The sequence below is a fragment of the Haliotis rufescens genome, unplaced genomic scaffold (assembly GCF_023055435.1).
Source record: "Haliotis rufescens isolate VD_foot unplaced genomic scaffold, xgHalRufe1.0.p SCAF_35, whole genome shotgun sequence".
NCBI lineage: Eukaryota > Metazoa > Mollusca > Gastropoda > Lepetellida > Haliotidae > Haliotis > Haliotis rufescens.
The window spans coordinates 899,043-971,131 of record NW_025964057.1 but is presented as its reverse complement, the minus strand read 5'-3'; the positions used below and the strand labels follow the sequence as shown (position 1 = coordinate 971,131).

The window sequence follows — 72,089 nt, the reverse complement described above, 5'->3', positions numbered from 1 at the left end:
CAGTCGTCTAAGGCGCCGCGATTCGCTGTGCAGAGTTGCGTCCCTTTGGCACGCCAGAAACCTATGATTGTGGGTTCGAATCCCGGTTCGCCCCGATTATGTTTCTAGGTTTGTCAGCACCATACCCGTGCTCGTGGGTTTCACCGAAGTGGTAAACGTCTGAGACCTGCATCACTTCGGGCTTTCCTTCCACATTAAGCTGACAAGCCGTGATATAACTGGAATACTGTTAAAAGCGGCGTTAAACCCCCATTCACTCACTCACTCACTGGACTGATGGAAACACATTCTATGAATCGTCCATAAAATCATTAACTGTGCATGGGGTACTTTTGTCCTCCTGATGATGATTATTGCTTTCAGTTGTGATGGGTTGAGGTGAAGTTGGTTGTATAATGACGTGCATGCACGTGTGTTTGGTGGTTGTGGTGAGCTTGGTTCAAGGCCGCATTATACAGTTATATCACGGCGTGTCAGTTTGTTAAAGGAACAGAGGCCGATGTAAGACAGGTCTTCTCGGTGACACACTTTGGTGAAAACAACGAGCACGGGCATTGTTATGACTTCCGTACAAATATAACACGGGGCAATCTGTGCTTCGAACCACCGTATACGTTTCTGGATCACCTTCTGATGCGCAACTCTACACTGCAAATCACGCCCTGATATACCTGTACTCACCTTAGGTACACACGGTGGCACGCTGTCCTGTGAATATGGTACAGGTGAAACACTGGCGAAGCTAAACAACGCCGTGGTATTCACCAGAGCTACACACAGTGGCACGCTGTTCTGAGAATGTGGTACGGGTGAAACATTGTCGAGGCTGACAACGCTGTGGTATTCACCTGAGCTTCATATAGTCGCTAGTTGTCCTGTGAATATGGTACAGGTGACATATTGGCGAAGCTAAACAACGCCGTGATATTCACCTGAGCTACAGGTGGTGGCACGTTGTCCTGTGAATATGGTACAGGTGAAACACTGGCAAAGCTGAACAATGCCGTGGTATTCACCTGGGGTACAAGTGGTGACACGCTGTTCTGTGAAGCTAAACGGGCGAAGCGGTTTAGTTCCTCGATGTTTTTTTATTGTAGTAGTAGTAGTAGTAGTAGTAGTAGTAGTAGTAGTAGTAATAGTAGTAGGACTACTACGAGTAGTACTACAAGTAGTAGTAGTAGTGTTAGTAGTAGTAAAAAGTATGATATTGCTGAATTAGCCGTTTGTTTTTTGTAGATTGTTAATAACACTGCACACTCGTCATCTAAATGTAATTATCTCATTTTATAATCCAAAAAATAAAACAATGCAACAAGAATAAACATATGGTTTTGTAAATGTAAAAGATATCTCGCTCTTGTCATCAGCAGGAAAGGACTTCGCCGTGATCAAGTGTAGATCCCTTCTTAAATCCACTGTACGCTTCATTTTACAGATGCCTTTTAGATATACCCGTAAACACGCATGCGCGGGGGGCGTATTGGCTGACAGATACTCTCGTGGTATGATATACTTCCTGTGTGACAGGAATACAATATCCACCATAGGGGGCAGTGCTAAGATGACCCGGGTATCTAGCAAGCTCCATTGTGTTCATCAGGTAGTGTGTATTAACTATCTCTTGGCGGCAGTCAACCGAGTTTCAGGGATTTCGGGACTGACCAAAGCAAATCTTTTTTCATAAATTATGAGATATAGTTCCGATGACAGTGTCCGATAAAGACGCCTGAAATGTAATAGTGATTGTGAGCAAAACGCGAAGTGCTTGTCAAATTGGACCCAACAAACTTTTGACAAAGTTATCTTGTCCATCTGATAATACGGAGCTGTGAATTATTATATTTGGGGGGTTGAAGTGTGTGTTTATTTCATATGATGAGTACGGCAGCACGTACACAGGCCTTAAGTCTATGACTGAATCCAGTTCTCCCCAACCCTCTAATCTTGTTTATTGTGGGGGGAGATGAGATACCTCTTTTAAATATGATCTATCCTGGCAATAAAGCAGAGAAATACACCAAAAAGATAACCCTTATGATAAAGAAAATGTATCTTGTGCGAAGGGTATGCGTACGTGTGAAGAGATTTCCTGGCATTCAGATTTAGAAGTGGGGAGGTGTGTGTGTGTGTGTGTTCGTGTGTGTGTGGAGGAGGGCGTGTGTGTGTGTGTGGGTGTGTGTGTGGGGAGGGGGGGGGGGGGGGGGGGGGGCTCGTGGGCATCTGCACTACAATTAACATCCCTCGTTCTTTAATCTGGCAATTAAATATTTCATGTCATTGTTACAGCTCATTCTCAAACAACCTCAACAGGATTCTGTAAGTATATTCAAACCAAAATACCGTTTTCATGAAATATCCTATAGATAAGCAGTACGCCATCCGGAGCCATGGATACTCCGTGCATGCCGTGATGTCAGATGCAACTGTCTAGCTCTATGTAGATGTGAATTACACCATTATTTACAGTCGAAGAAGAATAAGTCAAGGCATTTGTCAGTGTTTCAGTTCAGTAGTTTTATTGAGATTTCCCCATTCAAACCACGTTCTCCAAGTCTGCTGTTTACGTGATAACCGGTTTGGTGTTCTTCGATGTTGCGTGGGATATTTAATAAAAACACACATAAGGTCACTCGCATCCTATGGATGTCGTACAAAGCGGATGTATCAGATTGTCAGGTTTGGTCACTTGGTTTATTGCATGTCATCGTATTATGGAGGCGTGGACCGATGCCCATAATATCAATCACTGGGGGCGGTGGGGTAGCCTGGTGGTTAAAGCGTTCGCCGAAGACCCGGGTTCGATCCCCAATACGTGGGAAGCCCATTTCTGTAATATTGCTAAAAGCGGCGTAAAGCCATACTCACTCACTCAATCAATCACTGGTCTGTCTGGTCCGGACACGTTACTGATAATTCGCGATGATATAACTGGAATATTCCTAAGTGAGTGCGGCGTTAAACAACAAAGAAAAACGTATGATCCTGACGTAATTAAAGTACTGTAAATTACCACATGAGACCTGAGTGGTGAATTGGAAATAACGCCGTTTAAAATCTATTTCAGTGATTTAAAAGGATGCAAGTCGTAGGAACAGGCGACCGTGGGGCATTGGGTAGCCAAGTTGTTAAAGAGTTTCTTCGTCACACTGAAGGCCCGGGTCCGAGTCCCGACAGGGGTACAATGTGTGAAGCCAATGTCTGGTGTTGCTCAAAGCAGCGTAACATCATACTCACTTACTCACTCACTCATTATCATCGCTTAATCATAATCGAATCTAGCAATCGACCTCAGATAATTTGAACATTGAAATCCGAGAAGGTAACTTTTGCAGCTGCCGAGAGAAATGACATGTTCATAATCTGCGACCTGGCTGTTTGTGTTAAATCGTGCCCCAAGAGCATGGGTTGTTGCTCACTCACTCACTGACTCACTCACTCACTCACTCACTCACTCACGAACTCACTCACGAGCTCACTCACGAACTCACTCACGAACTCACTCACGAACTCACTCACGAACTGTCAGTGGTTTTGGGAACACAGAGATCTAAACGCTTAACACGGGAGCACGGACAACCTATTAATTGAGAATTGTGGATTCAAACCCACGATCAGCGGATCACTCACACACTCACACACTCACTCACTCACTCACTCACTCACTCACTCACTCACTCACTCACTCACGAACTCACGAACTCACGAACTCACTCACTCACTCACCTACTCACGAACTCACTCACGAACTCACTCACGAACAGTCAGTGGTTTTGGGAACACAGAGATCTAAACGCTTGCCACGGGAGCACGGACAACCTATTAATTGTGAATTGTGGATTCAAACCCACGATCAGCGGATCACTCACACACTCACTCACTCACTCACTCACTCACTCACTCACTCACTCACCTACTCACGAACTCACTCACGAACTCACTCACGAACTGTCAGTGGTTTTGGGAACACAGAGATCTAAACGCTTGCCACGGGAGCACGGACAACCTATTAATTGAGAATTGTGGATTCAAACCCACGATCAGCGGATCACTCACACACTCACTCACTCACTCACTCACTCACTCACTCACTCACTCACTCACTCACTCACTCACTCACGAACCCACTCACTCACGAACTCACTCACGAACTCACTCACTCACGAACTCACTCACGAACTTACTCACGAACTCACTCACTCACTCACTCACTCACGAACTCACTCACGAACTCACTCACGAACTCATTCACTCACTCACCCACCCACTCACTCACTCACTCACTCACTCACGAACTGTCAGTGGTGTTGGGAACACAGAGATGTAAACGATTGCCACGGGAGCACGGACAACCTATTAATTGAGAATTGTGGATTCAAACCAACGATCAGCGGATCAATCACTCACTCACTCACTCACTCACTCACTCACTCACTCACTCACGAACTCACGAACTGTCAGTGGTGTTGGGAACACAGAGATCTAAACGCTTACCACGGGAGCACGGACAACCTATTAATTGAGAATTGTGGATTCAAACCCACGATCAGCGGATCACTCACTCACTCACTCACTCACTTACTCACTCACTCACTCACTCACTCACTCACTCACTCACTCACTCACTCACTCACTCACCCACTCACTCACTCACTCACTCACTCACCTACTCACGAACTCACTCACGAACTCACTCACGAACTGTCAGTGGTTTTGGGAACACAGAGATCTAAACGCTTGCCACGGGAGCACGGACAACCTATTAATTGATAATTGTGGATTCAAACCCACGATCAGCGGATCACTCACTCACTCACTCACTCACTCACTCACTCACTCACTCACTCACTCACTCACTCACGAACTCACGAACTCACTCACTCACTCACGAACTCACTCACGAACTTACTCACGAACTCACTCACTCACTCACTCACTCACGAACTCACTCACGAACTCATTCACTCACTCACCCACCCACCAACTCACTCACTCACTCACTCACTCACGAACTGTCAGTGGTGTTGGGAACACAGAGATGTAAACGATTGCCACGGGAGCACGGACAACCTATTAATTGAGAATTGTGGATTCAAACCCACGATCAGCGGATCACTCACTCACTCACTCACTCACGAACTCACGAACTCACGAACTGTCAGTGGTGTTGGGAACACAGAGATCTAAACGCTTACCACGGGAGCACGGACAACCTATTAATTGAGAATTGTGGATTCAAACCCACGATCAGCGGATCACTCACTCACTCACTCACTCACTCACTCACTCACTCACTCACTCACTCACTCACTCACTCACTCACTCACTCACTCACCCACTCACTCACTCACAGTGGTGTTGGAAACACAGAGATCTAAACGCTTAACACGGGAGCACGGACAACCTATTAATTGAGAATTGTGGATTCAAACCCACGATCAGCGGATCACTCACTCAAGAACTCACTCAAGAACTCACTCACTCACTCACTCACTCACTCACTCACTCACTCACTCAAGAACTCACTCAAGAACTCACTCAAGAACTCACTCACTCACTCACTCACTCACTCACTCACTCACAGTGGTGTTGGAAACACAGAGATCTAAACGCTTAACACGGGAGCACGGGCAACCTATTAATTGAGAATTGTGGATTCAAACCCACGATCAGGGGATCACTCACTCACTCACTCACTCACTCACTCACTCACTCACTCACTCACTCACAGTGGTGTTGGAAACACAGAGATCTAAACGCTTAACACGGGAGCACGGACAACCTATTAATTGAGAATTGTGGATTCAAACCCACGATCAGCGGATCACTCACTCAAGAACCCAACTCACTCACTCACTCACTCACTCACCGACTCACTCACTCACAGTGGTGTTGGAAACACAGAGATCTAAACGCTTAACACGGGAGCACGGACAACCTATTAATTGAGAATTGTGGATTCAAACCCACGATCAGCGGATCACTCACTCACTCACTCACTCACTCACTCACTCACTCACTCACTCACTCACTCACTCACTCACTCACTCACCCACTCACTCACTCACAGTGGTGTTGGGAACACAGAGATCTAAACGCTTACCACGGGAGCACGGACAACCTATTAATTGAGAATTGTGGATTCAAACCCACGATCAGCGGATCCTGTCACAGAATAATCAACAGTGTCTGCAGAGCGTGTATTACTGTTCATATTGTTTACTTTCGGTTTGTTTGATTGTTTGTTGTTTGATTTGTTCATTTGTTTGTTTGTTCAACGCCGCACTCAGCAACATTCAAGCTATATTTTGGCGGTCTATAAATAATCGAGTCTGGTGATTGATGTTATGAGCATCAGTCCACGCAACTGGGACACGATGACATGCATCAACCAAGTCGGTGATCCTGACCAACCGATCCCGTTAATCGCCTCTTACGACAATTGAGTATCGGTTATTGTTTAAATAGGTACATATTGTGAATGGTTCATAGCATCGTATCCATTTTATAAGTACCATTTAAAAATGTAATTACCAATTATAAAAATTAGGTCAAGTCAATATCCTCATGTCTTTGAATGAGGTTAAGGAGTGATGCACATGAGAGAGCGACTTTATGGATGCCAACTTCTTTGTAATAATGAACTCAACGAAGAGTGAAGAATGATTCACCTGATGAAGGAGTAAGCATATACTTCGAAACGTTGTGTTCCTCATAACAAAAACGTGACATCCATAAATTCACTCACTCACTCACTCACTCACTCACTCACCCACTCACTCACTCACAGTGGTGTTGGAAACACAGAGATCTAAACGCTTAACACGGGAGCACGGACAACCTATTAATTGAGAATTGTGGATTCAAACCCACGATCAGCGGATCACTCACTCAAGAACTCACTCAAGAACTCACTCACTCACTCACTCACTCACCCACTCACTCACTCACTCACTCACTCACTCACTCACTCACTCACTCACTCACTCACTCACTCACTCACTCACAGTGGTGTTGGAAACACAGAGATCTAAACGCTTAACACGGGAGCACGGACAACCTATTAATTGAGAATTGTGGATTCAAACCCACGATCAGCGGATCACTCACACACTCACTCACTCACTCACTCACTCACTCACTCACTCACTCACTCACTCACTCACTCACTCACTCACTCACGAACCCACTCACTCACGAACTCACTCACGAACTCACTCACTCACGAACTCACTCACGAACTTACTCACGAACTCACTCACTCACTCACTCACTCACGAACTCACTCACGAACTCACTCACGAACTCACTCACGAACTCACTCACTCACTCACTCACTCACGAACTGTCAGTGGTGTTGGGAACACAGAGATGTAAACGATTGCCACGGGAGCACGGACAACCTATTAATTGAGAATTGTGGATTCAAACCAACGATCAGCGGATCAATCACTCACTCACTCACTCACTCACTCACTCACTCACTCACTCACTCACTCACGAACTCACGAACTGTCAGTGGTGTTGGGAACACAGAGATCTAAACGCTTACCACGGGAGCACGGACAACCTATTAATTGAGAATTGTGGATTCAAACCCACGATCAGCGGATCACTCACTCACTCACTCACTCACTTACTCACTCACTCACTCACTCACTCACTCACTCACTCACTCACTCACTCACTCACCCACTCACTCACTCACTCACTCACTCACCTACTCACGAACTCACTCACGAACTCACTCACGAACTGTCAGTGGTTTTGGGAACACAGAGATCTAAACGCTTGCCACGGGAGCACGGACAACCTATTAATTGAGAATTGTGGATTCAAACCCACGATCAGCGGATCACTCACTCACTCACTCACTCACTCACTCACTCACTCACTCACTCACTCACTCACTCACTCACTCACTCACGAACTCACTCACGAACTCACTCACTCACGAACTCACTCACGAACTCATTCACTCACTCACCCACCCACCAACTCACTCACTCACTCACTCACTCACGAACTGTCAGTGGTGTTGGGAACACAGAGATGTAAACGATTGCCAAGGGAGCACGGACAACCTATTAATTGAGAATTGTGGATTCAAACCCACGATCAGCGGATCACTCACTCACTCACTCACTCACGAACTCACGAACTCACGAACTGTCAGTGGTGTTGGGAACACAGAGATCTAAACGCTTACCACGGGAGCACGGACAACCTATTAATTGAGAATTGTGGATTCAAACCCACGATCAGCGGATCACTCACTCACTCACTCACTCACTCACTCACTCACTCACTCACTCACTCACTCACTCACTCACTCACTCACTCACTCACTCACTCACTCACCCACTCACTCACTCACAGTGGTGTTGGAAACACAGAGATCTAAACGCTTAACACGGGAGCACGGACAACCTATTAATTGAGAATTGTGGATTCAAACCCACGATCAGCGGATCACTCACTCACTCACTCACTCACTCACTCACTCACTCACTCACTCACTCACTCACTCACTCACTCAAGAACTCACTCAAGAACTCACTCAAGAACTCACTCACTCACTCACTCACTCACTCACTCACTCACTCACAGTGGTGTTGGAAACACAGAGATCTAAACGCTTAACACGGGAGCACGGGCAACCTATTAATTGAGAATTGTGGATTCAAACCCACGATCAGGGGATCACTCACTCACTCACTCACTCACTCACTCACTCACTCACTCACTCACTCACTCACTCACTCACTCACTCACTCACTCACTCACTCACTCACTCACTCACAGTGGTGTTGGAAACACAGAGATCTAAACGCTTAACACGGGAGCACGGACAACCTATTAATTGAGAATTGTGGATTCAAACCCACGATCAGCGGATCACTCACTCAAGAACCCAACTCACTCACTCACTCACTCACTCACCGACTCACTCACTCACAGTGGTGTTGGAAACACAGAGATCTAAACGCTTAACACGGGAGCACGGACAACCTATTAATTGAGAATTGTGGATTCAAACCCACGATCAGCGGATCACTCACTCACTCACTCACTCACTCACTCACTCACTCACTCACTCACTCACTCACTCACTCACCCACTCACTCACTCACAGTGGTGTTGGGAACACAGAGATCTAAACGCTTACCACGGGAGCACGGACAACCTATTAATTGAGAATTGTGGATTCAAACCCACGATCAGCGGATCCTGTCACAGAATAATCAACAGTGTCTGCAGAGCGTGTATTACTGTTCATATTGTTTACTTTCGGTTTGTTTGATTGTTTGTTGTTTGATTTGTTCATTTGTTTGTTTGTTCAACGCCGCACTCAGCAACATTCAAGCTATATTTTGGCGGTCTATAAATAATCGAGTCTGGTGATTGATGTTATGAGCATCAGTCCACGCAACTGGGACACGATGACATGCATCAACCAAGTCGGTGATCCTGACCAACCGATCCCGTTAATCGCCTCTTACGACAATTGAGTATCGGTTATTGTTTAAATAGGTACATATTGTGAATGGTTCATAGCATCGTATCCATTTTATAAGTACCATTTAAAAATGTAATTACCAATTATAAAAATTAGGTCAAGTCAATATCCTCATGTCTTTGAATGAGGTTAAGGAGTGATGCACATGAGAGAGCGACTTTATGGATGCCAACTTCTTTGTAATAATGAACTCAACGAAGAGTGAAGAATGATTCACCTGATGAAGGAGTAAGCATATACTTCGAAACGTTGTGTTCCTCATAACAAAAACGTGACATCCATAAATTCACTCACTCACTCACTCACTCACTCACTCACCCACTCACTCACTCACAGTGGTGTTGGAAACACAGAGATCTAAACGCTTAACACGGGAGCACGGACAACCTATTAATTGAGAATTGTGGATTCAAACCCACGATCAGCGGATCACTCACTCAAGAACTCACTCAAGAACTCACTCACTCACTCACTCACTCACTCACTCACTCACTCACTCACTCACCCACTCACTCACTCACTCACTCACTCACTCACCCACTCACTCACTCACAGTGGTGTTGGAAACACAGAGATCTAAACGCTTAACACGGGAGCACGGACAACCTATTAATTGAGAATTGTGGATTCAAACCCACGATCAGCGGATCACTCACTCAAGAACTCACTCAAGAACTCACTCACTCACTCACTCACTCACCCACTCACTCACTCACTCACTCACTCACTCACTCACTCACTCACTCACCCACTCACTCACTCACAGTGGTGTTGGAAACACAGAGATCTAAACGCTTAACACGGGAGCACGGACAACCTATTAATTGAGAATTGTGGATTCAAACCCACGATCAGCGGATCACTCACTCACTCACTCACTCACTCACTCACTCACTCACTCACTCACTCACTCACTCACTCACTCACTCACTCACTCACTCACTCACCCACTCACTCACTCACAGTGGTGTTGGAAACACAGAGATCTAAACGCTTAACACGGGAGCACGGACAACCTATTAATTGAGAATTGTGGATTCAAACCCACGATCAGCGGATCACTCACTCAAGAACTCACTCAAGAACTCACTTACTCACTCACTCACTCACTCACTCACTCACTCACTCACACACTCACTCACTCACTCACTCACTCACTCACTCACTCACTCACCCACTCACTCACTCACAGTGGTGTTGGAAACACAGAGATCTAAACGCTTAACACGGGAGCACGGACAACCTATTAATTGAGAATTGTGGATTCAAACCCACGATCAGCGGATCACTCACTCAAGAACTCACTCAAGAACTCACTCACTCACTCACTCACTCACTCACTCACTCACTCACTCACTCACAGTGGTGTTGGAAACACAGAGATCTAAACGCTTAACACGGGAGCACGGACAACCTATTAATTGAGAATTGTGGATTCAAACCCACGATCAGCGGATCACTCACTCACTCACTCACTCACTCACTCACTCACTCACTCACTCACCCACTCACTCACTCACAGTGGTGTTGGAAACACAGAGATCTAAACGCTTAACACGGGAGCACGGACAACCTATTAATTGAGAATTCAAACCCACGATCAGCGGATCACTCACTCACTCACTCACTCACTCACTCACTCACTCACTCACTCACTCACTCACTCACTCACTCACTCACTCACTCACTCACTCACTCACAGTGGTGTTGGAAACACAGAGACGGACAACCTATTAATTGAGAATTGTGGATTCAAACCCACGATCAGCGGATCACTCACTCAAGAACTCACGAACTCACTCACTCACGAACTCACTCGCTCACTCACTCACTCACTCACTCACTCACCCACTCACTCACTCACAGTGGTGTTGGAAACACAGAGATCTAAACGCTTAACACGGGAGCACGGACAACCTATTAATTGAGAATTGTGGATTCAAACCCACGATCAGCGGATCACTCACTCACTCACTCACTCACTCACTCACTCACTCACTCACTCACTCACTCACTCACTCACTCACTCACTCACTCACTCACTCACTCACTCACCCACTCACTCACTCACAGTGGTGTTGGAAACACAGAGATCTAAACGCTTAACACGGGAGCACGGACAACCTATTAATTGAGAATTGTGGATTCAAACCCACGATCAGCGGATCACTCACTCACTCACTCACTCACTCACTCACTCACTCACTCACTCACTCACTCACTCACTCACTCACTCACTCACTCACTCACCCACTCACTCACTCACAGTGGTGTTGGAAACACAGAGATCTAAACGCTTAACACGGGAGCACGGACAACCTATTAATTGAGAATTGTGGATTCAAACCCACGATCAGCGGATCACTCACTCAAGAACTCACTCAAGAACTCACTCACTCACTCACTCACTCACTCACTCAAGAACTCACTCACTCACTCACTCACTCACTCACAGTGGTGTTGGAAACACAGAGATCTAAACGCTTAACACGGGAGCACGGACAACCTATTAATTGAGAATTGTGGATTCAAACCCACGATCAGGGGATCACTCACTCACTCACTCACTCACTCACTCACTCACTCACTCACTCACTCACTCACTCACTCACTCACTCACAGTGGTGTTGGAAACACAGAGATCTAAACGCTTAACACGGGAGCACGGACAACCTATTAATTGAGAATTGTGGATTCAAACCCACGATCAGCGGATCACTCACTCACTCACTCACTCACTCACTCACTCACTCACTCACTCACTCACTCACTCACTCACTCACTCACTCACTCACTCACTCACTCACTCACTCACTCACTCACAGTGGTGTTGGAAACACAGAGATCTAAACGCTTAACACGGGAGCACGGACAACCTTTTAATTGAGAATTGTGGATTCAAACCCACGATCAGCGGATCACTCACTCAAGAACCCAACTCACTCACTCACTCACTCACTCACCGACTCACTCACTCACAGTGGTGTTGGAAACACAGAGATCTAAACGCTTAACACGGGAGCACGGACAACCTTTTAATTGAGAATTGTGGATTCAAACCCACGATCAGCGGATCACTCACTCAAGAACCCAACTCACTCACTCACTCACTCACTCACCGACTCACTCACTCACAGTGGTGTTGGAAACACAGAGATCTAAACGCTTAACACGGGAGCACGGACAACCTATTAATTGAGAATTGTGGATTCAAACCCACGATCAGCGGATCACTCACTCACTCACTCACTCACTCACTCACTCACTCACTCACTCACTCACTCACTCACCCACTCACTCACTCACAGTGGTGTTGGGAACACAGAGATCTAAACGCTTACCACGGGAGCACGGACAACCTATTAATTGAGAATTGTGGATTCAAACCCACGATCAGCGGATCCTGTCACAGAATAATCAACAGTGTCTGCAGAGCGTGTATTACTGTTCATATTGTTTACTTTCGGTTTGTTTGATTGTTTGTTGTTTGATTTGTTCATTTGTTTGTTTGTTCAACGCCGCACTCAGCAACATTCAAGCTATATTTTGGCGGTCTATAAATAATCGAGTCTGGTGATTGATGTTATGAGCATCAGTCCACGCAACTGGGACACGATGACATGCATCAACCAAGTCGGTGATCCTGACCAACCGATCCCGTTAATCGCCTCTTACGACAATTGAGTATCGGTTATTGTTTAAATAGGTACATATTGTGAATGGTTCATAGCATCGTATCCATTTTATAAGTACCATTTAAAAATGTAATTACCAATTATAAAAATTAGGTCAAGTCAATATCCTCATGTCTTTGAATGAGGTTAAGGAGTGATGCACATGAGAGAGCGACTTTATGGATGCCAACTTCTTTGTAATAATGAACTCAACGAAGAGTGAAGAATGATTCACCTGATGAAGGAGTAAGCATATACTTCGAAACGTTGTGTTCCTCATAACAAAAACGTGACATCCATAAATTCTCTCCCTTAGAAATACAATGTATATTAATATTGGATCAAAAACCACTTTATACAAATTACTACAACACCTGACGAATTGATTCAAGTGTACTGACGTGGATTGATCGAGTTACGTTTAATAAGGTAACTGATACATAAACCTCTCTGCGATGAAGTTCCAGACAGAACAATTGCCAGTGTAGCATGCAACCACCACGCACACACCCCTGCTTATCAAACCATGTTCCGGTGATACCATTATACACCCTATAACTTCAAAGATGAAAAATACAGGGCGGTAATCTTTTGATCTTCAATATAGGTTAGTTCATGTCAGTGATGCCTTTGTAAGTAACTCAATCGCATCAACAGTGTCTTCATGGTCAGTGTCCATAGGCCTCGTGTACTGGGCGAATCCGGATCTACATTCGGTGTGTTCCTACTTATTACCTATATTAGTATACAAGATAATAAACACGTTGAAGATCACCATCTGAAAAATAGACTATGACACCTGTTGACCTGCCCTTTTTTCTAAAGCCTCAAATATGTTTACAAAGCCCAGTATTTCAGAATAAGCAATTTTCTCAAGCTAAAAAAGCCGAGCCATAATGATACCATGCGAGCTAATCCCTGTTGATTTCGCCTAGCCCGGAATCTCCTGTTTGTCCTCTTGTTGACACAAATTACCTCCCTCAGTTAATAACCCCTCGACCCCCTTTCACCCAGGCGCAGTCCAATCTCCGGGGGTCGCATCCAAAATGACACCCCGTGTCCATGCTTGAGTTCACGTTTTGAGTGCTTTGGAACGGGGACTGTCATGTTGGTTTTTGTTAGGTAGCAAGCTTGATTCTATTGTTCGTCAAAGGAGTCGCTGAAGCACAGCCCAGGATAGTGCTACCACTAGCCCTATTAAGCTATGGTTGGATACGACTTTAGATAATTTATTCGATAATACTTGACGGAGGTCTAGCCTTGATATTCTATTGTCAGTTTTAATGAAATATTCATGTAGTCTTGTTGGGGTCCTCTCGTGGCTATTCTTCCCGTGTTTCGAATACTTTCTTTCAATGATCGTAGTCAACATACTAAGTTTTCTACAACCAGCTCGCTTCATTATCTCGGTTGAGTGATGGCCGAAGCTGGCCTTTGGTCACGCGACTAGCCCATTTGGCCATCATGACACTGCCTTGACCACTCGCATTATTCACGGTGTATTCCTGTTTTGTTTCATAAAAAAAGTATAAAATAATATCAAAATAGCCGGGGTTCTTGCATCTGAACTTTGACCCTTCGTATCTGAAGCAGCTGTCACATTTTCTGCTTAAATTCGTTTTCTGAAAACTGTAAAATATGGAAAAACGGTGTTGATGAACACAAAGGTTTTATTGGCAATTTCTCACGAAAATACGGAAATCCAATTAGTTTTTAGATCCTTTGAAAATAAACAGTTTTTCATAGAGGTAATTGGTGCTTAAACTTTAATTCAAAAGACAATTATATCCGAAAGCCATGAATCAGCCGCATGTGAGTATCGCCTCTTTTTCTGTGTTGATGAAGGTTTTTGCAGCAGGTGAATGATCACATAATGTTTTCATTTAAAAAGAACAAAAAAAACATGGCTACAAAGAAAATATTTCAATAAGTTCTTCTCCAATAAGTACATGGTGACATTGTTGCAGTAAAATAACACTTACTAAAAAGCATTATTTCTTGTTAAGACAAATTTTTATATTTAGTCATGCTGTATTTGTAAATGTAAGTTTTTTAAATACAGTTTACAATGTACATTTATGTGCGGAGTGTTTTACATTAATACTTCATAAAAACAAATCTAGTTGTTTTTTCTTTAATACATATAACTGTTACATCAAATGTGTCATATTAAATGACATAATTTAAACAAATGATATGACATTAACCTCTAAGAAATACTCACACGTCTAATTTATACAGGTTGTCTGTAAATGAGGAAGCGAGTGAATTTTTTTTACGCAACAGACAATACGAGTTATATTGGTAATATACATCATCTAGGTTCTTGACGAGGTGGTGTTGTGAAGACGAGACTCGCTAACAGACACACATAGAATGAAACCCTGTTAGTCAGGGCGTTACAGTTCACGGTGAAATCGTCCGGAATAACACCTTTCTGGATAAAGAAATAATTTTTATTAAATCAGGTCCGTTGTATACAAGTAGATGTTCCAACAGTAGCCAGTGGGGGTCTAACTGTATTTTACTGTAACTAGTAAATTATTATTATGTATTTGTCTTTTAACACAATGGTGTATTAAAACAACATCACATAGGCATGTACACATCATCCCAGACAGAATATTAAACATGTGCTTGTGAACTAAGGATTTTTCTCTTCAAGCCAGGTATATATCATGTACTCCAGCCTACCAGTCAATATTCAACTTGTTACCCAAGTGGCTCAAATAGTTAACTTTCTGGTACAGTTTAACCTCCAGTCATTGCATTGAGGACAAAGAAACAGGATAAGGTAATCATCTTCCAATCATGTTTGTCCATAAGGTGCACCATCTTGCTGAACTGTCCACGGATAGATTCTTGATTCATTTATCGTCAAATTGTATTTCGTACCTAAAAATTATGAAAAACATCTTCAACACATCGGAGCTACGTGAAAGTTTGCGGATGTAACATGATTTGTTCATGTGCAAAATTGACTTGCCTTTGCATGTGTTTGGAGCGGTGCCACTGGATCAGGATACGGTCACCTTTCCACTAACATCTGGTGTCATCACTATTTGATAGTGGTACGATATAAATATTGCCGATGTGGCGTAAACCTTAAACTCACTCATTCGATCGTGATTCATAAAAGTCTAACGGGATCGTTGACTTGGTTCATATATGTGTTCGTATCCCAATGACGTAGATCATAATATCAATAACGTGATTGCCTTGCCTTATTGTGAGTGTAGCGTTAAATAACAAACTAACAAACAAACAAACAGCTTTCTGGAGTTGACCGTCATTCCTGATGAAACACACTGATTGATATTTCTCGATTTTACCTGAGAAAACCATTTCACCTGAGAAAACCATTGTCATCCTCTCACTGGTTGAAATAGCCAGACAGACCCTATCGCCTGAGTGTCACCGGTATATGTTTTATCGGAGATAATGAGATTGTTGCACCCCGCAGAACAGAACTATTAACGTTATACCGCGGCGTGGCAACTTCCCGAATGAGGAGTCCCAAATACGTTGAATGACACCACGAGGAATGGTATTTTGCAGAGTAGAGACTAATATGGAATCGAACCCTCTACTTAAACCAGAAGGAATATGCGATATGTTTATTGGTAAATGTCAGAGTGCCTTTGTATTTTGGCAAAACCCGCATCAATATCTAGCAGACCTCTGTGTTTACACCAATGATAAAGCAATGATAGCATTTTCTTAATAAAAATATGGGTTATTTTCGAAGTCTGGAAATAGGTCTTAATCTTGATATTGTTTTGTTAGTTTAATTTGGTCTAGCCAGCACAAATCAATGAGGTATGTACCAAAGTCACTGGTTTGAGAAGACCACAGCATACCATTTGGGTTGGGATGCTTTTGAGACTGAAAAATGATACTGTCTACACTGCCATATTTCTGAGACATGTGTAAATGTGCTAACCGAAGTAGACAAAATAAATACAAAGTCAGGATTTAGAAATGTGTTTTGCTATTTCAGGGGATAATTCAAGTAGTGCAGTATTAGGTGCTGATATGAGACGGTATTTACGTATATGTTGTTGCAGTTACTGCGTAAGGCACGGCATCCTAAATTCTGTCATGAAAATTGACACGGATATGTTATAGTTTCATACATCCGTAGATAGTTGAAAACTGTTGTTTCTTGAAGATCCTCTCCCGGATTCTCACAACGCAGAACAGACATTCAGCAGCAACTTTGGCACGATGGCATCCTTATCCTTAATCACTAAGTAGTAACGGTAATTGTTTTGGGTCATTAAACCAGACATATTTATATGGAAGCGTACCAGTGCCATGTTCTAAAAAATACATAGATCATTTAAGTAGATGATACTAACATCAGAGAAAACTATACTTACACCACGAAGATGATGCTGCCATCTACGTAGATGACATTATAATCAGCTACGTGGATGTAAGTATGGTGGACGTAGATGTAAGTATGGTGTACGTAGATGTAAGAATGTCGGACGTAGATGTGAGTATGGTAGGCGTAGATGTGAGTATGGTAGGCGTAGATGTAAGTATGGTTGACGTAGATGTAAGTATGGTAGGCGTAGATGTGAGTATGGTAGACGTAGATGTAAGTATGGTAGACGTAGATGTAAGTATGGTGTACGTAGATGTAAGTATGGTAGACGTAGATGTGAGTATGGTAGACGTAGATGTAAGTATGGTAGACGTAGATGTAAGTATGGTGTACGTGGATGTAAGTATGGTAGGCGTAGATGTGAGTATGGTAGACGTAGATGTAAGTATGGTGGACGTAGATGTAAGTATGGTGAACGTAGATGTAAGTATGGTAGACGTAGATGTGAGTATGGTGTACGTAGATGTAAGTATGGTGTACGTAGATGTAAGTATGGTGTACGTGGATGTAAGTATGGTGTACGTAGATGTAAGTATGGTTGACGTAGATGTAAGTATGGTTGACGTAGATGTAAGTATGGTGGACGTAGATGTAAGTATGGTGGACGTAGATGTAAGTATGGTAGACGTAGATGTAAGTGTGGTAGACGTAGATGTAAGTATGGTTGACGTAGATGTAAGTATGGTTGACGTAGATGTAAGTATGATGGACGTAGATGTAAGTATAGTGGACGTAGATGTAAGTATGGTGGACGTAGATGTAAGTATAGTGGACGTTGGTGTAAGTATGTTGGACGAAGATGTTAGTATGGTGTACGTAGATGTAAGTATTGTGGACGTAGATGTAGGTATGGTAGACGTAGATGTAAGAACCATTCTAAACAGCCTCAGCAAACGCCACCTGGTTGTCGAAAATCCAAGATGGCCGCTAAAATGGTTAAAATCTCTATTGATGTCAATTAACATCTAAATATCATAAATAGTTTGTCAATATTAGTCTTTTTTTAAATTAAGTGCAACAATGTTGAATATAATTCACATCTAATATGCAGCTCCCACTGGTGGCGAAGAAAATCCGAGATGGCCACGAAAATGACTTAATCTTCAAAAAATGTCAAATGTCCACAATGTCATTATCATTTGTTCATTGAAAATCATTTTTAGCTTTTGGTACTAAAATTCGTTTATTTGAAGCAAGATCTGTATTCCGTAAGGCAGATCTGGGGAATATATTAGACTGCATGAACTTAGTTTAAATTCTGTAACTGAACTTGGAATTTGATAAAGATATTGGACCAGCACTGATACCTGCCTTTTTTATTCTGAACTAAACGGGCAACACTTATCCGCAGACGTGATTAAAGGTTGAAACAAACTTTCAGGGGAACATATTCTTCTGACTGCCATAAACAGTATTTACCTGCCTCTTTGAAAGCTCTAGTCAGTATGAAATATAAAGGACCAGGTATAAAAAAACAATCCTCAAGCGTTCCAAACTATCTCAGAACATCTTGTCTTCAAAGCGTGAAATGTTGGTGCACCAGCTCATCAACACAAAGACACCACTGAGACCGAGAAATGCAAGTCCCAGTATACTTGGTATTAAACAAGAAACGTGGTCTTGTTGACACATTGTACAATATGGGTTTGTGCATTTAGCATGACTGTCTGGTGTATTTCAACAGATATAGCACAATTTGTGGTGTTTATGAAGACGAAGGTGTTGTATACACACCAACATTCTCAAAAGATAACATCTGTCATAACCCCTGCTCTACAACAGCAACATATCCACTTCATGGTACCAGCATTTCACTGTTACAGCAGTGTCCAAACAGCTGAAGAGGAGGGAACATCACATGTCGTTCTTTTGGCTGAAGAAAGCACACAAACAAGGAAAACCATTTCCAAACAGCCCACAGTGTCTACTAATGTACTCCCATCCTGTTTCAGCAAGATGGGTAATTATGTGCCTCATTTACAAGGACCTTTCACCCAGGATGTAGATAGTGTTAACACAATGCCTGACCATGAATAAAACTGCCCATATCACATGAAGGAAGTACTGGGAAAGCAAGACAAACATATCCTCCAAATTCAGCCGTGATGGCGGCCATCTTGGATTTTTGACCACTATGGAGATCTGCTGACGTGGATCCATATCCAGAAATGTTCGGAATAATTCAATGTATAAGTGTGCCAATTTTGGTGCTTTTAACCCAAAGTGCACAATTTTAGCCTTAACCGCCCCACTACTTGTTTTGACCAGATTGTAGATAAATGTAAATTATATGATGTTCACACAATAATGGATTAATGAATAGGGTTCATTTGTTTCCTAGCAGTCAACTGGAATACCGCCCCCGCCCCCCACTCCCATTTTGTTGTGAGCTTTCTAAAATGATTAGCATTTATGAAAAAACACTGTAAGCATTGCGCGCTCTGAAACTTTTTGAGTTTTTGTATAGAATGTATGGTTGCCTTGTTTGCGAAGGAGGCCTTAAATGCAAACAATCCTTTCGCCTGTGTTTACATCTTTGAGAATTGCTAAAATCAGTATGTGCTTTAATTTCAATAGAACAAACGAATATAATACGTGCTGACGTAGGGCGGTGACAGCGTGGAGCAAATCGTGACGATATAATTTAATTATTTTTCTTTATTAGAGAGAAGGATATTTAAAATGATGTTATACGACCACCCTTTGTAGCAGATGGATTAATATTTGACACACTATAAGATCTAGTAATAATGTTCTCGGTCGATTTCAGACGATTGTCCTCTCAAAGAACACATATCAACTTCCGTGATTGCAAAATTATGAAATACGATATTGGTCTGTCCTTGTAAAAGTAGTTCTGCGTCTAGATTAAATATTAAATACTTCATATTAAATTACTGATTAAATATTAGGTCAATAAAATCCAAGTGTATATAAACAACAGTTAGTTTTGACCAGCCACCATACCTCTTCGGCACGTAGTCAAGGTAAGATTTTAGTCGTCTTGTGCAAATGTTACTTGGTAGATAGTTCAGGATATTCATTCTTGTTTTTCATAGAATGTAACATAAAGTCTGAAGTGAGACTACTTGCTGTTCAGCGTTGCTGCTATACACTGCCAGAATCCGCTGAACAAGAGTTCGAATCTCAGATTGGCTAAGATTGTTATCCGTGGTATAACGCTATAGTTGTGCTTGTGAAACACCCGCACTATTGCTTCCGAAAAGTTCTGTACGTGGGAGACATCCTGAAGATTTGGACTTGAAATGTGTGGAGAGTAGATTATGTATGTTGCCGGCATTAACAGGCTTTTCATACTACTTGTGGTAGAAAAGAACACGCTTATATGTATTATTCTTGTTTGTTTGTTAGTTTGTTTGTTGTTTAACGCCGCACTCAGCAATATTCCAGCTACATTTTGGCGGTCTGTAAATAATCGAGACTGGACCAGGCAACCCAGTGATTGACATTATGAGCTTCGATCTACGCAATTGGGATACGATGACATGCATCACCAAAGTCAGCGAGCCAGACCACCCGACCCCGTCAGCCTCTTACGACAAGCATGGATTGCTGAAGACCTATTCTACCCCGGATCTTCACGGGTCAGATGGGTATTAAATGGACATCCAAAAAGTTACACCATTTAATGCTATTGTCATCTGACTTTACATTGCCCAACATGCATTGCCAAACCACCTTTTAAAATTACACAGTAAGATGTAGACGAGGTTGTATGGTTCGTTGATCAACATCGAACCGAACCTGCATTTGATGACGTGGGATAGACTGTGTCACGAGATATCCTGGTAACGTTTGCTTTGAAAACGGCAATATTATAGTCCATGGTAATTCTCAAACCATTTTCCTACCGTTTCACCTGGTACACTGATTAACAACATTTTTTCATAATAATAGGTACAAATAGTAACACGCCACGCCACGCCACGCCACGCCACGCCACACAAGATCAACATCACACCACGCCACACAAGATCCACACCACACCACACCACACCACACCACACCACACCACACCATGCCATGCCACGCCACGCCACGCCACGCCACATCACACCACACCAAGTCACACAAGATCCACACCACACCACACAAGATTCACGCCACACCAGACCACACGAGATCCACACAACATCACACCACGCCACACCACGCCACGCCACGCCACACCACACCACACAAGATCCACGCCACGCCACGCCACGCCACGCCACGCCACGCCACACTAGATCCAATCGAGACTCTGTTCGCACCAGGGACACAATCGCGCTAACAGTTGAAAGGACATGAGCGCCCATCAGCTTGGTTTGCATTAGGACATAACATATATTCCTCAACCGAGTTATTTTGCAAATTGTAGATGATATGCCATGGAAGGAACGCATTTGGGGGACTGTTTATATTTGTTTTACGGAATATTTTGTGAAAATTCCTGGTCGGTGGTGAAACATGTAATTACATAAGAACAATATGTTGTCACGTGTGTAACGTCAAAATAGCTTGTCTGGCAGGTGTGATCAATTTGCATGAAACTTGTAATGCGTTGGCCATATTCGTCGGAAAACATAATAACGCTTTTCTGATTTCTTTTCTCGTGGAATTCATTTTTTGTAAGTCTCGCCTTGAGCTTGACGAAAAAGCTCTTACTGCTTTATTTCAGGAAATATGGCAATGTTCAACTTCGTGTGGTTGCTGGCAGTAACGCTGTTTGCAGGCCAGGAAGGTGAAGCAATACCCGCAAGTGAGTTATTTCAAATACACGACCCACCCTGTTTCTGTAATGTGAACCTGTGTTCGATGCTCATAAAAAAACCCCAAATAATTAGTATTTGTAAACAACAACAACAATATTAAATGTGACGCTCTCAAAATGTTTAAGTGCTATGTGTATTCTTAACTCAAGTTTGTAAATGTAAAATTGACATAACTAGCGTTGATTGGAAACTTTATTTTGAAAAAGCGTTTCCTTTCATATATTTTCATATTTAACAGTTTTCTAGATTTATTTTACGCTCAAGTTTAAAACGAGTTAGATTATTTCATTATGTCTGCTTGTTTGGCTGGGGTCTGTTTGAAATGAATGAAACACGGTATCAATAATTCAACTGCTCGATTAGCGCAAAGTCCTCTCAAAGTTAAAAGTCCCACGTCTTTGTAATGAACCATTCATCTAGTAAGACTAAGCATTCTCCACATGAACATCTGTGTTAGAATTGGTCTTCAGCAACCTATGGTTTTCCTCAGAGGCTACTATGCACGATTCCGACTTTAGCCTATAAGACATAAAGCCACAATACTTCAAAATCAATGACCAAGTATCATGTATCAAGTATCATGTACCAAGTATCATGTATCAAGTGTCACGTGTCAAGCATCATGTTTCAAGTGTCATGTATCAAGTGTTACAAAACATTAGATGAGGCATTACTTGTGTGTCGTGGTCATATTGATAATTTGCTTTGTAATCAGAATGTCTGCGCGTCACGAGACAAAAATTACCGTATGAATTCATCATGTTCATTAAATGTTTATATGTTTCAGGTCTTTGCTCTGCTCAGAAGAAGGTGTTTCCGAATTTTGTAAATCGATGGCCGACTTTCAATAAGGGTTCGAACCCTACTGATGACACAGTCCTATCCGGTGTATACTCCACACCTGACCAGAGCCATCTTCTGCACTACCCTCCCGGGGTGAACAAATGTGGGGCTGAATATTCCATCTGGAGGAAATGTAAATATAGGTTGACGTTTTCCCCTTTAAAAAATATACACTTGTTTTGAATCTAGGAGAGATTAATATTCCTATCATTTTACTTTGATATTGACAACCCCTTCCGCTGTGTGGTGGTAGATCCTCCGCCCGGAGAGCGTAACAGCGTCTTGCCAACAGGCGTTAAAAAATGCTACCTGTTCTTATCCTGCTTTGCGCTCGGCATTAAGGGACTAAAACAAGGACTGGTCGGCTGGGAGTCGGTATACTGTGTGTGAGTGGTGTATTCATGTTAAACTGCGGCATGGTATCTCAGTGGGCTAGCACTATTAAATCGGCATTAGTCCGTGCTAGTACAAGCAGCCACACACACATGCATGCAGGTATGTATAAATAAGTGCAATAATATTTCACCTCGGCGTACGGAAAATCACAAGGGTAGTCATATCTGTAGCGATCATAAAAAATCCGAGTCCCGTGCTGGGATTCGAACCACGGACCTTCTGATCAGAAGTCGGATGCCTTGTCCACATGACCAAAGAGGTTAACCCCGTCTGCAAGCTGACAAGGTAAGGATGTCATCTGTGGGATGACTCCACGACCTGTTACCTATCTTAAATATATAATGCCCTTATTAAAATATTCAATGTTTAAGTCCTTATGTGTTTTAGACTTTAGAAACAGTGTGTGAGTACAGCGATTTGCAGTCAAGTTTGTCTTCATAATCACCTCGAAAACCTTGAATCCAAATGCATTAGGAACGTTAGTCAATAATTCATTGACCAAGCTGACACTGGTCCGAGGTACTGACATTAAAAATCGCCCTTGCTAGTTGAACTTATTTACATGAATATCAGATCTTGATACCAAGCTTATCAGATTGGGTCATAGCATGTTTCATACATCATATGATAAATTGATACTAATTGATCTAATTGATACAAAACTGGGAACTGATGCGTGTATGGGTATCTACTGGCCTCTATTGTTGTTATATTTTTGTATACGATCAACAAACAAACAGTCAACCTTTAAACAAGCATTCGGGGCTGAGCGTCGCCATTAGCAGTGTAGAGTTGCGTCCCTTGGGAACCTATGAGTGTCGGTTCAAAGCCCGGTTCGACCCGATGATGTTTCTAGCTTTGTCAGCACCATACCTGTGCTCGTGGGTTTCATCAATGTCGTAAACGTCTGAGACCTGAATCCCTTCGGGTTTTCCTCCCACATTAAGCAGACATACCGTGATATACAGTTCAAACTCACTCACTCACTCAGTCATGCACCAGACCGAAGAACATGTCTGACTATGATAGGATTAACCCAAGTGTGCTTACTTATATGTTTTCAGCATATTCTGACGGCATATCGGTGATGTGTGTCCAAAGTGAAGAAAATGAGTGCTTCGAGAGTTTTCGGATCGAGTCAGAAATTTGCGGCTACGCTTACGAAGTGTACAACATTACAACTAATATTCGCGGAAGTGCCTTCTGTCTTCGTAAGTATCGTCCATAGTGTTGTTACGGTATTGTCAGAACGGTGTTGTCGCGGTACAAGTATAGCCGTCCCGGTATTGTTGTCGCGTTTTGTTGTCCTGGTATTGCCGTCCCGGTATTGTTGTCGCGTTTTGTTGTCCTGGTATTGCCGTCCCGGTACTGTTGTCGCGTTTTGTTGTCCTGGTAATGCCGTCCCGGTACTGTTGTCGCGTTTTGTTGTCCTGGTATTGCCGTCCCGGTATTGTTGTCGCGTTTTGTTGTCCTGGTATTGCCGTCCCGGTATCGTCGTGTTTTCAAACAGATGACGAAATATGGTCCGGTAAATAGGCACGATCTTGATAGGCATTTGATACGTAGGTGCAAGAACTGATTGCCAGGAAAGCAACGCAATGCTGGTGGAGCTAATCACCATCACAATATATCTAGAAGAATATACTATGTATCGCGTACACGTGCACCGCATGAACAAAACTAAAACAAATCGCAGCAAACCCTTAGTTTCAATGCACACAAGTATGAAACTTACCCAGATACTGGTGAATTTGGGACCACATAGAGATTACAATATGATTTTCTGTCCGATACCATTTATCTCACGAATTAGTTTCCAAACGTACCTAGATCTATACGCATCGATACGATTAGTTACGCTTTGAAACAACGAGTTGTAAGATAAATGGTATCTGTCAGACACGATTGCAGTAATCTGTTTCTTATACACCCTAAGATCGCATCTTTTTTGCATCGAATCGATGCATTTTGTCTGTCCTCATGATTGCAGGGGCGCATTAATACATAACACCAGGGTCATGAGTGACGTCACCGGAAGTACTGCTTACTCATCATAAATAATGTGACCCTATAGAAAAAGTTTTCCGCTCTATATGTAGATTATCAAAGCGATGATGATTATGCAAACTAGATACAATCAAAGACCCCGAGATAATACTTTTCACCTCAAGAAATTACCTAATATGTACAACATAGTTTACTTCCGTATGACATCACTAATGATGACCGACTTTTGTATACGTGTACACTACGTTGGATATTCAGAGGAGGATTTTCGTTGATCGAGGGATCGTATATACATAAATGTGTCATGTAATTAATCAGAAACAATCTGACAATCTGCTTACTGTCGGTGACTACCTACACCTCGCACCCTACACCTCACACCCTACATCTCACACCCAACACCTCACACCCTACACCTCACACCCTACACCTCACACCCTACCACTCACACCCTACATCTCACACCCTACACCTCACACCCTACATCTCACACCATACACCTCACACCCTACACCTCACACCCTACACCTCTCACCCTACATCTCACACCCTACACCTCACACCATACACCTCACACCCTACATCTCAAACCCTACATCTCACACCCTACATCTCACACCGTACATCTCACATCCTACATCTCACACCCTACACCTCACACCCTACACCCTACCACTCACACCCTACACCTCACACCCTACATCTCACACCCTACACCTCACACCCTACACCTCACACCCTACATCTCACACCCTACATCTCACACCCTATATCTCACACCCTACACCTCACACCCTACACCTCACACCCTACATCTCACACCCTACACCTCACACCCTACACTTCAAGTGGTGATTCCGCGTTTTCGATTAGGTAGTCTTAGTTGTCCCTTGGGCACGCCAGTCACCTTTGCTCGTGGGTTCGAATCTCGGTTCGCCCTGATAACGTTTCTATGTTTGCACCTGTGTTCTATCAGCTCCATGTTAACCACCTGGTTTTCACCAAAGTGGTAAACATCTGATACCTGCATCTTTTCGTGCTTTCCTTCGGGTGCCATACGGCTCTTGCTCAGAAGTTGTTTGATCAAGGCCGCAGTAAAGCTTTCAAAATGTTTATGGTAGACACGTGGAGGACATTTCCAAATTTGTGGCAAGAAGAACGTCTGATGCAATCCCCTATTTACATACCATATGTTTTTCAGGGGAGCAATTGACTTGCCATTGCATGTGTTTGTGATAAGTGCCACCGATGGGGCAGTATACGCTCACCTTTTCGCGAAGACCTGGTATCACCACTAGTTGATAGTAATTCATTAACACATGCTCATGATATACTCGGAATCCTACAATCGACTCTGCTTTCAGTAGATATTTCTATTGAATATGGAAAGGTTTATATCGTTTTTATTCAACATCAAGTTGACACGCCGTGTTATAACTGGCATACTGTTAAAAGCTCACTCACTCGTCCACCGACATACAATTCATCACTATGGTTCATACCGATCATCCGTCCTGGTATGTTACCTATCAGTGGGTGAGTGAGTGAGTTAGGTTTTACGCCGCTTTTATTTAGTAATATTCCAGCAATAGGGGTGGGGGGGGGGGGGGGGGGGGGGGGGGGGGGGGAATTGGCAAAACACATTGTACCCAGATGGGGTATCGAACCCGGGTCTTCGGCATCTGAAGCGAACGTATTAACCACTACCCTACCGCCAACCCTTACCTAACAATGCCAATATGACCAAATCATTGTATTTTCTTCTCCAGAGCCCAATTTCTGTCGCGTGAATCCGTGTGCCGATGGGGTGGAGTGCCGAAATGGCCGAGATGGATTTATGTGTGATTGTGATTGGTTTGAGCGTGGACCATTCTGCAATGGAGGTGAGTACCATTTCGTCAACCCGCCATTGTTAGGATCGATACAGATCCTTCGTTATTCCCTCTTACCACGCATGTTGGGATAGTTTGATGTGTGCCTAAATCTGATATCGTAAGACAGTTTATCACTAATCTTGTAACAAAAAGGATTATATGAATGCATATAAATGTAGCATCAAAATTATATATGGCATAGACACATGCACGATGAAAACACTTGTTTTACTGATCTCCCCACCCCCAAAAACAACTAGCTTTTGTAAGCACTAAATTGAAATATGGTGTATAAATTGTCATGATGAAAACATTATACATTTCAGATCCTTGCGAAAACTATAGACAATTACCCGATATGGACAAGCGGGTAGTGAATTACACTGATTATTTCACGGATGATTATCTCCAAAATGGGTGGTACGTTGCTCCACCAGGAATGGAAACTTTAACCACAAAGCCAGCCTCTACCCCTGCTTGTGGATCCCACAACCCACTTTTTAGCGGAGGTTAGTTGGGAACCTACCATGCAATTTCTATAAGGAATTGGAGTGTGTGTGTGTGTGTGTGTGTGTGTGTGTGTGTGTGTGTGTGTGTGTGTGTGTGTGTGTGTGTGTGTGTTTGTGTGTGAGGGGGGCTGTATGCAAGAGAGAGCCTAACAATTCACTCTGCACCATTAAAATCCTCGTTAGAATTGGTCTTCAGCAACATTTGCTTGTCCTAAGAGGCCTCTATCTTGTCATAAGAGGCGACTAACGGGATCGGGTTGTCAGTTTCGCTGAGTTGGTTGACATTTGTCATCGTATCCAATTTGCGTAGATCGAATATCATGATGTGAATCACTGGATTGTAGTTCCAGACTTGTTTATTCACAGACCGACGTCATATAGCTGGAATATTGCTGAGTGCGGCATTAACAAACAAACAAACAAACAAACAAAAACAAAAAAAACAAAACAATGTGCATGCGTGCCAAGAAGACGGGGAGGGGTCAAATTCCAGATATGCCAGATTTTGTTTCTTGGTTTGTCGGCAACATACCTGCGTGGGTGTCATCAAAGTGGGAAACGCATTAGACCCGCATCACGTCGGGGTTTGAACCTACATCAAGTGATATCACTGATAATACTGTTCAAATTCACTCATGGATACTGGAAAATGAAAATGATAAGGCTTGAGGTCACACATTTATAAGAGCTATTGGATTGACATTGATAAGTCCAGTTTGTTAAAGTCTTTACAATATGTTCATATAATACTCTTCTCGAATGTTATTGATACTTACCTCTAGTCACTTGTGAAATATAAATCGTTATTGCGTTATATCTGTGCATTCGTAGAAGAAGTAAAGAAGTAAACTTACCTCAGCACTACAGATGTCATGATAGTATTTTGATTACAGTATTAATCCTGACAATACCATTCCTATTCGTCCTGATTAAAAGGATTTCATGATTATGGAGTAATGTCCATTTGTTATTATGTCAGTAAAATGTTTCCAAAAATAATCTTCCGTACTATGGAATCGCCAGACAAAACAGAAGTCAATCTAGCTGTAATATTCCCCTTGGCTTGCAGGAAGAAGTGAATACGTTGAGCTGATGTGTACGACTGTTGGTCCAGAGCACTGCAATTCGCCATTATTTGTACTAAGATACCAGTGTCCAGGTCCAATGATATTCGGAGTCTTCCATAAAGAAATGGCCGCAACATTCTGCTTTGGTAATACACATTCTTATATAGAATTATTTCATAAAATAGTTTTATCTCCAAGTAAAGGGAAAGAATAATTAATGTTGTAAAGGTTCCGTGTGCAGAGTTATAGTTCTTTAGATGCCAGGATCCATTGTCCGTGAGTATAAGTCTTATTATGAATAATGGACCCGATAATGATCCCTCTTTTGTTAGGATCATACACCTTGGTACTTCAAAATGTCAAACAGCTGTAGCTGGGTTTGTCTTCCCTCGACAATGAAGCTTACTCGTCGTAATATAATTGAAGTGCGGTTAATAGCTGCGTCAAAACCATCTCCCTCGCTCACTACCTTTTCGGGGCTATACGATGGCCTGGTGGTTAAAGATGTTGAGGTGATCAAATGGGGTTTATCGTCGCGTCAAAGATTACAGCGACGTTGTACGTTAGACCATTAGCGCCGAGCGCTAGGCAGGTTAAGTACATGTTTTACCGTCTGTTGGTATGACGCGGCTGGGGATCGAAGCCCGGACCTTTCGCTATCCGGGCAGACGCTCTACCACTAGACCACGGAGACGGTCCCTTGTGGTTAAAAGATTCAGACACGATTGGCCACAATCAGAACAAGTGAGACGCTGTTTCCTGGTGCCCTATCATAAGTTGGGATTATTGTAAAAAGGGGCATATAACTATTTTCATTCACTTATTAATTTATGTCTGGTAAATCGATTCGAGGAATATCTGATCCTCTCGGCACTGCACATGTCAACGTTTTCACGAAGTCCAAAGATCACCATCAATATGTTGGTAATGTTAAAAAATGTCCAAACAACATCACGGGGCACGGGTGGCCAAGTCGTCCAAGGCGCCGTAATTCGCTGTGTAGAGTTGCGTCCCTTTGGCACGTCAGAAATCTTGTATCGTTGGTTTGAATCCCCGTTCACCACGATTGTGTTTCTAGGTTTGTCAGCTCCATGCACGTACTCGTGGGTTTCACCAAAGTGGTAAACGTCTGAGACCTGCATCGTCAGCACAATAGAACCACATGGCTTATATAAGTCAAAGAGGGTGATGGCAGAGTGGTTACACTGAGCTATTTGGCTTATCGTTCACGCCTTTCGCGATCTTTCATCTTTGTTCACACTCTGAACTACTGGTTTACTAGGCCAAGATTCCATTACTCACAGACCGATGGTTAGAGACGAAATTTTGCCGAGTGTGACGTAAAACAATAGTCACTTAATAGTTTTCATGTTTTCCGTGTTGTAGAGTGCCGACCGGAGTTTGTGGATCTGCTCATCATGCTGGACTTATCGTCTTCGGTTGTCAAAGAAGATTATGACACAGTTATGGAGTTCGTTCAGAATATCATCAATAGAACTACAATAAGCAATACAACTAACCAAGTCGCCCTGATATCATTCGGAAGAACAACCCAAGTTGATTTCACTTTGAATAAGTATGACAGCGTCCGAGGGGTCTTGGCGGGCATAGGCTCTGAGAAACGTCTTGGCGGAGGAACACATATGGCAGATTCTTTCAAACTGGCCCAACAAACCATCTTCAAGGAAGCCAACGGCGACCGTCCTGGATTTAAAAACAGGGTTCTGTTCATCAGCGATGGTCGAGTCAAGGATACTGACCTTGCAATGAAATATGCGAGGAAGGTACATGCAGTAGCCGAGGTATATGGAGTTGGCGTGACGGATTCGTTGAATACACGGTTCTTCTATGAATTTGTATCTCAACCGGCGTCTGGCCACGCCATGCACATGTCACCTCAAGCGACAGGGCTGGTAGAGAGTTTTATCCTCACTAACCCCGAATGCTACAGGGAATAATCAGGATGTCGATACAAAGCTTTCTTCTGTAATTGGCCTAGAAGAAATAAAGCATCTAGCATACCATGTTAATAGTTATGTTATTAATAATATGTAATTAAGGCATGGCTTATTCCAGCAACATCACACTTTGGTTTTATTCTTGGGAACGCATTAATCACAATGCATTTCGCGTTTGAGAGATTTTGATTTGGCTTTCATTTATAATGTTCAGGTTTATAATCAGGTTTCCTTCAGCAGACATAGTAGAGCTTTCGTCAGCACCATCCCCGTGAAAATGTGGGGTTCAAACTGGTCATCCTCGACCTAGGTTTCTCGTAAGAGGCGATTTAATGGAGCATATGGTTAGACTCGGTGACTTGGTTGGTGGGGTGTTACAGCCTCATGATAGCATTCATTGGATTGTCTGGTCCAAACTCGATTCTTAACAGGCCGCCGCACATGGTTGGAATTTGATGAAGCGTTAGGAGTCAGACACATTACCATAATCTGTAGACTACAGCATATCCAAACACTTTCAATTCAATTGTTCGTCATATAGTAATACATGCAGACATACAAGTCTACAAAATACAACCAATACAAACCAATTCACAGTTGGACAAAATCATATGCATTTTGGAGAGATTGGCAATAGCACTAAATACATCAAACGTTTGAATTGTGTTACGCTGTATTCAGCATTAGGTGAGGTGAAATGGGGTTTAACGTCGCGTCCAAGATTATCGCACTTATATAGCGCGCGCGCGCGCGTGTGTGTGTGTGTGTGGCTGCTTGTACTAGTCCGTACTGATGCCGATTTATAGTGCTAGCTCACTGAAATACCATGCCGCAGTTTAACATGAATACCCCACTCAGACACAGTATACTGACTCCGAGCCGACCAGTCCTTGTTTTAGCCCCTTAATGCCGAGCGCCAGAGAGGGTAACAACAAGTACCATCTTTTAACGTCTTTTGGTATGACGCGGTCGGGCATCGAACCCCGGACGCTCTACCTCTAGACCACGGAGGCGGTCCTGAGGATCAGGACCCCAGCCTGAAATAATTATATCTGAACCAGGCATACCAGTGATTGATATCACGAGAAACGTCCGTCAGCATTCAATTTCACACAGGCATGTAAATATATAAGGTGAACGCCAAAGACTAATAGTATCGATCATCTGCCGATACAGATTCCACTGGGCGTAAAAGACATCGTGGTGAAAATTATACAAAAGGATCACTGAAAACCAGTGATAACACCAGGTGTTCTTAAATAGTGTAAGAATGTCATGTCATGTCCTGTAGCACCCGCCACTCACAATTTGTATAAGAAATAAGTGTTTGCTTGTTACCTAACGCCACACATCAGTACAGTCATACAACGGCGGCCTGTAAACAATCGCGTCTTGGAGAGACAATGCAGTGGTGAACCAGACAAACTAGTGATACGATAGCGCGTTTAAGTTAGGTTCACGTCGCTTCGAACAATATTTCAATAATGTCAGACCATGTTAGCTAATACCCTAACGAGTCCCAGGAAAGAACCTCAAGCAGGGATCCGGTCAGTTAGTGAGTGAATGAGAGAGAGTGTGTGTGTGGCTGCTTGTACTAGTTCCGACTAATGCCGGACAGTGCTAGCCCACTGAGATACCATGCCGCAGTTTAACATATTAAATACCCAACCTTGGCACAGTATACTGACTCCGAGCCAACCAGTCCTTGTTTTATTCCCTTAAGACCGAGGTCAAGGCAGGGTAACAACAAGTACCGTATTTTAATGTCCTTTGGTATAATGCGGCCGGGCATAGACACCTTCTGCTCTCCGGCCTGATTTCCAAACGGTGGTACGAAAATGTATCATCCAAAACTGGCTCCCACAGGAGATATCGCTTGGATAAGATCAAGCGATATCTACACTGTAGATATCGCTGCAATAAAATTACATCATAATGGTTTGCAGACCATTGTGATGTCACTGGTTACCATGACGTCACAATCAAATGACATCACTAATGGCAACTGAAGCTGTTTGCAGTACTTTTTACACTGAAGACACTGCTAATTACTGTCTACAAATTGAAAAAGTTGAAAGAATGATGTTGGATGATAAATAAAATCTCACCCGAGTGTCTTTTGATATCAAATATATCAACACTCGTTGATAAAAGTGGCAAAAATCCTCGGCAAGCCTCGGAATTTTTCCACTTTTATCAACTCATGTTGATATATTTGATATCAAAAGACACTCGGGTGAGATTCTCTATGTATCTGAGCGGAGTGTGGGCCAGAGACAAAATACAGCAGAAATGTTTTGTCGCATAATTGAAAACCTACTAATACCATTACAAGCAACCACTCTCTGCAAACCAATACCAATATTTACATCCAAGACATAGGCGCGTGCGAGTATTATTATCCAAAACAAACTATATACCCGTCATAATTTGAATCTAAAATAATATTCGCGTCGCGTAATTTGAGTAAATTATCGTTTTATTTGAATAACTGTCTTCCGCTACGGAAATATATATAAATTGTAATGTATGCTGCATAATTGTGTAAACAATGTTTATAGGTTATTCAACGAGGACGGTGTGTAATTGTTGAAATGACCAACTAACCATTTCAACCGATGCGTGTGGTCTGACCTAGTTCAACCATGGCTAATTCAGAACCAAAAATGATTAACAGGATTGTTTGAATGACAGTTTTTAAAAAAACTGCTCAAAGCGCTACATTCAGATGTCACTCTGGAATTTAACAAGTGAAACTTGTCTATACGGACAAATGAGACATGGTTGAAAGATTGTTATTACCATGGGGTTAGAAATAACCAAACTTAGAAATCGAAAGTTCACTTGTGCAAATAACACTTCAGGCGCACCAGTGCATTGATGACGTCATCCACACGGCATTGTTGACGTCATTCAAATCATTCTATTACGTAAGGTCGGAATGACGTCTCACTAGCAACGACGTCACAGCTGAAGATAATTGAGGTTTCGAATACGGCGGTCGTTGAACAGTGTATTTTATAAAGGGGAGCTCAAAACAGTTAAGAAATAATGAGTAATAAAGAAGTCGTTTCACTCGCATATGTATCATACTTATTTTACGAAAGTCGTGTAAGAATTCGTTTTTATTCTCGCTCTCGTTCTGTAAACTCGGTATCACACACATGCTAGTGTAATAATCTATATTTATTACATCTGCGACTGGAAGAAAAACATCCTGATTATTATTATTTTATCTTATCCAATGATAGTATTTAGTATTTTTATGTTAAATAATGTCTACATAATTATAATTATGCAAAACGAATTTTACAAACGCAAAGCAAACAGAAATGTAACGGCTATGTCACGTTCGTTTTTGTAAAATTCATAAACCTGGACTTATTGTAATTGTAATCCAGACGGATTCAATGTGAAACGTATCGCTCTTGTTCATCCGGTTTCTCTGTACATTGTCATGTAGGCACGTGTATATGCAGTTGATAAATATCAGTAGCATTAGGAGGCCACCAAAGCTCCAGTCTTCTGAGGCGATTCAACTCGCTGTGCTGAGTTGCGTCCCTTGGGCACGGCATAAACATATGAACGTACGTTCGAATTCCAGTTCGCTCAGATCAAATTTCTAGGTTTGTCAGCACCATACCCCGTGGGTTTCACCAAAGAGGTAAACGTCTTAGACTTGCACAACTTCGGGCTTTCTTTCCACATTAGGCTGACACGCCGCGATATAACTAGCATACTGTTCAAACGGCGGCCACGCCACTTTTGCCACGCACTTATACAAATACATATGCCTATGACCACGATCCATGCGGGTGTGAAACGAAATATTACCTACATTTCATCCCAGTCCAAAGTATTAGCCCTTTCCTACCTTGACTGGCGATTTGATCTCTAACCTTGCCAATGATGTCACGTCCAAGTGTCGTCTGCTCTGTGTGTATTGTGAACGTGCCGCTAGAGGGCGCCGACGTATGTACGCCTGCACCATCATGGTCTTTCAAACCAGAAAACGTGACAAGATCTTGAAACAGCGAGCACTGAAACTGAAAAAAAATGTCATCCATTTCCCTTTGCGCTTCGTTCTAACTGGTACTTTCCGACTTCAATTTCGTAGAAAATGGTCGCCGTGTTTAGACCTTCTTGTTGAGGCGGAGACACAAAGTAAGTATAATATGTTATATCTATAGTGATAAGATGGGTAATTGATTGACCGGAAAATGTTTCACAAAGTCAAGGGACTTAATGAATATACGTGAGGTAAGGTGCAAACTTGCAATGTGCATTGAACCTGTTTCTACTGTTGCACGTGCACATTCCCGCACCTTTATGGATATATCAAATTGCTTGCTATACATGTAAGTGTTATATACCACTCAAAAGAAGTTATGGGACAACTCATTCTTTCACGTTATTGTTAAACTGTCATGCCATAGCTAATTAAGAATCAACTGATCCTTAACTATTTTGAGTAGTATACATTACTAGATTTCAAATGGTATATATGCATGTATTATATATGGTACTTATACATTTATCCTTAACGTAACGTTTTCACAAAATGTAAATGTTACATGTTTACAGTTACAACATCAGCAAGATGCTACTTTAAGTTATAATCAGGAGGCTTTCAATGGTATTAAACATACTGTTCCAGGTTGGATAAGGATAATTTCATATTTCTGTAACACACATAAGTGATTCTCATTTTGAGTCAAGAGTACATTTAAGTAAATCTGACATATCTTATTATTCCTATCAAAATTTGAGTAATATAAATATTAACTGATGGGGTAACTGGAGAAGTTATTGCCCAATGTTTGGTGTAATTACTATTTGGTATTTTTTTATTGATTCATTGTCACATACTCATGATAGTCGGAATCGCAAAATCGAATCTGCTTTATGAAGAGATGTCTATTTGATATGGGTGTGAGTGAGTGAGTGAATATGGTTTTACGCCGTTTTTAGCAATATTCCATCAATATCACGACGGGGAACATCAGAAATGGCCTTCACACATTGTATCCATGTCGGGAATCGAACCCGGGTCTTCGCCGTGACGAGCGAACGCTTTAATCACTCGGCTACCCCACCGCCCCTTATTGGATAAGGAAAGTGTTTTGCCGCTTTATTTAATTAATTATATTCAGATCAAATGGTCAGCAAGAAGTGTGACAATTTGTGGCATCTATAGATAGCTGTTCACGTGGAATCTGGATTTGGTAGTGATCCCATTAGCTATCAATTTTGATCTGGCTGTTTTGTAACTTTGAAACTGATATTGTATTTTGAGAAAGTTTGCCCCGAAACGTCAGCATCTTCAGCCGACTCTCGCCATAGGGCTCAATGTCCCCCTGTCTTCGTTTCATCATGAATGCATAACACATACCAGTTGCACACAAAAGCCTTTTTATCTTTTACTCGAAAACATAATGCGGAACACTTCATAAGAAAGTTCGTTCTTCAAAACTGATCAAAGATTTCTAAAATAGATTGTACAACAAATATATTCATAAGGAATGTAAAAATGCTATATCAGTTTCATTTGAATTATCATCAACATTATAAATTTCAGGACAGAGTATGCAGTATTGTTTTTCTTTTTTTTTTCTCCGTTGCCAGATCTCTTGGGGAGAGGTCAGATAGTCATTATATTAGTATTACGTTTACGAAAATGTTTTAACGATCCCTCATCAAATTTGCAATGTTTAACTTTCTGTACCCGTACGAAACGCCGGTTTCCATCTTATATATAAATGGGATACGACAAACTCGTTAATCCGACATAATCATATGCAACCATCGATGTCGGATTAACGGGACTTGACTGTATATGTTTCGTGTCTGAATTGATATGAGTTAAACTTGATTCCGTTTAATCACTAACCATGCAGCCAAATCTCAACACGAACATAATATGCAGGCAATGTATGATACAACATAACCACTTTCACTCCATGTGCAGGATACATCGTCCACAACGACTTTCTCATGAACCTGTAAGAGGGCTATTTTCGTATATCGACACTCTGCTTGTCTAGAATTATTGCAACGCCATATATGTTCGTTGACCCTCACTGTATGTGGAATATTTCAATCAAACAAGACATCTTTATTCCATCAAGTCAAGTGATAATTATCTTTTTACAGCTAACAGAAGATTTCGGCTTTGTTTTGTTTTGGGGTTACTATAACTGATTGTGGCTTATCTGTAATTGGGGAAAAAGGCATTTGTCAATTATGCCAACAATTAAGATTAAAGTAAGAGGCAATACAATCAATAGGCATTGGTTAAATAGTGTCGCTTGTATAAATAATAATCAAATTTTAAAAAACTAAATGTAAAAATACAAAACAAATTTACAATGACGTTTCGCTTACCTCTGGAGATAATTTGTATCTAAATATAACTTGACCTTTGCTGAACCAAAGTAAATTATGTTTTGAACATTGGATGTATTGCTACATCACTTAAGAATGCATCATTGACACTGCTGAGTATAATGGTACGTGTGACTTGCAATTACTCTACCAATCTGCCATCATTGTCGAATTGATAGAACCTGGGACATGGGCATATTCAATTTACCGACTCACAGAAACACTTCGGTCTTTTTCGAAAGCAACACTTTTGACAATTAATTATTTATAAGCTAATTATTTAAAAACTAATAATTTACATCATGGTAATTAACTTTCACGCATATAATCATTTATTTTTTTTACACGTATGGAAGGCGCTATTTTGTTACTAAATCATTTTAAAGTAAAAGATTCAATGGTGGAATTTCAAAAGATTATGATTTGTGCATCTGATATATTACAGCACTTATGAGTTGGACTTTAGACAGATTCTATAAGTTTTGGGCATCATGTCATTCACATTTTCTGCAACATTTGTAAAACCGTTGTGAAATGCAACAAATAAAAATATTTGAAAGAAAGAAATCCAAACACTTAAAAACATTCAAAACAGTTAAGCATATAAGTATATACTATACACGTCAACCTTGGTGTAGATATATGTGTGTTTTTCAGTGGAAACATAATTATTCGTAAACGTTTTAACATATTATCATTTTTCCATGGAAGCGTATTAGTACCAACTCGTGTACACACAGTACTACAAGTACATCAGTTTTCTGCATGCTTCTCTGGACTAAAAGTAAACATCGATAAGACACAGCTTATTTCTATAGGGTACGAAAATTATCAAGAATAAAGCCATGTCCAGAGTGGAAACAAAACTGGACCCAAGGTCCCCTTCACTTCCTTGGAATAGCCTATTGTCTTGAATTAGAAGAAATGATTGATATAAATTATTATTAAGCGTTTTAGAAATCTTCTATCCTGTGCATTTTTTGTGACGAACTTTAATTTACAAATAAATGTCTTGACATACATGGGCATCATAAACTCCATAAAAACATCCTGCAGAAAAGAGGCATCAACTGGACGAATATGAGACCCGTCTTTAATACCTAAACACCTACAGACAATATGAAAACCTCACTCAATATCTTTACAAATGTTTAGTAAGGAAACATTGTGAAAAAATAGATCAACATTCCGCAAAATGGAAAAAAATATGTTACAAGGAGTAACAGACTGGACATGCTACAATAGCGTCCCATTTTGGTACACTTTGGATACTATGCTCTAATTATTTCGACACAAAATTCTACATCACTTTCTGCCTACTAACAGGAAATAATTCAAAATCGGATATATGGACATCAGTGGAACTCTGGCTCTCTAGGAAAAGTCAACATGACCAAACAATATGTTGTGCTTGGCTAACAATTCAGAAGCAATGACCCATCAAATCTTACAATTATTCTTTGCAAAAAAAAGTTATTTTCTAAGTAAAGATACAAAACATATTCGATCCCTCAAGATCCAGTATTATTTCGTTTGAAATGTACAGCTCATGAGTGGGAGTTCAGACAGATTCTATAAATGTTGGTCGTCAAGTCATTCACCTTTTCTTTTACATGGAAGTCATTGTTTTCTTTTTGTAAAAATGCAACAAATATAAAATTGTCACACCTTCAAGACATCACCAGCGAATAATGACCCATTGCCTGTTAGCTTCCATAAACATGAGTGTATACTTCCTTTGCCCAGCAGTGTAGTTTCAAGAAGGATATTTCACTTCATCATCTTCAGGTTTATTTGCACATCGTGATTAGAAAGACATGTCTGCGATAGCACCTGTTAACTTCTGCGTTCACTTAAATCTATTCTCAACAGCCAAGACATTGCTGGTAGCATTTCTGATATATGACACACATTATAATACAGCAGGAGACTGGGAGAGTGTGTTTTTTTTTTTACCGGCACATACCTGTTTAACATGAAAAACGTCCCCGTCTCTATCTCATGATCCGCGGTTCAAGTTTTAAGTCTTTGTAGTCAAATTTCAATTTTCTGGCTAAAAGTTTCTAACATCAACGCTAATAACCACAAATTGAAACCTTATTAACTGTTTCCATCTGATAAAACATCATATGTTCCTGCAGGCTATAGTGTTATCAACCGGCCAATCAGGCCCTTTCAAACTTCTTAAGCCTCGGGTGGATTTCAATTTTTAATTTATCCAATTAAATTCAAGTACAATGTACAAACTGTCAAAAGTGGTCTTTTATACCCGATTAATCAAAGCTCCTTCCACTACCGTTGTGATGCTATTGACAAGAAATCGACAACCCTCGACAATCAATTTGAAGGAGATAGCATACTGTGACGAACACACATGTCTCGGGTCTACACTGAAATTCGTACCTCCTCTTCTGAAATTGACAATACCCACCAATCAGCTTGCGAGAAATAGACAATGAAATGTACACACGCTATTTTATTACTTTTTCGATATTTACAATAACAAGTGGTTGTGATTTTCAGCTAACGAGATGAAATAGATTGGTGGGGGTCATTACAGTGTTTGGAGATTGTCCGATGATGGTCAAGGCATTGTGTCCGAACAGGAGTGACCAGCAATCCATTAGTCGGCTTTTAGTGGACAGTGGTCACGCTGAGAGATCCCTCAGGGCACACCAGACGCAGGTGATGACCATTGGTCAATATTTGGTGGTGGTCAGAGACAGCATCTTGCCAGCTTCTGTCACAGACAGCAGTATTTAGCATTGACCTGCCAAAACAAATAGACAGCTTCCCGGCTGTTTGCAAAAGATGACTTCGAGTTAACGGTTTATCTCATTATGCAAAAGGTGAATCGACAGTTCAAATAGTTATGTAATATGTAAACCGTGTCGAATAGAGATTAGGTGTATTATATAAGGAGGGGAAAGGCAATTGCGTAATTGAAAAGACCAATCTTTCAATTTTAATTGATTTCCGTACGCCCCTTGAATGTTAAACTGAAATTTGAAAGATCACTAAGGAACGAAAACCATGTCAAGCCTATTTATATATCCAATTGTTTCTTAGTTTAATAAAATGTCTTAAAACGTCACAAGTTACAGCTCCACCGAAGGAGTTTCTTATGGTGATGCGTAGGCTCAACTGATATCATTATTAACATGTTTGTAGTATATATAAATATATTGACCGACATGAATCACATTGCCATATGATATTGATAATATTCTTTATGTTTTAGTTTCACAGTGTCATAAATGACGGTGCCATGAATCAATAGCGGAACTAATACTAATATTTAGCTGTGTCAAATGTAATCAATAAATACACATGAACTTTAGATCTTTATTGTGCTCATATCCATATCCTTGTTTAAAACGAAATTAACCCTTTGATGTGTACGTGTATTTGTAGTAGCCCGAACAAAATAACAAATCATAAGTAATGTCATGTAATAATGAACACCACCACCCCTGATGTGCGCATCGGAATTTGAATGATCACTATGACAGATGGGTCAAGCGTGTCTGACCAGTGGGCGAGAGAAGTCAAACTGATCGCCTTGACCACTTGACCATTCTGTAGCGCCTCCGGGACTGAGATGCAGAGATAGAGGTTTCAGGAAGAGACAACACCTGTGAGTGACCCCTGTCCGGCGGGATGACCCTCTGAATGAAGCAACGAGTGGGATACGGCAGGGAGATGCTTTTGTAGCCTCTGATTCAATACAAATTTCGTATAGTACGACCGTCGGTTATTTCATCAGGAGGAATGAGTCTTTGGTAGTTTACAAATAAAACCCGGCATATTGATTAGGTCGTTAAGCAGACACATACGTATACCGTGTGTTGCATGCATTGCGACTATCGCAGGCGTGCTTGAAAGATATCTATTAATTATTAATTTGATTTTGACCTTGGGACGTTTCACTGAACCCTATTGTGTCATCTGCATGTAACTGGACAATCAAATGTATCCACTCCCAGTATATTTCATTCTCCGTTGAGCAACCGATATTCATTCCCTCGAACTCATTACCCAATAAAGAAGATTCCAGGTCATGAAGAAAATTTGATAACAAATGGGGTGAAACAATATTTCCTTGTCATACACATAATTTACTTGTAAAATACTCAGATAATGAGTAATTTGATATTACTAATTATTGTATATTCTTTTGCATATTCTTAACCAGATTAAAGAATCGCCTTTTATGCCTCTTTTTAACATTTGTGTCCAGAGACCAGTGTTTATTTGTGTTGACGAGTCTGTAATATTGTATCCCGCAATCATGTTAATCGTGGCTATAAACAATAGGGATACATTCGAAAAAATACTGGTTTGTTTAAGCCATGAAACTAATTAAAAACCACAAAAAAACGTGAATAATTTCAAGTAAAGTTACCTAGATTGTTCCATAATTCTCTTCAAATATACTTATTTAGTAAATATCATTTTATACTCGGACAAGCTCAATGATACATATTTCAAGATTTAAGATTCATTTAAAAAAATAACATACCCTTCATACAATTTATAGTCATACACCGAAATCTAATCTACAACTCCGCGAAAGATCGATACTATCAACTGCTCAAAGCATGGACAATATGACACAAACACACATATATCCAGTCTGTATAACTCCTACAAGCCTGCTATTGTTATAAAACACAAACGCTACTTCCAAACCCCATCTCGCACATACACCATGTTGTTTGCTCTGACCATGGTAGCCAATTACATTTATCACTGAAGCGTCTCATAATATTTCTGTGATTAATCTCATAAACGCGCTGAGATTGGGCATGGGGTAGGCTAGATCGGAAAAGGTAATTTTTCACAGACTGTTTTGCCCTGAAGGAGTTTGATAAAATCTTTAACTTTAGTCTTTCTACGTTCTCTGTGAATCGGAACTTTCAGTTGAACGACGATTTCAGTTGAAAGGGTTCATTGTGTAGGTAGAAAGCCTCTTTGTCATGAGAACGGAAATAGTTTTGATGTTGTCCATGAGTGATTTGAATCATTTTACATATCCGGATGCATTCCACGTCCTGATGCTTATGTAAACTATTAATATTGTAGAGTTTAAGTATATGTATATAATGTTATATCTCGTAATTTAATCATATACATTATACTCACGTTAGTCTGGACACGTTAGGCTGAAATGCTGACACCTGATAAGAAGCATCTCAACATAACCATAGCTCACCTTAATAACCGTACTTCAGTATGCTGACTTGTTGATGAAGACAGCCTATTTAATACACATAAACTTTATATCAAACCAAATGACGACGTATGAAAAAACCGCTTTCATGTCACTTGTTTGTTATAAAATCGACATTTTCACCTAATGAGAAGTAAATATAGGCTTATTCGCCAAATTAACGTTTCATGTCTTTCAACATTCACGGATTACGACCCTGGGGCATTTCTACAAAGGACGAATGTCTCGTCTATTTAGGTTTGAAGTATGTCAACGCCTCCATCGAGATCAACTCAACCAAACATGACAATTCTGTATATTGATAAATATGAATAGGATATTCATATGGACAAAGCTTGAATGTTTCCCAGAAACAGGCAAAGATATGTTCCATTCACCATCTGTATATTTTCGTAGTACGTGATTGAATAGAAAACCACCAGTGGTTCTTGTTTTCTGTGAAAACTACATGTCAACGGATGCTTAACTATTTGTAAACAGGCTCTCGGCTATTTATACGCCCTTGGAAGTGCTTTGCGTGTGTGCTGTACAAACATGGTGTAAATACAGATGCAGAATCCCGCTGGCCTGGCCAGAGGGATGAGGGGCTTCATAGTTTGAATATGGAGGAAGAATGTGCCCCCCCCCCCCCCCCCCCCCCCCCTTCGCCCCCCTACATTAGCATAGCCATCTTTATTTCGAATTGATGACGGAAACAGAACAGGAATAATCATCGTTTGATGAAGTAGCAATCATTGAGATTTGATTCAGATGAGGTCGAAAAATGTTGACCAGTTTACAATGAAATTGTACCTTATCTTTGATAACAGATGAATTTGTTTCATATTTGGCGGAAGAAGGGCAAGAAATTTACTGTATATTAATAGTTTTTTTAATTTTTGATATCAAAGTGAAATGCGTTTGCATTTGTTTTTTGTTTTTTCGTTTTTCACAAAACATATTATTTTGTTATAACATACTCACATATATATTTTGAAGTTTTGGTGGAACATGTTTTTTATATATACAATCAAAAGCAAAAGTACGTGTGATCATGTTGTTATTCAGATTATTTATGTGTTAAGTACATCATCTTCCTTTCCTTAAAGATAAAAGTTCATATCCTTTTTTAAAATTCAAACAGTAATTCTGACAAGTAAATTTTCATTTGAATTTTCATTCCCCACAAATGATTTACATTTGAAAGGGAGAGAAGAATTCATCGTGTGACTGATTTTGACATCAAAACGATCTTAATCTGCATGGCGGTATGCTAGTATGCACTGACAATAGTGTTACTGTGAAGATGGGTGTGTAAAGCTATATGGGCGGTGGGGTAGCCGAGCTGGTAACGTGTATGGCCCGAGGTCGATTCCCACACAAGGGAACATTGTGTGAAGTCCATTTCTGGACCCACTTGCACAAAGCAACCTTAACACTAAGATGATCGTTACTCCCATACGTTAACATAGGCTTACAATAGTCATAGCTCTAAGATCGCTTTGTGCAAGTATGCCCTGGTGTCTCCTGCCAAGCTGCTTCTGGGAGTTTGCTATAAGTGGTGTGTAAAGCCATTCATGATTCTGTCATTATAGCCCACATCATAAAAAAATGTTTTTGATTTCGTCGAATGTGAATAGATAGATACACAGACAGACAGACACTCACACAACGTACTTAGAAAATATATAGATTGTGAATAGAACTCATCCTTGACCAGTTTCTGGGAAACATTCAAGCTTTATCCTGTTTGTATTTATCAATACACAGATTTGATTGTGTTGATCTCGATGAAGGCGTGTCATACGTCAAACCTATATTTTAAGAGACGTTCGTCATTTGTAGAAATGCCAAAGTCTTATGATCTGTGTATGCTGAAATATATGACAGGTTAGTTCGACGTGTAAACATATATTTGCTTCTCCATGGGTAAAAATGTGGGTTTATTACAAATAAGTGACATGAAAAGCGATATTTTAAAATAGATCGTCGTTTGTATTGTGGGAGTAAAACATGTATATTTGATATGTTGTCTTCCTCTACAAGTCAGCATACTAAAGTGTGTGTGTGTGTGTGTGTGTGTTTGTGTGTGTGTGTGTGTGTGTGTGTGTGTGTGTGTGTGTGTCTGTCTGTCTGTGTGTGTGTGTGTGTGTGTGTGTGTGTGTGTGTGTGTGTGTGTATGTCTGTGTGTGTGTGTGTGTGTGTGTGTGTGTGTGTGTGTGTGTGTGTGTGTGTGTGTGTGTGTGTTTGTGTGTGTTCTCTTAAGTGTCTCTATACACTTCTTCCCTGACTCTCCTTAAACTGTCATACACAAACAGTTTCGCGACCGACAGGGGCAACACGCCGTCGATGCAGTCTATTTGTTGAGGCCAAACCATAACTCAAGCCATGATGTATGATCTAGCAACTCAGTACCTGTCATGATGTAAACACGTGTCTGATCCCTCTTTCCTGAACATATCCCTGTACTTTGGGCAGAATAAACGAAGCACTTTGGTCACAAATGAAAACAAGAAGCCTTCAAATTGGTTTACTTAAACATATCCATGCTGGCTTGATCAACAAAGCGGTTATATCACAGTGTGTCCTGAGGCAGAGCCCGTCAAGATGAAACAACGTGTCACAGACAGGACAACTCATTACCGAGCCTTACCGAACACTGTCTTCGAGATCCAGCAGTTTACGCGGACTGACACCAAGGTACTAATCTACCTTAATTTGGTAACAAATGAAACCCTTCTAGATAAATACCACCCCTGTTATCCAGTAAGAAGTCGTGAGATGTTGTCAATGAGTACTAAAGCTCCCTTTTGGGATGGATACCCGTGTAATCAACGAATTACGTGGTTAAATGAACTTCTAGGGTTACCGGCTTCGTCGGGTAGACGAGTGTTAGTCAAAGATATGTAACACGGTATTAAATGAGAAGTTCACACGAGATACCGATCGGACTAAGTCAATATTAGATTGCATTGACATGCTTCAACGATACAGTCCATCTCACCGATTTTGGTGTGACGATCGTTCTAAATGATGCTCGGAGTTCGTTTCATTCTGAGGTAACAGTTGTGTTCAACGTGGTATTACATATATGTTTATGTTCAGAATTAAACAATTTTGAAAGTGAAAATATGAATAATGAAGATATAAGGCATAAACTACCTTTTACCGATCGATCAATTGATATATCGAATAATGCTGACCCCATCTACTGTTTATTCATACCGGTTATCCACGATTTTAAATTTAATATTGTTTTATTATTCAAATTGTTATGTTCGTGTAAGATTGTTTGTTGTTTAACGCAGCACTCAGCAATATTCTAGCTATATGACAGCGGTCAGTAAATAATCAACTCTGGACCAGACAATCCAGGGACTGATATCATGAGCATCGATTTACGCAAATGGGATACGATGACATGCATCAACCAAGTCAGCGACCACCCGATCCCGTCAGTCGCCACTTACACAATCAGAGTCGCATCGCTTGACACCCATTGCACTTACCTGATGTACATACAGAGTGTGGGTGGTATAAAGGCGACCCCGTTAATCCGGAAAGTGAAATTGTTCACTTTAATCCTAAATCCGGATCAAAGAGTCGTTGTTATGTCAACCATACACTTCCGGGCAAAAGAAAGTATGCACTAAGTCTTAAAAATTGTATATGAACCAAAACGTAAAACTTTATTAAAACGTTACAAGGTTGATATCAGTCGCCGAAACACTGCAAACGTTATGTCTAAACACAACCATGAGACCTATATAAAATACATCACCATCGAGGTGAGGTGAGGTGAAATGGGGTTTAACGTCGCGTCCACTTATATAGCGACATGCATGTACGTGTATGTGTTTGTGTGGCTGCTTGTACTGGACTGATGCCGATTTATAGTGCTAGCTCACTGAGATACCATGTCGCAGTTTAACATGAATATTCCCACTCAGACACAGTATACTGACTCCGAGCCGACCAGTCCTTGTTTTAGCCCCTTAATACCGAGCGCCAGACAGGGTAACAACAAGTACCATCTTTTAACGTCTTTTGGTATGACGCGGCCGGGGATCAAACCCCGGACCTTCCGCTCTCCGGGCGGATGCTCTACTACTAGACCACGGAGGCGGTCTCACCATCGAAACAACATTTCTTGTTTGTTTCATTTTAGCCATCATTATCCGTGGGGGTATACTTTCGGTTGCCCTGCAATTTATGTTAGGTTCACAAGATCGTCCGTCAGAAGGGGTTTGCGGTATAACGAGGTTTCGATGTATATACATGACAGGCTCATTAACCAGTAGCATCACGATATCGGTATTAACTGTGATGTCTCTATACTGATTGACATTTGAGATACATTGTTAGAAGACACATTGAGGTCTGTTAACGGTAATTACTCATCACACCGAGAGTACTATTTCTTTGTGTGCAAACTTCAACAATGTTAAAGTCACAATAATGATAAAGTGTTTGAGCACAATTGAACTTTAAGTCGGTACTTGGGAATGAAATACGGGGCTAATACCGTTACTTTGATGAACTGAAATGTGAAAATACAACCAACGCATTTTCAACTGTAAGGAGCGGAGGCGTTTTGGGATTATCCAGATCTTTGAAGAAAACACCCGTTCTCGGGATTCATTGCCGTCGCAAACATCCAATTTAATCCTTTTTAATCCTTTCCCACTTTTTAAACAGCTAGACAGTGGGGCCGTTTTGAAACAGAAATAAAACGACGATAACTTTCGTATAAAATGTTCTACTGAAATGCACATCAGCTGTTTGTTATTGGCCCCAAAGCCCGGGATTAAGGGCCGAGATTTGATGAAAGATACCGACTCTTTTATAACAGCCTTGCGATTGTCCGACGAAACATGACCGCCTCAAAACCGCCAGCTCATTTGTGTTGATAAGCTGGATGTATAGGTACTCACTGCAGCTTCAAATGCGCTTCTGGGAAAGAATCCGTGCGTGCAATCTAAAATATGCGACATATGGTAGCATTTTATCTTTTAATTTGGTCGTTTTGTATTCCAAGCTTACAGTCAAATGGTGTTGCTTACCACATGAATATTCGTCTTATCTCATTCACATGTCGTTTACCTCTTTGGGTACAAAAGGCACGCGGAATTGATCAAAATGACTATGATAGACTGTATTGTAAATGTTTGTCTGCAGACAAACTGTTTAACATTTTACCATACCATTTTTTTTTGATGGTATATTTTGATTCTGACAACGTTAACGCAACGAAGTCACGTTCGCCATGTAAAAATGGGTTTGCGTTAACTCATGTTATTTTGTTAAATATGAAACCGTTTTGAGATGCATTATATTATATAATATAATTTCTTTGGTTCCGTGAATTTAATTCATTGAATGTTTTTTGCTGCAGTCAGCAGTATTACGTAAGTGGTTGATAGCATGAACACCTTCACCCAGGACAACAAGATGTGATGACACACAATGATCCCAGCCATACTTTGAAACAACCCGATTCATAATTAGGGTGGTCATAAAAGCTTAACTGCAGGGCAAAAGAAAGCATGCACTTAAAGATTGGATTTGACCCAATACTTACAAACGTTATCAAAACGTCACTTTGTTGAAGGAAATCCCAGAAACACTGCAAACTTAAGATCCGAAACACAACCATGGTACCCGTATCAAATATATCACGATCGAGTAACCATTTCGTGTTTGTTTCATTTTTATCCCGCAGTCAAACATAGGTGTGTACTTTTCTCTTGCCGGGAATTTTAGTGTAGGGTTCATTAATCCATTTCTTCCATGAACACACAAGGGAATTAATTAGAAAATGAACTATTTGTTATATCACTGCAAACATTCACGGCGGACAATTCATGATCTGTTTACAGATCGTGTTGGGGTTAGCATTAGCGCGGTTGAACAGCATTACTTCATGTAGCTATATATAAACAATCGCCAGTTTGGCTTATTTACTAATAAACAAAAGTCAGTGGTCATAAATATTTCATCTCAAGTGAAATATTATACAGTGAACTACGGTTATAACGAACTCAAAGGGACTACTAATTTTAGTTCGTTATATCCGTAGTTCGTTATAAGCATATATACAGCATAACTACAGCAGATATTCGGGGTCAAAAAAGTAAGTTCGTTATATCCGTCAGTTCGTTATAAGCGTGTTCGTTATAACCGTGGTTTACTGTATTCTTATATTCATATATGAGTTTTTCTTATAACAGTCAACTTCTTAGCATGTGAAAGGAATTTGATAAACACAGTTCATATTTATTATCTTGCAGGTCTACGTCTACTCAATGCCATCGATCAGCCATGGAAAAGGAGATCTTCCTAATCATTGTCCTCACCCACGTTTCAGTTAATTCTTATTTAACTCTGGTGGAGGAAGCCAGTCACCCAGTACTGTTAGGTAACGTGGCCAATCTCACAGACATATCCAGGATACTGGCATCAGAAGACCTCAGCTCACTGAGATACACTATAGTTTCTCGTTCAGACAAACTGGACAGGAAATTCGAAATTGATGATATTTCAAGTGACCTATCTGCAGTAGAAGCTATCGACAGAGAAGAAATGTGCAGCGATGTACAAGAGTGTATTTTGAAAATGGACATAGCCGTGCAATCTTTGACTAGTGCGTTTTTCATGAAATTTCACGTCAATATAAAAGTTATTGACATCAATGACAATACACCTGAGTTTGAAGTTGAAAGTTTTCGTACGAGTGTTGCGGAAAATGCGAAAATTGGGTGGTCCATAGCGCTCCCTAATGCTGTAGATAAGGACGGGTCAGCTAATAATCATTTAATTTCCTACAATTTATCTCCAACGCATATTCCATTCGACCTGGAGATTAAAGATAATACACCCTGGTTAGTGCTGGTATCCCAGCTTGATAGAGAAACAACACAGCGTTATATAACATCGGTCATAGCCATTGATGCTGGGGATACGACAAGGAATAGTACTCTGTCCGTGTATATTAATGTTAGCGACGCCAATGACAACCCTCCAGTGTTTCAACAGAAGTCATACGAAACAAGGATACCCGAATCTATAAATACAAATGCTACCATTCTACAAGTTACAGCTGAAGATTTAGACGCGGGTGTAAACAGCAGAGTGGAGTATTCGCTTGCTAGAGACAATGCACCAAATGTGAAAAAGTATTTTCAGATAGATCCTTTATCTGGTGGAATACGTGTTCTGACATCATTACGATCGGAAGGTGGGAAACAATTTGATATAACGGTACAAGCCTCCGATTCGGGTTTTCCTGTACTGTCAGCATATGTTTATATAGCCGTTTTCATAACGGATACCCAGAATGACGCTCCGTCGATAAACACACAGCTGCTCTTCAGTCGAAACGGAGTTGCATCGATTCAAGAGTCTTCTCCCTTTGGGCGAGTTGTCGCCCTTGTTAATGTTGACGATAACGATTCTGGTTTTAACGGCGAAGCCATTTGCTCCATGGAAAATAACTATTTTCAACTTCAAAGACTTCAACAGAACGAATATAAAGTGTCGTTACGACGACCATTGAACCGAGAGCTGATATCAAAGCACGATCTCGTCATCAGCTGTCACGACTTGGGAAATCCACCTTTAACATCCACATCGTCGTTTACAGTTGTAGTTGAAGATGAAAATGACAGCCAACCGGTGTTTGAGAGTGACATATATCGGTTTGTTGTTCAAGAAAACTCCACACTACCCATGTACATAGGCAAGGTTTCGGCGCTGGACAGGGATGCGGGGATCAATGGTGACGTGATGTATGACCTTGTCGGTGACGTCAACAACAAACAATTCATGTTAAGTATAAATAACACGGGTCACATTGTAGCAAATACATATCTGGATTATGAAATGTCGTCCCAAATAGTTCTGAACGTATCCGCAATTGATATGGGAGAGAATCCCTTAACAGCCACAACCACAGTATTCGTCAACGTTACGGATAAAAATGATAACTTTCCACTGTTTGAAAAATCGCTATATTCTTTCCGTATCCTTGAAAACGAGCCTGTGAAATATGTACTGGGGTGTGTGTTAGCTAAAGATGCTGATTCAGGAGGGAACGGAAATGTATCCTACACCGGATTGACGGAAGGCAGACAAGATGTCTTACCTTTCTCAGTGACGTCAACCGGATGTGTTACCCTTTCTGAAAAGTTGGACTACGAGCGAATCAATACATACGAATTCGGAATTGTAGCAACAGATCACGGAGACCCCGTTATGAACACGACGGCTTTTGTGTCGATTTCTTTAATCGATGAAAATGACAACAATCCTGTTATTGTATTTCCTATGGAGAATAATGACACCATCGTCATCGGACACAGAACCGCAGCAAAAACAGACATCGCTGTAGTCCAGGCTTATGATATGGACAGCAGTGAAAACGGCAAGTTACTTTACTCGTTAGTTTCACAAAATGAGTCGGATCTCTTTGAAATTGACACTACTTCCGGGTATATTTCAACCACACGTGAAATAGACATAGTACATGATATAAACACCTACATACTGTGGATCCATGTGTCTGATTGTGGCACGCCTCAGCTACAGGCAACAGCTTATCTCAACGTTCAAATTCAGGAATTATCGGTGATGGATGAGGGAGTTTCAGACCGCTTCAAGAATTTAAAGATTGTTACGGTTCTGGTTTGTGTGACGGTTCTGTTGTCCTTATCGGTCATGACGATCGTGTGTCTTATTAAATATTTGGACAAACGAAAAAAACAGGTTACGATTACCAGACCTAGACATCTGGGTTTACGAGACTTCAACGAGATCACGATCGCCCCTGAAATGTACAACTCCACCACATCTGATAGGACGAAATATGTTGCTAATAACATGTCATACCTCACTGATTTATCTGATGGTCCATCAGTGTACACAAGTACAGCCTCAAGGCAAAATAGATACAATGATGTCATAAGGTCGTCACGTGACCCAAAAATGAACTCAAAAGATGATGATGATGATGAAAAGAAATCATGTCGTCATCATAAAAAGGTAGGTTGTATCAGATTGTCGAGTTGAATTTAGTACAGATGTGTTTGATTAGGTCTCCGATTTTATGTTGTTGCTGATGGTGTGATGGGGGTGACGGATGTTGGCGAAAGGCGTCGTAAGACTGCAGGCGAGGAACTACACAGTATGACAGCAATAAACTCGGATATCTCGAATGTATAAAGTATCTCGAATGCCTGAGTATGTCAATATACTTTGATATATATAACAACATACATACATACATACGCACGCACGCACGCACGCACGCACGCACGCACGCATGCATGCATGCATGCATACATACATACATACATACATACATACATACATACATACAGTTGCATATACAGAAGTATCGACTTGTTTTACAGGATGTGACGTTGTTTTCGGAATGCTATTCATTTTAAAATGAATCATACTGATCCTCACTTTGAACCTGTAAATCAATTTGTATACTTTCCAAAACTTTGTGCTTTTGATATGTATCGTTTTATATCGAAAATCGATATCGCTTTGCTGATCAATATTTGATTCATTATTTTGTCACTCACATATTGTGTCAGGGTCAGTTTTTGTATATGCTGGTTATCTCGAACGATCAGATGTACCGATTGTTTGAGATTATAGTTACTGTGGGTCTTTGCAGAGAGTTATAGGTTAGATTTTTTGTGACTGTATTCTAATTCACATTTATTAGATAAATCAGCTTATCCAGAATATTGACGCAAATATTTGCAGGCGATGCAAGCTGGCGTGAACACATGGAAGCCCGTCAATGACCTTCACTCTGATCCTGAGGTCAGCGTCCTTGACATTATGCAGCGTCACAATCAGGTCGTGCGGTCGGTCAAGGCCAACCGAAAACAAAGACATAAATGTGTATGTATCCAGACGATTTGTACGTTTACGGTGAATGTTACGTCGCAACGGTATCCCACCTATATTACAAGTCCGTATTCGAACCTGCACCAAACGAACCAGTGGTCGATACCATGAGCAACGAACTACGTCGACTGTAAGCGATGATGCACAATCAGCTTCGTTAGAAATACATACGTCTTGGTACCTTACCTTTTCCGTTGACCCCACGAAGACATAGCTGATTGCTTTACAGTAATTCATCAAGTTTAACAGATGGTGCTGATCCACACCATTGAAGAGCTTCAGCAACAGGAGGAGAACTGACTGTTGTAACCTATGATTGTGAGTTCGAATTCAGGTTCGCCACGATTATGTTGCAAGGTTTTTCAACGCCATACCCACGCACGTGGGTTTCACCAAAGTGAAAACGCTTGCGAAATGCATCACGTCAGGCTTTCCTCCCACATTAAGCTGACACGCCGTGATATAACTGGAATACTGTTCAAAACGGCGTTAAACTCAACTCACTCACTTGCAGATAAAACCCCGGAATCAACAATTATTAGACACGTTGTTTTAAGTCATTTATTTATGAACCCTGTGAATGAGAGAAAGGTATTGACGCGAAGTCTGTGTTTAACAGTTCTATTTAAATCCTTAAAAAATAGAGGGTAAAATCTCTTTGATCCTTCGGTATTTTATTATTTCCCCGCATCTTCCATCCACGGGGGATTCCGGGGGGTCTGCGTGCGCCCCCGGTTATGGATGATAAAACCCGTATAACAAACTGTAGCTGTTCACTAAGCCTAGCTTCGGAAAAATCGTTGTCTTTATTGTTTGGTGAAAATATGTGCTTGGCAAGTATGAGAAACAAGTCTCAATTTAGTTATGTTGTCGCAAATATTTATCTTTACTGATTCATGGCAGTGATACTACTTTTCGTCTTTCAACTGATATGATGTCCTTTCCTCTCTGTGTTTGATTTACAAAGTGACTAAATATTCAAATAGTCATTGTTCTATTTCATGTAGGTAGCTGATGTATTTTACAAAGAAGAGTTGGGCTGGAGCCCCAGAGATCCCCTCGAAAGTGACAGCGGTGTCGGCGGCAGTGATATCGAGATGAAAATGTCTAAGGTTTGCCCCCCTCTATATTCGACACCTTTGATCATAAATATTAAAGGTATCAGTCGTAGACTAACATTTAGTCTCTGAAATCTTATATTACACAATATCCTTCTTGACTCTAAAAATATAAAAAATAGAGCTAGCTTGAGCTGGCTAGACTTGCTTTTGTATGCATTTCTAGATTATTTTTTTCATAAAATAAATATATTGCACGGTCATGGTGCAGGACTACCTAAGTCGCTGTAATGTGCTATACATAGTTTCCCTTAGTTGATCCCGGAGCCGATGATAGTTATTATGATTTTTGTAAGCACCTTACCCGTCGGTTCACCAGAATGCCAAGTGTTTTGAACCTTCGTGAAGCTGGTTTTCTGCAACCCATATGGTGCTGACACGACAAGCACTGATTGTTTAAAAGCTCAGCAATGTCCCTGAACTAAAATCGTTTAAGTTTAGAGAGTAATCAAGATTGTTGTTATCTTAAGCATATATTATCAATAATCGCACCTAAACAAACAACTCTTGAGGCCACAATAAATTAATTATGAGATATTTCAGCTCAATTTCCAAATATGTGGACCAGGGGCTTTATATACAAGACCGCCTCCGTGGTCTAGTGGTAGAGCGTCATACCAAAAGACGGTAAAAGGTGGTACTTGTCGTTACCCTGTCTCTAACAACGACTCGTTTGCTCGGAGTCAGTATACTGTGCCTGAGTGGGGTATTAATGTTAAATTGCGGCATGGTATCTCAGTGGGCTAGAACTATGAAGTCGGCATTAGTCCATACAAGTACAAGCACCCCCCCTCCCCCCCACGTGCAATAATCTTGGACGCGACGTAAAATACCATTTCATCTCCCCTCACCATTATTTACAACTCAAAAGAAGTTAAATAACACCCGATGTTTTTCAAATGACTATAGTTAATCTGTCATGGCTGGCGGGTATTGCAACTTCCTTCATTCCAGTTGTGGGTGTTCTGACATGTTTTGAGTCTATAATTTTGTTCAAGGCATAATTTTTTAAATTTCAAATATTTTTGCAGATTACGATACCTGTTTAGGAAGGATGGGTGTCGAAGAAGCAAAAGACAGCTGTTTTCTGTGTCTCTGTGATGTGATGATGACCGACAACCACGTGCCGCAATCTCTGTCATCAGCAATTGACCGCTACCGTGGCGATGCCCTGTCTCCATAGTGCATTTGCTCAAAGCGGAACGGAATTTAGTTTCAAATCCAACGTAAAATTCTTTGTATCCGGCCGTGAATAAAATACATGTTAACAATTTACGACTGAAACGATTGGCCGACACAACATCACGATATTCTCAAACAAATTATAAGCGTAAACAAATTTGTTTTGTTTGTCTGTTTGTTTGTTGTTTAACGCCGCACTCAGCAATATTTCAGCTATATGACGATGGTCTGTAAATAATCGAGTCTGGACCAGACAATCCAGTGACTGATGTCATGAACATCGATCTACGCAATTGCGACACGATGACGAAGGGTTTCTGAAGACCTTTTCTACCTCGGATCTGCACGGGTCTCATGACTTGTAGAGAATCTGTTCAAGATAATAGAAATAACATGTGTAATTTATAGCTTTAAAAACCTCATTCTAATGGCCTATCAACTGGCTGAAATTAGCAATTTGGGTTTATGACAAGTCCAATATTCAGTACCGTACCGAAAGGTGTGTTGGAAAACTATTTTTATCTGATGTTAATCCATAACTCTGACCTGATATAGAGCTCCCTCGGTGGTATCATCAGTTTTCGTTTAGATCTCCATTTTATGTGACATATTTTTATCAAAACGGAGAAAAAATACACTGTGTGTTTGGTGATGTTGTTACAACGATATGTTGTATCGTTATTCGTTTTGCGCACATCTTTCCCTGCTTGTAATTGCACATATACTGTGCACATTCTACACAGAAATATACCTTAGAGAATTATGTCCACGCATAGTTCATACAGAATTATATATCGGTGAAGGTGGTTCGCTCGTCACGCCGAAAACCCGGGTTCGATTCTCCACATGGGTACCATGTGTGGAACCCATTGCTGGTGTCCCCGCCGTGATTTCGCTGGAATATTGCTAAAACGGCATAAACCAACTCCCTCAATCCATTCAAGTCAATCTGAGCATAGTTTGTGCATGCAAGTTGAACATTAGGTGCATCGTTTTACTCCCTCTAAAATATATAAAATAAATAAAAACATATTTGAGTAAAAACAATATTTCAGTCATTGCAAATAGCACTTCTACCTTATACCCAACATCTCACCTCTCGGGGAGTGTAAATACTTTCAACTCATTCTGTGAAGCCGGCATCATTTTGTAAATAAACCTCTCCTCAATGATAACACAGTTGTCCGTATTATTGTGTTTAAGCTCGTGGAGTCCCTCTTGTGTTCATTTCGTCGTGTTGGATTGTGTGTTATGTCAGTGTAGTATTTATTCAAATCCTCTAACGCCAGCTTCGGTCCACAAAATTGAATAACAAATGAGCTCATTTTTATCTGAAATCACCACCATTTTTGGAAATTCACACCTGAAATTGACAAGTTCAGCTTCAAAGACACCGCCATCAATACAGGCCTGTAAACTAATTTGTGGTCCAATTTATATAACACGAGGCCACGAAATGAACTACCCGGGGTCAATTAGTCCGTAAATCCACGGGATGAAACACTTCTTTGTCAACTCACAATATGGACAGTGTCCCGCTACAGACGCTGACCGAGAACATAGACTTGTCTATTGCAGACCGGGTGATGAATGTTATGTACAAGCTGCGATGTGATTCGCCAGGTGTTGCTAACACAGGCGGAGAATTAGGATTGCCAGGGTTTTGTTTTCAGCATATGATTTTGTCGATTGACCCCGGCTAATTAGTTCCCATGATGGTTCTCTTTGATCAATATACCATTTTATCACCACGCCATTGTTGTGTTTATACTGCATATAATTCTCATCTCAGTATGCAGTCTTCATGGATCTAATATTGAAAATTCCATGTTTTTTTTCTAATTTTGAAAAATTGAACATTGTAAACATTCTTTAAAAAAGATAATGTATTTATAACTTTTAAAACCTTTGGAAACAAAACACAATAATGTTCCCCGCGAGGGTCTAGAAGAGCAGCACATGGGTGCGGACGCCTCTTGTTCATGTATACTGAAAACATTTATACACTTGGTTATGTCCTTGTGATGAGTACATAAATACCTCTGTAACGACGCTAACCCATTTGGAGATATATTTTCATTAAAAAAAATACTACTACTATTAAACGCGAATTTCTAGATCGCAAAATGTCAGCCTTCTGTTCCAAAAAGCTATACCTGAGCTTGTCAGCTGGTTGTCAAATCACTCACTCACTCACTCACTCACTCACTCACTCACTCGCGTGACGTGGTATAACTAGAATACTGTCCAAAGCGTCGTTAAAGCCAACATACTGACTCACTCACTAGAGCAGGTCACTAGTAACATATGTTTGTATAATGAGATTACTGAGTAAATTAGTGGTCAGACTCTGTGATTTGGTAGAATTCGTGAGGATTTGGGACGATGCTCATAATATCAATCACTGGTCTAGTTTCGATTACTTACAGATAGCCGCCATGTGGCTGGAATATTGTTGAGGGCGGCTGAAAGTAACAAACAAACAAACACATCAATTATTGTAATATTTTCACGTACAAAGAAATCTGGCAATGTATGACCTAATTTCAGTTCACAAACACATCATTTACACTGAAAGACACCATATTTCATAAATCCGAAAAGTTGTCATAAAATCAAACCACCTAGATTAATTGGGCGTTCCCAAGATAACGTCACTCCAGGTTTTGGCATAGATTCAAAACAACGAACAGATAGGGCAGCAGATATTCAAGTTTAATTCTCGTACTCGGAGCAAAACAAAACTATTTTATCTTCTCATCTATCATCATATCTTTAAACACCTCAACACGAGTATTCAGAGCATTTAACATGCCAAATTATGTACATAAATTCAACTTTCCCATCAAGGCCAAATCGACAGATAATCCCCAATTTTAGAACCTAATCTTCAATAAACGCATTCCGTTCGCGTCACCTTCCCGCGCGCCGACATGCCACCCTAGGTCGGTATTGCCGGAGCAGTCCTACACATAGCCAGGTTATTATCAATATTGTTTAAACATTGTTCCGTCAACTATGTTTGATGACGAGAAATCTTCACAGTTATTCAGGCACTTTATCACACTCTCCTTGCACTCAGCTCGTATCTTATCGTCGCCGCTTGACGCTTGATATGACTTTATTACTTTCAAGTAAACACTGCCATGTATTGGTGTGGATGGAATTCAGGCCGGGTGGGTGTGGATCAGGGGGTGCGGGGGCGGTGTTTAGGGTGTAGGGGTACGAGTATGGTAATTGGTTTGAGTAAGGTGATGAGTATGTTTCGAGTAAAATTAATATTTTCTCATATACTAGAATATTATTCCAAAAATATGCATTATCCTCTATTTGAATATTTATTTACAATTTATATATCCCATATTGAAAAAAAACTACTTTGATCATGCAGCCACAAAATTATATTGTGTTTTGTTTCGTTCAGAAATGAAAGTTAAAGCCAACTTTGCTAACTATACTACCTCACTCACTCGTTCACTTACAAATCCCTGTGCTGAATGTCCATAGCAAATGCCACACACGCCATGCTTACTTGGAGATGGATAGAATGAGGAAGGGATATATAAGATGGATGGATGGTTGGATGGATGGATGGATGGATGGGTGGGTGGGTGGATGAATGAATGAATTGATGGATGAATGGATGGATGGATGGATATACTCAGTGTTTAAGTACCATTTCCATCTGAACAAAGCGTTACACTGATAGGGAACATGAGGCATACCCAATGACTCTAATCTGACTAGAAATTAACAAACCATACTTGTAATATGACGAGGAATTTCAAAATTGTCAGATTTAACTCTACTACGCTTTGACCAAGCATAGATAAGATCGAGCGGCATCCTGAACTTGCAATGTTGACCTATATCATTGTACCACCTACATTCCGAACACGTCTATCACTCACGCCGCTTTTACCTACCTGTACATTATCAAGCAATAGACATCCAAACTGCAATTACAACAACACGACACGTTGCTTTTATCTCCTTCTGAGCCGTTCGGAACATTCGTAAAATTATGTGTTAATTCCATTTTTGTCAACTCACGCGGAACACAAATGATAAACCTAAAAATCAGATGAAGCGTGAAAAACATAATTTAGGCATATCCCGTAGCTAAATACATTCTGAGGGTCGCGAATGTCGTGTGTAGATACAGATGTGCTAAGAAAAGCGCTGACTTTTATTAAGCTACAAAATCTCTGGGGAGCTCAGAAGCTTTTTAGATCATTCAATTTTATTTTATTTGTTTTGGGACGCCGACTATTCACATCGACGCTGTGTGGATACAATGGATCGCGTTGTTCAGACTCAATGGAACTGTTCATATGAACAAACACAATACTAATGCAAAGTTACCTTTATTCCCCATTGATGTTAATTTATAATTTAAAAGATATGTTTTAGAGCTTTTCATGCTGAGCAGCACCACACGTCTTCATTTATTTATTCCTGACATCAAACTGCCTTCTATGATTTTAAAGTGATTTTTTTAAAGTTCAGATATAAACATCAGTAGGCTATTAAGGAAAGTCCAATCGAGGTTGTCGTTTCAATCCTGCTCCTTGAAGACTTATGAATATTAGAATAGATAAAATAAACAGGGCTGAATTTTCTCTGATGAAAATTTTCACTTAATGAAGGCCAGAACCAGACAGTAATGTATGGTCTTTATTGAAAGCTGTTGTCAAAAGTAAGGAGATGGCAGATGTTATTTGTTTCTTTGTTATTTCGACATAGTCCTCATGAAAACATTAAGGTTGATATAAGTAAACAGCTTTCCGCGTTTATCGTTATTTGTTTCTTCTGTTGTCTTATCCAACGTGAATTACATGTATTGTTGATATGAGCCAGCTATTCTCAACCGAGGAGAGAATGTTTCATCTCCTAAACCCACCAATAACTGAAACCTTGGTGATACTTTCCCCCAGCCGTTTATTCAGCATGTACATTTGATTATTATTTCCATCTTGTTTGTATTGTGAGCCTAAGGCCTAAAGTACTGAATAAAGTATATCTGTCATTGCAACATAGCTGTGCACGTTTATCGTGTTTTGTTTCTTCTGTTGCCTTGGTTTTCTTCTCAGATGATTAAATTATTTAGTATCAACGCAGCTTAACTTGGACATAGACATAGACACGGATGTATATATATATACAAAAATGAGGTAAATGTTCACTCGGTGTACATGTAATATATAATAAAATAATAAAGTCCACGTTAGTCCATCATCTTCTTTATATCAGTTTCAGACATAGTACTTTCGCTGTCTCATGACACTGTACACTGACGAGCTGTCATGAGACAGCGAAAGTACTATATATATATAAGCGGGGTTGCATATAAGAAAATAATTAAAATGGTGTAGTCTATTTCCCTCCCATATAGTGTGCCGGAAACCTATGATCGTGAATTTGAATCCCCGTTTCGCCTTTAAGCAGCGTTAACTTACATCCCCTCACTCGTCAAACATATGCAATGAACAGTATCGAACAGATAATAAGACAGACAGCGTGTTTGTAGATTACAACGTACATGAATAAAAACACTTCAAGTAAAACGACACACCTTCTTCCACACTGGTAACTATATCACGTGACATATTGAAATGCCCTTAAGTCCTTAATACGCAGTATATGCTAAATTATTAATAAAATATGGAACTTTAGCCCGAGTTTCCCACGTGCTAGGGTGAGCTGAATATACCTATGTGAATTAACCTCAGGCGTTGTTCAATAAAACAGGGGCTTTATGACCAGGGATAAACCTACTCGGGTGATGCCGCAAAACAGTTGTGAAGCCTCCTGCTGGCATAGGGGTGTCACTGCGGTTTTATTGTTTTATGACATTTTGAAACCTTCCCAAAGATGCTGAGTTGAGTGACAAGCACATTTTGCTCTTTTCGTGTTCGTCTCTTTTGTAACATGGCGATGTTTATAAGATATGTTTAACAACAAACTGAAGATGTGAAAATATGTTTTGATTTTGGTTTGTTTCATCTTCACGATAATCGTTATCGATCAACATTTATTATGAAAAAACATTCGTGTTAAGATAAAGATTTAAGATAGTCTCTGGTTTGCTTATATCAAATAAAAAAATGTGCATTCAAGACGTCAGCACCAGAGTTTAATCAGCCTCGAAAAGCTACAGAATCAGATTCCATATGGCGTAAGAGTCAAGATGGAACTTAACCTTATATAAATTGATCACTGAAATCAGGTGATAACACCAGGTGTTCGCGACAAGGTAAGCATGTCCTGCACTACAGGTTGAACGAACAGCGTGCACGATTTCCATTAATAATGTAAACACCATTGAGTGAGAAGGAGTGAACACTCCATGTATTTTATCATCAATTCATAATGTATTTTTCCAGTGTAAATATTCATGTTTTTATGCACGTTCATCCAAGCTCTGGTTGTTAAAGCGTATACATATAGGCAAAGGCGCACACACCTACTTATAAACATTAAATTAAAGTATTTCTCACAAACTCAAATAATTACTAGCAGTATGGACCTGCATCAATGTTCTGGATGAAACTCGGTTAAAATTCTATTACATTGCGACTTGGCTGTTTTACAAACACATAGACAAAAGAAGCTTTAAGTCATCTTTCCTTACACAATAAGCTTTGTTTGTTGTTTAACGCCACACTCAGCATTATTACAGATATATGACGGCGGTCTGTAGATAATCGAGTCTGGACCAGGCAGTCCAGTGATTGATATCATGAGCATCGATCCACGCAATTGGGACACGGTGGCATGCATCAGCGAGCCTGACCACCCTATCCCGTTAGTCGCCTGTTAGGACAAGCATAGTCGCCTTTTACAACAACATGCTGAAGACCTATTCTTACCCGGATCTTCATGGGTTCACACAACAAGTGGCAAGTATTGACAAGGTTCGAAACAGCAGTGTCAGTTCTTTTTATCTCACAGTTTAACTACACTCATCAGTCGGTGTCCCGTTAATTCCGTATTGCTACCGATAGAAGTTGGCAACGTCTATATATAGATAGCGGGTCCTTGATATTTAGCAGTGATTTGTTAACCTGTGCGATTGGACAAAGAGCGATACTTTCTGAATTAAAACGGTTCCACTATCTGTTTTGATGAGGGAAAATAACCCATACTCCCTCCAGGTCATCATACGAAGCCATGGCTGGGAAGGTTACAGGGAGGCTGGCACCACGTGAAGTCATCCAGCATTGACAGAGTTGCAGTGTATCAACCACATCACTGGCCACGTCACAACCCCTTGCGTCACGATGAACAATGTGCATTGATGGAACAGATGCTGGGTTCGAATCTCTTAGCCTACTTTATGATTCTTTATCAGAGAGGACATAATCCGTGCACGTGGGTTCCACCCAGAAGTCTGCGAACTGCATCAGTTTGGGTTTTTGACGAGATTAAACTGACACGGCAAAACATAACTCAAATATTGTCCAAACCGGAGTGAAACACAAACTCATTCATTCTTTAACGAGCACAGTTGGCTTAGATGGACCAAAGCGAGTGAGTTGGGTTTAACATCGCTTTGAACAGTATTCCAGTTATATCACGCCGTGTCAGCTTAGTGTGGGAGGAAAGCCCTAAGTGACGCAGGTCTCAGACGCTTACCCCTTCGGTGAAACCCACGAGCACGGGTATGGTGCTGACAAACCTAGAAACATAATCGGTATTCAAACCCACAATCATAGGATTATTCTCTGCGAATTGCGGCGCCTTGGACGACTTAGCCACCCGTGCCCCCTTCCCCCACCCACCCCCATCCCCGATTGAACAAAGATTCGTAATCTATAAAGATACCAGGTACAAAATACAGCTGCTGAGCACGTGGTCGAATTGTCCAGACAACATAAACATTCTTTACGTACACTCAAGCGCTGTATGTACCTGCAGTCAACACTTATGTGATATATACCACTCCCCTGTTGCAATATGAATGACACTGACGTTTTGCAACCAATTCAAAGTGCAATAGGTCGCCAGGTGGAGCCAGTGACACCAGCTGGTTGTATGTACACGATATTGACCATCATTCCGCTGCCGTCACCTGGAGTCCTGAAATTGACAACGACTGTTGCTGATATGAAGAGCCACTCATGACGCCTACTTAATGCTTGTATCTGATTCATAAATGAAATGAACATGTGTTGTTTATAACACGAACGGCAATCGACAACAATATTGTTAAGTTTGTCCGCACTTCAAACTCAAGCCTCTGTCACCTGTCCCTCGTATCACCAAGCCCACACTTCAAGTTAATACTGAGTGTTTGGAAATCACTGGTCAGCTAATACCATGGTCAGTCTGTACTGGGCACAGGTTCTACAACGGACAGTCACCAAGAAGGGTAAAATAACGCCGTCCCTCCCGAAATACGCCCTCATTGTCCCATGAATACCCCGTGCGCCTCAATCTGTCCGAACGTAATTAGCTCCCGGCTAAAAGACCATGGGGGCTTCCTAACCAACCTGTCCCTTTTCAATTAATTCCGAGGGTGGGGTGGGATAATGGACTCTGTGGAGAGGGCCAGGGTTGTCAAGATGAAGATGAAGCCAGCGTCCAATTCAAACTGACCACTGGTCAAGCAGCGAAGGGCTGAATAAAAGATCGTAATCTCTTGATAATGGTGGTGTGGTCACAAATTGCAGGTTATACAAATTAGGATTAGGGCATTGTGGCCTTGTCTAATGACTGACCAGGGTGTTTTTGTGACACGGGGATGTTTTTTGACAACCGCGTGCAAGATCGGAGTGGACTCCTGTCCTTGTTTGCCAGTCACCTGCGTTATGTGGTGTTATACCAGGCTGCCGGGGAGGATTGTTCTAGGTATTCTTAGAACACACCGTGCACTGATGATTGACTGCTAATTATCTCTACAACGAGTAAATGACACCTTCACTGACACGTATTACACCCAATTGCATGACGGGATTAGTGATGTTGTCAGTGGAGAGATGCCTGTGGTTTGTGAGGTAATGAGCGGGTAAATTGGATTTTGTATATTCACATTCGTAAGCAATTAAATCCACCTATAAGTACGATTACTGCTTTGAAATTCCAGTGGTAGACACCTATACTACTCAAAAGAAGTTCGGGAACACCCATTTCTTCCAAATTACTAAAGGTACTCTGTCCTGCCAACTTACGGCGAGTGTTTTATCCTCAGATTAAATGGGGTTTGACCTCGCGGTCAAGATTATTGCACTTATATATATATATATATATATATATATATATATATATATATATATGTGCGTGTGCGTGTGCGTGTGCGTGTGTGCTCTTATGGACCAATGCCGGTTTTATAGTGCTAGCTCACTTAGATACCATGCCGCAGTTAAAATTAAATCCCCAACTCAGACACAGTATACTGATTCCAAGCCGAATAGTCCTTGTTTTAGCCCCTTAATGCTGATCACCAGGCAGGGTAACAACAAGTTACTCTCTCCGGGCAGACGCTCTATCCACTAAACCACGATGCTGTATTCCTCAGTTAGAGACAGGATCTTTGGAGATGGTAACGTCACCCACACAACCTAGCTATGGTGGCGATTGGTTCAAGGATGTCATATACCGGATAATCGAGGATGCTTGAGAGGGGTTTCGTTATCTATGAAAAGAACTCGCGTTGTATTGCGCAGTTGTAACAGAAAGCAACGACGCATAACGTGACGATCCCCGTGAACATCTAGGTTCGATGCGATCTACAGCATCCCTTGTTTGTGAAAGAGGAGATGAGGCTGACTGATTAATCTTGTCCCAAATGCGTAGATCGATGCTCATGATATCAATCACGGGATTGTCAGGTTCAGACTCGATTATTTTCAGACCGCCGTCATATAGCTGGAGTAGTGCTGAGTTCGGCGCTTAATAAACAAACAAACATAACGGACGTGACGAAGATCAACGTTGTCGGGGTAAATAAACGAGAGTTGTTCTTGCATGTCAGTCCAGGTGTGTGTGTTCCACGCCCCATCCACGCCACCCCATCATGTTTACCCTGGCCATGACACCCGCTGTGTCTACAGGCACCAACCCTTCATCCCTTTGGGATGCCGGGAGTGGGCCAATAGTACCCAATGTTCAAACGGGCTCTGCCGTAACGTTACAGTGACACTGTCAGTCCTTGACCGGAGGATGTGGCAACTGTTTGTCAGCATCTGACACAAAGGTCAGCCATGCGAGTCGCAGGCAGATTCGATATTTGCTTGACATGTATTCTGTAGAGGGAAATGCCAAGAAATGTAGCTGTAATATTGCTGAGTGCGGCGTTAAACAACAAACAGTAACGTGGTAACAATTAGGTGTACAATAAACGAGAACTCGACCTCCCATGCAATGTGTCTTCCGCGCCTGTTGCACTTGTGAAGCGGCGTGCACCAAGCTGTGTCGCTTCTTGCCATTAAAACATAATGGTACATGGCTCTTTAAATAAAATGGGGTCTCAAACGAGAATATTATCAATTACCTGCACGTGTATTTAGGAAATATAGAGCCCTGAACAAGGATATATATGTTCGTCGTCTTTTATAGTTTTTAACAAGGTTTATCTAATTACTTTAATATGGCAAAGGTGTCTGTGATGATATGTATACTGTCATATCAACGTAACACTCTTGTCTTACGAGACCGCCTCCATGGTTTAGTGGTAGAGCGTCCGCCCGGAGAGCGGAAGGTCCGGGGTTCGATCCCCGATCGCGTCATACCAAAAGACGTTAAAAGATTGTACTTGTTGTTACCCTGTCTGGCGCTCGGCATTAAGGGGCTAAAACAAGGACTGGTCGGCTCGTAGTCAGTATACTGTGTCTGAGTGGGGTATTCATGTTAAACTGCGGCATGGTATCAGTGAGCTAGCACTATAAATAGGCATCAGTCCGGACTGGTACAAGCAGCCACACACACACACGTACATCCACGTCTCTATATAAGTGCAATAATCTTGGACGCGACGTTAAACCCAATTTCACCTCACCTCACCTCATGTCTTACGTGACGATTCACAAATTGTACAAAATATTAACTCAGAAATGTGTACGCAAAAGAACTTAGTGTGAAATCAACAAGTGGCATTCAATCAAGAAATGTGTTATTGCACAGCAATTACAATGGAACTTCCGAGATGGACTAGGCAGGGAATCAGGGATGATGAGCGATCCTCACATGAAGGCTGGTTCCAAAGCGATGAAAAGCGTGAGAGGCGAAATGTGTGAGAGATGTAGGAGGCATGCTTTTGTCCCCATATATACCTACCAACTAGCTTCAAGAACTTTCTAGACAGTGCTGTAAGGCTTTATACTTTCCGGACGTTACCACACCACCCTAACATCTAAATAACACGCCTTGATATTGCTGTAATATTGCTAAAAGCGGCGTAAAACCATACTCACTCACTCACTAGCATCTAAACATGGTAACTTCTTAACGACTGTTTACATTAAATAGTACTACATTTCTGACAACTAATCACTGCCCAAAGACGTTTACCGAATTTCTACAGAAACAAAGTAACACTGTTACAATCATTGTGAAACAATAAAATACACTTCATATAACAACCGACACGTGATATCTTAATACAATATTTTTTCTTCCTTCTTCTAACCATGCTTCAGTTCAATATGAATACCCCACTCAGACACAGTATACTGACTCCGAGCCTACCTGTCCTTGTTTTATCCCCTTAATGCCGAACGATAGGCAGGGTAACAACAAGTACCTTCTTTTAACGTCTTCTTGGTATGACGGGGCCGGGGATCGAACCAAGGACACGACTTTATACAGACTATATCCCAAACATCTAATGATCATACAAATATTGAAAATATTTCATATCGTTAAAATTTAATTGATGGCGTTCTGTCATGTATCGCCTCAGCAGAGGTCGAATATTTCACGTCCACAAATTATACAACGTGGGTCCGATTATGTTAGATTTTCGACACTAATTTTAATTTCCGCGAATGCCAAAATAAAAAAAATAGTTCAAGTGTACATTAACGGACATGTTGGTTCAAGATAATGAATAATCGACAATTATGGAAATTACTAATTTTAAAAGTATATGGACCGTTTAAAAAAGAGAATGACGTCACAGATCTGTTTTAATAGTATACTCAGATTCTCTCATTGCCTCAACGACAACCTCACGAGCTTTTCCTGATTCAGACAAAGTGTCACTTCATGTACAAGGTCGCGACATTGATTAAGCTGATACTGTACTTGACAGTTTCAAATAGATTTTGTTTTTAAAATCTATACTAAAAAATTGCCTTTAGGCATACAAAGCATATAAAACATAAAATCGACAAAACTGTGTATTTGATCTTTGAAGTCATAATGTTGAATGTGACGCGAACATCTGATCAAGCAGATAACACGGTCTAAAACAAGCGAAACGGAGCACGAAACGCAACGAGAGCTATCTCCGACCTGCCCCCACATCTGGCTAGTCAGTTATCGGCCTTTGTCTTCCGTCACGTTCAACGCCACTTGCCCCGCCCCACTATGTTTGAGAAGGATTAAATTTTATTCACAGCTATCTAAGGACAGCTTTGATAGATGCTGTAAGCTTAATCTATCGGTTCGTTTGTAATTAGCGCCCGTTTGTCGGAACCATATCTTCAAACACCGGGCATCGACGAAAATGTCAACCGGAAGAAGATCTGCATAGTCTCACAGAATCTCGTTGTCTCTCGCTAGTGTGAGATTTCGAAACTGCCAGGCACTGGCTATGATGGTTGTACGGAATATTTAGATGTCGGTGTTTCAGTTGTTTACTCGTGTTTCTGGCACATTAGAACCAACCGTATCTCACAAACGATGGATGCGAGAAATACAAACATGTTGATTAAAGAAATACCTTGCTCCACGCTCCGGTGCCAATGTCAAATGTAGGGTTTGACGTTGTAATTAGTGGCACGTGTATTAACTGTGATTTTCTATATATGCATTAAGGGTAATAATTAACTGATAATTTTGACATATACATGGAATTAAGTTTAACAGACAAAACAAATACTTTAAGAATATTTCTAAGCTTTACATAAACTTGACTTTGAGCGGTATAAGAAGGACACACTGTTGTTTGTGTGTTTAGTTGTTGTTTTTATTTTTTAAAAACACATACGAGCAAGTATTTATAGAAACTCTGTCGATTACATGTATGTATGTTGAAGTTGAATTGTTGCCCTGTTTATCATATGGGAGATACAACAGGATTATTATTAGACTCAACTTCATGAGTGACTTAGCTAGTCTTGCCAGTACACTGCTCAATTCTCCAGTGCATGAGAGTATGCGTTAAGGTGCTAAAGCGCAAAGACTGCCATAGAAAGTCTTTGTGAGAGATAAATTACCAATTCTGTGATGGAAACGATTGGTCATAACATCCTATCAATCATAGTCCTAGTTATTTACGTATAGCTGACACATGGATTCAGACAATAAGTAAAACATCACTATGATTTTGACATGCAATGGTCATTTATGTTTTACCTCGTCAAGGGAGGCGGTGGAGGTCGTCAAGGGAGGCACTGCTTCATCAAATTGAAAACCCTGGTTGTTTTTTTTACCATACAGGAAAAATACATGAATAATAACACAGCAGGATTCAGCGGGATGTAGCAGGATTCAGCGGGATGTAGCAGGATTCAGCGGGACGTGGCAGGATTCAGCAGGGATCAGAGACTGACACCAAGATGTAGGTTGGATGGCACCTGGATGTAGCAGGATTCAGCGGGATGCAGCAGGATTCAGCGGCATGTAGCAGAATTCAGCGGGATGTAGCAGGATTCAGCGGGATGTAGCAGAATACTGCTGGATGTAGCAGAATTTTGTGGGGTGTAGCAGGATTCAGCGGGATGTAGCAGGATTCAGAGGAATGTAGCAGACTTCAGCGGGATGTAGCAGGATTCAGCGGGATGTAGCAGAATTTAGTGGGGTGTAGCAGGATTCAGCGGGATGAAGCAGGATTCAGCGGGATGTAGCAGAATTCAGCGGGATGTAGCAGGATTCAGCGGGATGTAGCAGAATACTGCTGGATGTAGCAGAATTTTGTGGGGTGTAGCAGGATTCAGCGGGATGTAGCAGGATTCAGAGGAATGTAGCAGACTTCAGCGGGATGTAGCAGGATTCAGCGGGATGTAGCAGAATTTTGTGGGGTGTAGCAGGATTCAGCGGGATGTAGCAGGATTCAGAGGAATGTAGCAGACTTCAGCGGGATGTAGCAGGATTCAGCGGGATGTAGCAGGATTCAACATGGATCAGAGAGTGACACCGAGATGTATGAGAATATCTGAGAGTGGTACATTTTGGACATTTTCACATGACCCCCAAGTGTTGATCATTATATCCCGACGTGTGCGCCACACAGAAGATCAGCCCTGTGAAGATCCAGGGTAGAATAGGTCTTCAGCAATCCATGCTTGCCACAAGAGCCGACTATGCTTGTCGTAAGAGGCGACTAACGGGATAGGGTGGTCAGGCTCGCTGACTTGGTTGATGCATGTAATCGTATCCCAGTTGCGTAGATCGATGCTGATGATGTCAATCACTGGATTGTCCGGTCCAGATTATTTAGAGACCGCCGTCATATAGGTAGAATGTTGCTAAGTGATTCATTAACAAACAAACAAACACATAAGATCAACATGTAACCGCACTAGGAGATTAATACGGGCGACTTGTCTGAAATGTTCACCCTGTCACCAGGGGACACAGCTTTTCATGGACACACGTCTGTGTTATTGCTCAGTAAAGTGTTTATATTCCATTTCTCTGTGTGGCATCGGACATTAACGTACATGTAGCCAGCTGACGTTGTTGATGTCACACGATTGGTATCATTATGATTTAATGAAATCGACAACGCTGATGCGAGTGACACATTGACAACGACAAACATCAGTGGTGATATTGATTTCATAAGTAGCTAAGCTGAAGTTATTAAAAACAGCGAGCGAACATATTGTTGGGAAATCCCTGCCTGTGGGAAGCTTTTATTGTGTAACACGCAGATACACACACTGACATCCACATACAGAGCGACAGATATATTCTCACACGTAGAAACATACACAGCACACGCAAAGACACACAAGGACACACACAGTGAACGCACTGATAAGCGGGATTAGGTTCACCATCAATTGATGTACAAAATCTCACTTGCAGTTTCAATAATGCCAAACTGTATTCGGTAGCCGCCCTCGTGTAAAAACCATCAGTATTATTACCATATTTCTGATGGAAGTGTAAGGATATATATGCATCACAAAACAGTTACTAACATGTGATAAAAACAGTATTTCATATTCTTAAACAAATACTTCCCTTTGTATAATAATGATAATAAGTGCATTTATAAAGCACCAGATTCCATTTACCAAGTGGATGCTCATAGCGCTACACTATTATTACTTCGGTCAGTGGATCAGTGATCACTCGATTTTCATTCTCAGCTCCCTATGGAGCATACAACCTAAGCTGCCTGTGAGGCCTTACCATACTATACACCACACCCGTAATCATGGGTTTCCCAAAAGGGTAACGTTGTCGTAAAAGACTTGCGACAGTTTTGAATCCCCTCTCACATAAAGCTGACATGTTTGATATAGTTGAAATACCGTTCAGAGCGGCGTAAAAACAAACTCACTAAATCACTACACGAACCTGACCCGTGGCTTAGCTGTGTATACAATGATGTGTGACACATGTTCCAGCATGGGGGAAACACGTGCTTGTGTGTTCAGTCACTTAATCTATAAATGTAACACTAGAGTAGAATACGTAAATGTGCTGATACGTCGTGATGTCATTTATTTCAAAAGATAGCTCCATTTCTTAAGAGCGTGGCGACTTTTAGAATTAAAAAGTGTTAAATTTCTTACAGTCTTGAACAGAACGGCTACATGTGTAATTCCATACTTCATCATGCTGACAATCTTAATCTTGATTAATCGGAGAAGATTCAATGAAGCATTTCAGCTGGTTCATAAAACCATAATCTCAAGTCTCAATCCTCAAAACTGAGCACTGACGAGTACATGGTTAAGTAACTCGAAAAGCAAATATAATACTCTTCACGCCTCAAGAAACGTAGGGAGAGATTCCAAGACCTTATCGATTATCGTATCTTTGTAACTCAGAAGGATCGGCGCACTTAACGCATCCGCTGTAATTAATCCAATCATCTTATCATATCGTGGAATATTATTGTCATTATGGAGCCATGACAAAGACAAGCCATAGATTGACATGATTAATTTCCAATGGTCTCGAGTTGTATGACTGAGAATGTCGCACCTGCGCAATATTGCACTACTCTGCGCATGCGTGTGTCCTATCCTCAACGAAGCTAAAAAAGAACGGGTATATCATCTGTCTGCGCATGTCACGCTCTTCATTGCAGGGAACATGATTGCTATCTGTGTTATATTCTTCTTCCTGTCGTCGACATTGAAACCCTTATTTATTTAATTGGATAACACCTGCCCAAACGGTGAATTAATACGGCTTGATGAAGCAACAAACAAACACATGAAATGCATTTGACAGGAGCATTGAAATCGTTATATCTCAACTATTTATTAAACGTTTTTTAGCTGTTATTATGATTAAAAAATACTAAAGGGTTTGTTTCATATTTGTTTATTTATCTTTAGTATTGAAATGTACTCCATTCTTTCATGATATGAAAATGTTTGTTTGTTGTTTAACGTCGCACTCGGCAATATTTCAGCTATATAATGGCGGTCTGTAAATAATCAAATCAGACAATCCAGTGATTGACATCATGAGCACCGTTCTACTCAATTAGGATACGATGGCATGCATCAACCAATTCAGCGAGCCTTACCACCCGATCCCGTTAGCCGCTTCATGCGACAAGCATGGTGTGCTGAAAATCAATTATAAACCGGGTCTTAACGGGTAAATTAAATTATGATAAGATTACTTCTAAAGAATCAGGGATTCGCAATCTGGGAACCTCGTTTTTTTATTGTTTGCAGCGTCTAAATCAATTAGCCATCCAGTCAGTTTTACGTATGAATCGTTTATCCGGGAATGAACTAATCGATTTCTCTGGGAACGAATCCGCCCCGATCAACGTGTTTCAGCAAGAAGTACACAGGCTCTTGGTTTAAGGATAATACAATAATTTGATGTACGCGGTGTCGTTATGCCACGTTTAGTTACGGGAAGTGGCGAACAAAAACTTGAGAATCTGAG

General features: G+C 41.0%; 2 protein-coding genes across 2 annotated transcripts; both read left to right on the top strand.

Annotated features, from left to right (window-relative positions):
* Positions 1-20,550: 20,550 nt before the first annotated feature.
* LOC124134380 lies at positions 20,551-31,079 on the top strand. Its single transcript, XM_046499157.1, has 8 exons — positions 20,551-20,571; positions 22,266-22,346; positions 23,147-23,335; positions 24,663-24,809; positions 27,375-27,488; positions 27,806-27,988; positions 29,058-29,201; positions 30,442-31,079. The coding sequence occupies exons 2-8, from the start codon at positions 22,271-22,273 to the stop codon at positions 31,011-31,013; spliced, it is 1,425 nt and encodes a 474-aa protein (XP_046355113.1). The 5' UTR covers positions 20,551-20,571; positions 22,266-22,270; the 3' UTR covers positions 31,014-31,079.
* A 4,054-nt stretch (positions 31,080-35,133) lies between these two features.
* On the top strand, positions 35,134-55,990 carry LOC124134495 (protocadherin-7-like). Its single transcript, XM_046499338.2, has 5 exons — positions 35,134-35,177; positions 48,900-51,648; positions 52,387-52,527; positions 53,541-53,645; positions 54,683-55,990. Exons 2-5 carry the CDS (start codon positions 48,931-48,933, stop codon positions 54,698-54,700), a joined length of 2,982 nt encoding a protein of 993 aa, XP_046355294.2. The 5' UTR covers positions 35,134-35,177; positions 48,900-48,930; the 3' UTR covers positions 54,701-55,990.
* Positions 55,991-72,089: the final 16,099 nt, after the last annotated feature.

What these genes read in the sequence shown, in the direction of transcription:
- LOC124134380 (XM_046499157.1), top strand. Translation starts at nt 22,271, where the DNA reads ATGGCAATGTTCAACTTCGTGTGGTTGCTGGCAGTAACGCTGTTTGCA. An exon ending in TGGACCATTCTGCAATGGAG is followed by an intron (nt 27,489 to 27,805) that starts GTGAGTACCATT and finishes TATACATTTCAG; the next exon opens with ATCCTTGCGAAAACTATAGA. An exon ending in CAACCCACTTTTTAGCGGAG is followed by an intron (nt 27,989 to 29,057) that starts GTTAGTTGGGAA and finishes CTTGGCTTGCAG; the next exon opens with GAAGAAGTGAATACGTTGAG.
- LOC124134495 (XM_046499338.2), top strand. Translation starts at nt 48,931, where the DNA reads ATGGAAAAGGAGATCTTCCTAATCATTGTCCTCACCCACGTTTCAGTT. An exon ending in CATGTCGTCATCATAAAAAG is followed by an intron (nt 51,649 to 52,386) that starts GTAGGTTGTATC and finishes AAATATTTGCAG; the next exon opens with GCGATGCAAGCTGGCGTGAA. An exon ending in GAAAACAAAGACATAAATGT is followed by an intron (nt 52,528 to 53,540) that starts GTATGTATCCAG and finishes TATTTCATGTAG; the next exon opens with GTAGCTGATGTATTTTACAA.